The 72,089-nt window shown below is 37.5% G+C and overlaps 1 protein-coding gene and 5 non-coding genes across 6 annotated transcripts; all 6 read right to left on the bottom strand.

Annotated features, from left to right (window-relative positions):
• Positions 1 to 28,427: 28,427 nt before the first annotated feature.
• LOC127098644 (40S ribosomal protein S5) lies at positions 28,428 to 31,176 on the bottom strand. Its single transcript, XM_051037290.1, has 5 exons — positions 31,013 to 31,176; positions 30,827 to 30,924; positions 30,416 to 30,687; positions 28,779 to 28,982; positions 28,428 to 28,678 (listed from the first exon to the last, which is right to left on the bottom strand). The coding sequence occupies exons 2-5, from the start codon at positions 30,920 to 30,922 to the stop codon at positions 28,624 to 28,626; spliced, it is 627 nt and encodes a 208-aa protein (XP_050893247.1). The 5' UTR covers positions 30,923 to 30,924; positions 31,013 to 31,176; the 3' UTR covers positions 28,428 to 28,623.
• Positions 29,168 to 29,250, bottom strand: LOC127099486 (small nucleolar RNA Z102/R77). Its single transcript, XR_007793982.1, has one exon. It is a non-coding gene; the product is annotated as a small nucleolar RNA Z102/R77 (small nucleolar RNA).
• On the bottom strand, positions 29,412 to 29,494 carry LOC127099488 (small nucleolar RNA Z102/R77). The gene has a single exon (XR_007793984.1). It is a non-coding gene; the product is annotated as a small nucleolar RNA Z102/R77 (small nucleolar RNA).
• On the bottom strand, positions 29,667 to 29,749 carry LOC127099487 (small nucleolar RNA Z102/R77). The gene has a single exon (XR_007793983.1). It is a non-coding gene; the product is annotated as a small nucleolar RNA Z102/R77 (small nucleolar RNA).
• LOC127099489 (small nucleolar RNA Z102/R77) lies at positions 29,940 to 30,022 on the bottom strand. The gene has a single exon (XR_007793985.1). It is a non-coding gene; the product is annotated as a small nucleolar RNA Z102/R77 (small nucleolar RNA).
• Positions 30,239 to 30,315, bottom strand: LOC127099490 (small nucleolar RNA Z102/R77). Its single transcript, XR_007793986.1, has one exon. It is a non-coding gene; the product is annotated as a small nucleolar RNA Z102/R77 (small nucleolar RNA).
• Positions 31,177 to 72,089: the final 40,913 nt, after the last annotated feature.

Genomic DNA, 72,089 nt, shown 5'->3' with positions numbered 1-72,089 from the left:
CGACATAAGTCATAGGAATTGGGTCGAAAGAGACCTTCTTCCTCTCAAAGTTGTGTTGTTGTTGATGATTGTTGGTATTGTTGTTGTAAGTGTTTGTTCGTTGCGGTGGCGGTTGTTGACGTTGTTGTTATTGAATTGGTGTTGACTGATTGTTAGAAAATACTGGGATTATAGATGATACTTGATGATGGTGTTGACGGTGTGGTTGACTTCTTCTTACATGAGGCCTCTTCTTCCTCCCAACAGACACTGCATTAGCTTCTCTTTCCTTCTTCTTAGTAAAATTGTTACCATGCCTCTTGTTGGACGAAGCTTCCTCCTTAAATAACCGTCCCTCTCGGACACCTTCTTCTAGCCTCATACCCATGTTTACCATCTCAGTAAAATCACTGGGGGCACTGGCAATCATTCGTTCATAATAAAATGAGCTCAGGGTCTTGAGAAAAATCTTGGTCATCTCCTTCTCTTCCAAAGGAGGGGTAATCTGAGTGGCGAGCTCTCTCCATCTTTGAGCATACTCCTTGAACGTCTCTTTATCCTTCTGAGACAATGACCTCAATTGATCCCTATCTGGCGCCATGTCTACGTTATACTTGTACTGTTTCATAAATGCTTCACCCCAATCATTGAATGTGCGGATGCTTGCACTATCCAAGCCCATGTACCATCTCAACACGGCACCGGTTAGACTGTCTTGAAAATAATGGATCAATAACTGATCATTATCAGTTTGAGTAGACATCTTTCTGGCATACATTACAAGATGACTGAGTGGACAGGTATTCCCTTTGTACTTTTCAAAGGCAGACACTTTGAACTTCACCGGGATTTTGACATTTGGAACCAAACAAAGTTCCACAATGCTCTTACCAAATAGATCTTTATCCCTCAAAGTTTTCAATTCCTTTCGCAGCTCAAGGAATTGATCTTTCATTTCATCCATTTTCTCATAGACATCCAGACCCTCATACGGCTCGGAATGATAGATGGTGTCTTCAACACGGGGTAGAGTATGCAGAACTGGTGGCGGCAAAGACATGACCGGGCTAGATTCCATCATGGAAGCAAAGGTAGGCGTGAAACCTTCAGGCACGAAGTTGGGCGGCATTCCCCACATCCGGCAGGCATGTTAGGCGTAAAATGAGCGGTAGTAGCAGGAATGGTAGAGGTAGACACCTCTGAAGTAACAGTCCTCTGAGGAGGAGGAGTTGAAGGCGCTGGAGAAGATTGGATTTGAGCAGCTAGGACTGACTCCATCATGGCAGTCAGGCAGGCGATCTCGTCCTTCAATTCTCTATTCTCTTGCTCTAGATGCTTCATAATTTTTGAGTGATTGGCGCAGGTATTGTATCGATGAGTCATCTTGGATGAAGCACAGAAGAAATACCAATAAGACATCTTGGCGAAAGGGAAACCTGCTTATGCAAATGATGCATGAAATGCAATGCTTGATTGTTTTTATCTTTCAAGGAACTTACTATTTTATTTGCCTATATATATATATATATATATATATATATATATATATATATATATATATATATATATATATATATATATATATATATATATATATATATATATATATATATATATATATATATTTAACAACAATTGCAACAAATTGATATGACCATAAAAATCTCCTTTATTTATATAATTGGAAGGATTACACTGAGTACAATTTCAGAAACCGAAATACAAAACACAAGGGAAAAGGAGACCAGCCATCCTAAGGATCCCTAACAACAATGTCAGAAGATCTGGCCGCAGGCACGTACTTCCTTCGAATGCGTCGAATCTCGATCTCAAAAGAAGCCTTCATCTGAGTCTTCTCGAGGACAAGTTGATCAACTATATTCTTCCAAGCGACGGAAGGCTAAGGCATACTAGAGGAAGATGAAACCTCTGGTTCTCTCTGTCTTTTCGTTACTCGGTCTTCAAGTAGCTCAATAAGTGCATCTTTATCCTTAGACTCAAGCTGCAACTCTTCATGTTTTCTGCTCAAAGCATGGAAACGCTCTTCCCACATATCCTTCTCTTGCTTCATCTTGGTGAGTGTGTCTTCCAACTCCTCTACATCTTGGTTAGGGAGAGTTAATATCTCAACCACAACCATAGACATAGGTCTTTCACAAGCATAAGGCATCTTCAATTCCAAAGCTCTCTTCTTCACCCAAAGAGTGTAAGCCTCCAAAGTTACACAATTGTGCGGACCACGCTTGGATCTTCCTTTCCTATGCACGTTATGTCAAGCATACACAAACTTCTAATTCAAATGTTGGGGATCTTTACCCTCTTGATAGAAAAGACCTTCTAACAAAGTGTTATTAGGTTTATCTCTCAAGGGGAACCCAAGTTGATGACGAGCCAAAGCAGGGTTGTAGTTAATTCCTCCTTGTGTACCAATGAGAGGCACATTAGAGAATTCACCACAAAAATCAATAATCTCCAAGCTACTCAATGAAGAATCATACCAAACTATATCATCATTAGTGAGAGACATAAGTCTCTGAGACCACCGTAGACATTGTTGGTTCTCCATAAAAGTAGGCGTCTGAGGCAAGTGCGAAATAAACCACTTGTACAGAAAGGGAACATAGAACTTTAGAATTCCTTAGATGCAAAGAAAAGTACATATCACCCAATAAAGTAGGCACAGGATTCCCAATCAAAAAGATTCTAATGGCGTTAACATCAACAAAACTGTCAATGTTAGGGAACAAAGCCAAACCATAGATGAGCAACACAAAGATGGATTCAAAAGCATATATACTACCGGCTTTAGCAAAGGCATTAGCTTCCTTAATGAGGAATTCAGAAATCAACCCAAACAGTCCTCCTTTCTTCACCCAATGAGCCTCTATCTCAGACTTCTTCAAGTGAAGAGCTTCAGCAATAAGATAAGATCTAGGAATCTCCTTCAATCCATTGAATGGAACTTTTCTAGAAACAGGTATTCCCAAGAGATGGGCATACTCCTCCAACATAGGCACAAGCTGATAATCAGGAAAAGTGAAGCAATGGTAGAGAGGATCATAAAACTGAACCAACACACTCAGAAGTCCTTCAACCATATCAACAAACAAGATATACAGAAGCTTCCCATGACGTTTCTTGAAGTCCAAGGGATCTAATACAAAGGATGATAGCTTCCTTAACTCTTTCAAGTCTGGGCATCTGAAACTGTACTTCTTAGTGTTCCTTCGTCCATAATCCATGGTATGAAAATATTTGCAAATAAGACCTCAATTCCTTGAAATTATTTCTGGTGTGATGAATGTTCTGATGCGCATGAATGCGTGAATGCAAAAATCACAAGTAAGGGATCACACACAAGGCAAACAAATAAAGTTCAAGGGATGAATTAAGTTATTGTCAAGATCAATCATCCATTTTTGTGGATTATGGTTTTCACCTTATCAACACCCAAGTTCCATTGATATTGACAAGACTTGATTGGATCAACCAAGAATCAAAGGGTTTCTTGTGAGTCACGAGCATGAAGTCTGGGTAAGAATCATCCCAAGGGAGTGAACTAAGGATAAAAGCCTATAGATCTTGTTCTAAAAAGTTCCTAGAATCTTAATTCCATCTATCGGATATTACAGGTTAGGATGACTGACTCATCAACCCATAATATTCTCAAGAGAAACTCGTCTGAGTGTAGTATCGCTTAAAAACTGTTATCAAGTCTACACATGAACAATCTCCGCACTACATCCTAAATAGGCCAAAAGGGGTTCAATGTTCTACGGTCCTCAGCTTCTCGGACCCCAAATCAGAGATAGTAATGCCTAACCACAAATAACTTGTGTGACATTCATAAATCCAAAAGGGTCTCCACTGAGTAGATGGGTCTCAAGCCAACTTGTTAAGGACTACTCCACACAAGTCGAACATGACTATACCATCCTCCTATCTTAATTGCACTCAAGTTCGGGTTAGAACTTATCTCGCCACTCAGAGATCACCAAGCATAACAAGCAGATTATATCACACAAACAAATATACATACATCAAATATACAATTATATACATACAAAAAAGTAGGCTAAACCCACTGGAGACTACTCCCCAGCAGAGTCGCCACTTAATTTTTGTAGCGGTAAATTCATGATCATCAAGCTATGGATAAGCTAGACGTCAATTAAACCAGAGTCGCCACCGCGCTTTTATTGTTTCCAAGGGAAAAGTACGAACAAAACCCAAAAATAAGAAGTTTTTAAATCAAAACTAATAAAATGCCAGAGATTACAGGTAAGGGGTTGGTTACACAGAGGGAAGGTGTTAGCATCCAAAGTGTCCTAGGTACTCCTAGGGAGCCCTTTCTTGTGTGCATATGGGTTTTTGTGCAAATGATGTCTGCAATAAATAGAATGGAGGGATGAGAAAATAATTCATTAATTATATTTTTGTGTTTGACAAGACCTTCGAACTTGTGCCTACGTACCAACAAAAAAATGAGGGATCAAAACCTCGTAGTTCGTGGTAACAATTTCAAAGTGAGTAAGTTGCTTTTAACAAAAATTTAAATTTAACAAAGGCACAAAAGGCCTAAAATGTTTTGAATGAGAGTTAGTTATTTTTGGCTTTTGAAATTTTAAGTCAAGTATAGTTAAGTTTATTTACAAGTTCGATTAAGAAAAGAGTTTTAAAAAAAGCAATGGCATAAGGCCAGAGTTTCTAATTTGTAAAAATGGTCTAAGTTCAGAAAACAAACACAAGCAAAGAAGATTTTAAAAAGGAGAGAGAGATTTTAAAATTAAAGAAGTGGGGTGAGATGAAGATACTAATCCTAAACACAAATTTAAAAGTTAAGAGTTGAAAAGATCTTACCGATGGGCTGCAATCCAATAGACAAGAATGTCATATAGAAACCCAAATTTCCCTTGGACTTTAGAATCAAGCAATACCAATACAGAAATAGCAAGATGAAAAGCAAGGCATCAAATAAAGATAGCCACATCCAAGCTTAGCAGCTCCATGATCTTCTTCCAAATCCCTATGTACCATATGACTTCAAAGGTGGCATTAGGTATAGATTCAAAGTAACAGCTTCAAATATGATCATGTTGCAGATGAACTCAAATGGATCTCCCATATTGTATCAGATGAATGCTCACTTCACAAGTAATTGGTTTCATGAAAGTTGGCATTGGCCAAGTCCTTGGCATAGGGAGTGGTGCCTAAATTCTAAGTCCAATAGTCTAAGATCAAACCAACAGTCCACACAACATATTTTTTAGGGGTTTTGTTCTTATTATGTACATTAAGGTCAAAAAACCACACAAACAAACAAGTATATACAAACACAAAATAATCACAAAATATGGCCCAAGTGGGCAAAGTAAAAATGTCATTAAAATAAACAAATTAAATGGTATGAATAATGGAAAATGAATAAAGCTTAAAAATTAAAGTGCATAAAAGTAAATGACTTAAAATTAAATGTTAGTTGTTAGTTGATTAGAAGTTAGTATTGCTTTTGATTTATTTTGTTTAAGTCATTCTTTGGAGAACAATCAACCCACTTATCACAACTAACACAATTCATGATCTGAAAATATTTGCAAATAAGACCTCAGTTCCTTGAAATTATTTCTAGTGTGATGAATGTTATGATGCGCATGAATGCGTGAATGTAACAATCACAAGTAAGGGATCACACACAAGGCAAACAAATAAAGTTCAAGGGATGAATTAAGTTATTGTCAAGATCAATCATCCATTTTGGTGGATTATGGTTTTCACCTTATCAACACCCAAGTTCCATTGATATTGACAAGACTTGATTGGATCAACCAAGAATCAAAGGGTTTGTTGTGAGTCACGAGCATGAAGTCTGGGTAAGAACCATCCCAAAGGAGTGAACTAAGGATAAAAGCATGTAGATCTTATTCTAAAAATTTCCTAGAATCTTAATTCCATCTATCGGATATTACAGGTTAGGATGACTGACTCATCAACCCATAATATTCTCAAGAGAAACTCGTCTGAGTGTAGCGTCGCGTAAAAACTGTTATCAAGTCTACACCTGAACAGTCTCCGCACTACATCCTAAATAGGCCAAGAGGGGTTAAATGTTCTACGATCCTCAGCTTCTCGGACCCCAAATCAGAGATAGTAATGCCTAACCACAAATAACTTGTGTGACATTCATAACTCCAAAAGGGTCTCCACTGAGTAGATGGGTCTCAAGCCAACTTGTTAAGGACTACTCCACACAAGTCGAACATGACTATACCATCCTCATATCTTAATTGTACTCAAGTTCGGGTTAGAACTTATGTCGCCACTCAGAGATCACCAAGCATAACAAGCAGATTATATCACACAAACAAATATACATACATCAAATATACAATTATATACACACACACAAAAGTAGGCTAAACCCACTAGAGACTACTCCCCAGCAGAGTCGCCACTTAATTTTTGTAGCGGTAAATTCATGATCATCAAGTTATGGATAAGCTAGACATCAATTAAACCAGAGTCGCCGCCGCGCTTTTATTGTTTCCAAGGGAAAAGGGAAAAGTACGAACAAAACCCACAAAAAAGAAGTTTTCAAATCAAAACTAATAAAATGCCAGAGATTACAGGTAAGGGGGTTGGTTACACGGGGGGAAGGTGTTAGCACCCAAAGTGTCCTAGGTACTCCTAGGGAGCCCTTTTTTGTGTGCATGTGTGTTTTTGTGAAAATGATGTTTTCAATAGATAGAATGGAGGGATGAGAAAAGAATTTATTAATTATATTTTTGTGTTTGACAAGACCTTCGGACTTGTGCCTACGTACCAACAAAAAAATGAGGGATCAAAACCTCGTAGTTCGTGGTAGCAATTTCAAAGTGAGTGAGTTTCTTTTAACAAAAATTTAAGTTTAACAAAGGCACAAAAGGCCTAAAATGGTTTGAATGAGAATTAGTTCTTTTTGGCTTTTGAAATTTTAATTCAAGTATAGTTAAGTTTATTTACAAGTTTGATTAAGAAAAGAGTTTTAAAAAAAGCAATGGCATAAGGCCAGAGTTTCTAATTTGTAAAAATGGTCTAAGTTCAGAAAATAAACACAAGCAAAGAAGATTTTAAAAAGGAGAGAGAGATTTTGAAATTAAAGTAGTGGGAGGAGATAAATAGACTAATCCTAAACACAAATTTAAAAGTTTAGAGTTGAAAAGATCTGATCGATGGGCTGCAATCCAATAAACAAGAATGTCATATAGAAACCCGAATTTCCCTTGGACTTTAGAATCAAGCAATATCAATACACAAATAGCAAGATGAAGAGCAAGGCATCAAATAAAGATCGCCACATCCAAGCTTAGAAGCTCCATGATCTTCTTCCAAATCCCTATGTACCAGATGACTTCTGTTGGTTCTAAGTTTTGGCAGCAATTTTGGTAAAACAAAGAGTGTTCACAAGATATTGTGTGTGATGTCTTAACATAAGATATCCTGTGTACCTGGTGGAGTTCAAGAACATAATTATGCAGGATTGTTTCAGAATGTCATACACAATGTCATGGCATCTGATAATATGTACCTGCTGGAGTTTAAAAACATAATTATGCAGGATTGTTTCAGGATGTCATACACGATGTCATGACATCTGATATTATGTACCTGCTGGAAATTATAAAAGGAAATATGGAATTATGCAGGATTGTTCCAGGATGTCAGACCCGATGTCATGACATCATGTACGCAGAACATTCAGTATGAATGTCTGGTGTTATGTGATTGTGCATTTAATGACAATCTATGTATGATTGAAGATCTGATTTGCAGGCGCATTCAATCATTGATTACAACCTGATTTACTTATTTTCCAAGGAGATCTAACCAGCTGTTATGAGAAGATTTAATTGGAAAATATTTTTAGGGTTTTCAAGATGTCCAAGCCCAGCTGAATGCTTCTATAAATAGGACATGGAAAACCTGATTTGATACACAACCAATATTGAGCGAAATACTGAGAGAGAGCTAGGGTTTGTGTCTTGTTTAGTCGTGAGACTTGTAAGCCATTCAAGACATCCATAGATGATTGAATTGGTCTGATTTGTGGTTGTAATTTGTCACTCAAAGCTTGTAAGCAAGAGTGTGTGTCTACTTGATCAAAGATGTGAAGCAAGATCAAGTGTGTGTCTACTTGATCAAAGTTGTTAAGAAAGATCAAGTGTATGTCTACTTGATTGAAACTGTGAAGTAAAATCAAGTGTGTGTTATTGAAAAGTGTTTTCTTTTCTCAAGGAATTGTTGTTTAAAATCACAGGGGTGATTGAAGGGAAGTGAGTGGGTTCTCATATCTAAGAGTGCTTAGGTAGAAATTACACGGGTAGAGATTAGGTGAGAAAGACTGTAACTTGTTGAAGTGTACGGAGAGTCTTTGAACTGATCCTACTTAGTGGATTTCCTTCCTGGCTTGGTAGCCCACAGACGTAGGTGAGTTGCACCGAACTGGGTTAACAATTGCTTGTGTCCTTTGCATTACTATTCTATATCTTTCTTCTGTTTGTGTTATTCAGATATTAGTATCGTGACATTACCTTCGACATCTCATATCTGATACCAGAATTTCAACTTCAAAGATGGCATTAGGTATAGGTTCAAAGTAACAGCTTCAAATATGATCATGTTGCCGATGAACTCAAATGGATCTCCCGTATTGTATCAGATGAATGCTCACTTCACAAGTAATTGGTTTCATGAAAGTTGGCATTGGCCAAGTCCTTGGCATAGGGAGTGTTGCCTAAATTCTAAGTCCAATAGTCTAAGATCAAACCAACAGTCCACACAACATGTTTTTAGGGGTTTTGTTCTTATTATGTACATTAAGGTCAAAAGACCACACAAACAAACAAGTATATACAAACACAAAATAATCACAAAATATGGCCCAAGTGGGCAAAGTAAAAATAGCATTAAAATAAACAAATTAAATGGTATGAATAATGGAAAATGAATAAAGCTTAAAAATTAAAGTTCATAAAAGTAAATGACTTAAAATTAAATGTTAGTTGTTAGTTGATTAGAAGTTAGTATTGCTTTTGCTTTGTTTTGTTTAAGTCATTCTTTGGAGAACACTCAACCCACTTATCACGAACATGGGTCCTTGAACCAAGACATCTTCCAAAGGAAGTAAAAAAGGCCAAGTTTCCACACAATACCATGAAAGAGGGGAGACTTACAATCTCACTTACTAGAATATTATGCCTTTTATGTCACAAATTTAGCGCTATGTTAAACAATCGTAATTGGACTTACGTAGAAGTCACAACTATTTGAGGTCGGGCAATAGAATTTTGGTATTAATGCATGTTAGAGACATAGTATAATGGACTATACTCATGAAACATAATACACACAAAAAGAATATGCAAAGTGGTGGACCTAGTCTCATCCATACTCATGTTGATTTTGCAATCAACTAGCATTAAGATATTTGAGATATCATAGGTCCATGATATGAATGAATAAATAAGGGGAATGAGATGAAGATGGACGGGGAATGGATCAAACACAAATTGGTCAAAGGAGGACTTTTACCAAATTAAGATCATTCGTTCATTTTGGGAGATGGAATGTACATTCCATCAATCGCCTAAATCCAATGATCTTAACCTACTAAAGTCAAATCAACTTTGACCAAGGCCCATCAACACAAGTCAAACTCAACAAGTCAATTAAAATGGCTCTACATAATTTATTTGGGATTTAAACAATTAAAAATAATCAAAATATACATTAAATTAAATAATGGTTGGTCAATTTCCTAAAACCTCATCAAAACACCAAAGAAATGGCCATGAGATTTATCATAGGTCAAACAAGGTCAAAGGACCTTGGAGAAAAAAATCATAATTTTTGGAAACTTAGAAGTATTTTTAAACAATTAAAAATATTCACAAAATCAATTAGATCATGAAAAATATTAATAATGATCCAAAATATAATTTTAATTCAGAAAATGAAAGAGGAATTTATTTTTAAAAAATTGGTGAAACTCTCATATTTTTTGGATCAATATTAAAATTAATATGAATTAATAAAAATAACACAAATAAAATGAAAATTGGAAAATCAGAAAAAACATGGACCACTTGATCTCCCTCGTTAATTGAGGTGGCAGATCAAGTGGGTCCAAACGCGCGTTCCACCATGGACTTGAGTCAGCGTGCCACAAACAAGGTATTCAAAACCAACGCTCGTGATTAGATTAATTCAAAAAGATCATGTGGCTCTGGACCATGCCAACTCACCACCGGAGCAAAACTCCGGTCACCTTCTCGGACGAGCCTCGTCACACTGGTCCACTCATCACCATCACTAAAATAAAAAAAAGGACATGATTTTAAAGTAAAAATGGCACTAATCACGAATTTGGCCTCATTTCATCCTAACTTCAAGTATATTAAGAGATACATGGAGTTGAAATTTAAGGTACATAATCTGAGTTGCTTCGATTTGACCTCAAAGCAACTCAGTCTACTTGCCTACATTGATAGGACTTCAGACAACCAAGGAACCAAGAGAATTATGGATAATTTAGTGAGAATCAAAGAGATGAAAAATTCTAGAAAATACCTTTAATGCAGTGCAGAATTCGATTGCTCTTGCTTTTATTCTTGCTTGATCTCACCCAGGAAGCTTGCAGAAGTAGATTAGAATCAACCAAAGGCTTTGGATCCCTGGAGTTTTGAATCTCAAACAGTGAGATTCAAACTCAATTTTCAAAGAAAATTCTCAGGTTTCTCCTTTCAAATGGAAGGGTTTGGGGTACTGTAGCAAAGTTGGCGCGAGGGGATCCTCATTTCTGATGCATAGGGTCTCTATTTATAGTTGTAGCTCATGTTATTTGCACCTTCAAATTAAACTTCCAAATTTGGCAATGGATGATGCATGCTTGTATGAGCGCGTACAGGCCTATAAAGTCACTCTTAGGTCCATAATCAAGTGTGAATGAGTCTGAAAGCAACTCGGAATGCAAGCCAATTGTGTTGGATGTTTGAAGTTTTGATTTTTCCAAATGATGATGCCATGTTCAAGTCATCCGCAGACCATCCAAATCTTGTCCAAAATGAATGAAATTGGACTTTATGGAAAGGTTAGATCAAGAGGAACAACTCTTATGTTGAACATTTTTCCATTCGAAACTTGTATCATGGTGAATTTTGAGGTGGAAGTTTGGAAATTTTAACATATCAAACAAAATTTGAAGTGTCAAGCCATATGTTCACTTATTCCACCTTAGCTAACTTTTTGTGAGAGCTTCAAATTAGAAAAGCGTATTCATCAAAGTTGTAAATCTTTCAAATACCTACAAAATGGTCACAAATTTAACCTCATTTGGATTTGAAATGAATGAATTATGAACTTTTGAAGTTGAGGAAAATCACTTGTTCAATGGTATTGGTCCAAAATGACCTATAATGTATCCACATAATACATGCTCATAAAAGTTGAATCATCTCTCCCTCCAAACATAAAAGTTGAAGTAGACACCTTGAATTTGATTATGAAACTTGGAAATATTTAATCTCATAAAAATTGAGCAAGTTATGACCTTGGGAAGTTGACCTCCAAATTAGGGTTTAGACAAAATGACCTATAATCTTTCACCATAAAAAAATGACTTTACAGGCAAAACTAGCTCTAGACCTCAACATGAAAATTGTTTGGAATGTCTTTTATAGTAACCTTGATATTGGAATAATTTTCATATGATAAAAATTGTAGGAGATAGAGTCTAGGGGACCCCAGTTTTGATCAGATGAAATCCTCTGGTCAGCCACCATCAACCAACTTGCTAGGTTGCAATTCCCTTGGCTTTTGGGGACTCATGGGAGATCATATATGCATAAGATGATGAAATTTTAAGTATCCCTTGAATTATTTGACCATTTGTTGAAGAATCTTACTGAAGAAGTTACATAAGATACCCAGATGAACTAGGGTTTCCAAGGCAAACCAATTCCAAAATTTTGATGATTTGATGATCAAAATAACATATGAAACTCATGGGGATTCATATACGATGTCTAAAGCAATTATGGACCATTCCTTGATTGTGCTCTTGGCAAATAGGGTCTTAAACCCTAGATGTGAGCTTGATAGATCAAAGGTGATCATGTGCTTTACCTACAAAATAGTTAGACAAATGCAAAGACATATTTTTGGTATTTTGGTTAGTAAAGATGATAAAATACAAAGTATGATACAATCATATGGTGTTTGGTGATCTCTCCCAATGCAAACCCAATGAGTGAGGGGTAAGGAGGATGCCAAGGTATGATCCCAATGCTAATGCATATTATGAGGTAGCATGAGAGATCTTAGGGTCAAAATTGGGGTCTTACAAAATAGTAATAATGTCTCCATTTTATATTTTCATTTGATTGAATATTATGAGTAGATAAACCCCTCAATATTATGGGGTGTCCCTGATTTGAATTTGTAATGACTTGGAGTTTACCTTTGCAAATACAATATTATTTTTCAAAATTACCGTAATCTTTTGATGTGTTTAATGCTTTCTCTTTTGGAACAATTGAGATTGTTGTATGATTAACAATTAGATTGGACCTCCATTGATAATTCTTTCATAAGATTATTCTACAGTAGATTTTACCTAGGACTAGGGATACCCTGCAGAAAACAAATTATTCTTGATATAATAAGGCTTAATTTCACGATAATTTTCTATAGACATAGAGATTAAGGTTGAATGATTAAAGGTTTTCTCACCAAGGCCTTGGGATAAAACACCCTTGAGAACTGGTAGTAATTAATTGATATTTATTGATGCAATAGTGACTCAGAGTTGTTACAGCGACAAATCACACACCTTCCCTAGCATATTAATTTATCTTGAAAACCCTTTTCAGCATTATTTATTTTATTTGCAATTATTTTTATACAATTGAATCTAAAACCGCCAACACAAGTTTTTGTTTAATTGAGCAATAATTAAAACTCAATATTTACTAGCAGTCCTTGAGATCGACATTCGGGGAACTTTCCTCATCATTACTATAAAGGCAAAATAGTACACTTGCTGTTTTTTCGATCACATTCATATCATCATTCTGAATATTTTAGGTAAGAGACGAATGACCCAGTTTCTCAAAGTATTCATCTTTATTCATAGACTTTAGTGAAATTTCAGTCAATTCACTAACAAGTTCACAACTAGCCTTGTGGCTCCTCTTTTCAGCTCCTTTCAGTTTAAACATTATTGCAACTTTCTTTTGGGACACACTGCTATGGTTAACCCTCTTCCTTCTTTGGGACACGCATTTATGGTTAACCCCCTCCTTTCTTGGTTCTGACACCAAAATTTGGGTTGACACCTTCATGGTTATATACCTCTTTAGGGACACACCTATATGGTTAACCCCCTTTCTTTCCTTTTCTTGGTTTTGACACCATAATTCAGGTTGACAGCTTCATGGTTATATACCTCTTTTGGGACACACCTCTTTGGTTAACCCCCTTTCTCTCTTGGTTTAGACATCATTCTCTTACCATATCAATCTCAGTGCTTTGGTAAGATCCTTGTCATATCAGCCCCAGTGCCTTGACAAGTTCATGTTTTCTTTCCCTTACCATATCAGTCCCAGTGCTTTGGTAAGATCCTTTTCATGTAAGTCTCGGTCCTTTGACAAGTTCCTGCTTTCCTTCCTTACCATGTCAGTATCAGTACTTTGGTAAGCCTTCCTTTTGGTTTAAACATCGCCCTCAATCTTGCTTTATTTCAGTCTTTATCCTCCAAGCTACGAAGCTCTGACTTCCTTATTGCACTATAAGGATACGTAGGAACGATGATGTGAATCCTTGGCGGGCATATTTCTTTTCTTTTTCCCCTTTCTCTCTCTGGTTCCACGAACAATGAGGCTCTGAATTTCTCATTACACTATGAGAATACGTAGGCATGAGGGCCCTAGTCCTCCTAGAGCACTCTTTTTCTAATCCATTTTCTATTTTTTGGTACATGAAGATAGCAAGACCCATTCAAGCAAGAGCATCAAAATGGTTTCCATGGAGTACCATGGATGTGAAGGGTGCTAATATCTTCCCCTTGCATAACCGACTTCCTTACCCGTTTCTTTGTTCCCCTTGGGTTTTATCGATATTTTCCTTTCCCTCTTTTGGGATAAATAAAGTTCGGTGGCAACTCTGTTGTATGTTCTATCATGCGACGCATTCAGATATATTTCGTCCGACTTCACCAACATAGCTATACCATTTCCAAGCCTTCCAAAACAATTCCAATTCCTGCACCAATTCACATAACACCAATGAAGAGTATGTAGTGACACATAGCAGCAAATAACCACTTCATATCTTACACTAATGCATTTAAACATCACTAACATTCATCAATACTTGAACTACACTAACTTACTTTAATCATAACCTCATAAACCTGTCATAACAGTCCCTATTACACTCAAATAACAGCTCCGACTAAGAATTTAACATCTCACTAACACTGTTAACTCTTGTAACCAATTTCCTCATTGAATCCATTAACACTAATTGTAGCCCAAACTTTTAACGGTCATTGCCCAGAAAACTGACCAAAAAGGTTAGAACAATTCCCTTATATAAACTCATCACACTCTTCAATCTTCAACAACAATCACAATAACTATTCATTCACTAAGAATTTCACTGTAAATTCAGAATTCACTATCTCAATTTATCTCTTTCACCTCACACCAAAGCTCCAAAAAAAACCATTGTTGGAGCAAGCTTCACCTTGAAGCTTGTCACCGATTGAGCTAAGACCTTTACGCTCTGTTACTACACCTCACTACTGCTACATTCAGCACATAATCAACAACCACCACAGTCCAATTTTGATTTCTACACTACATTCAAGGAAGAAGAAAAGTGATTTGAGTATTTCAGCAAGGAATTGGATAGCTTACCAGATTAAAGACTCTCTGATTTTTCTCTATACATTCATCATCTTCATCTTCAACAATTTCCAAGACAAACCCCTGTCTTTCAGGTCGGTGAATTTTTTACTTCCTCTACTTTCTTTAATCTTGATACTAAAATGTAGCTCTTGTAATGGAGAATCAAAACCCCGAGGTTTGGTGGCTTGATTCTTCTCCTCCATTATTTAATTTTTGTTTTAGAGGTTAGGGTTCATCATTTTATTGATATAATTAAATTGGTTAATCTTTGGCATAAATTGGTGATAGATTAAGAAAGAGGAGGTTGAGAATAGTAGATTGGTCGTGATACTTGGTGTTTCCGGTCAACTCCGCCGCCTCCGGCGCGGTGGAGCAAAACTCCAATGAAGGTGTTCTTGAGAGAGAAGTGACATGAACATGAGGTGTACCCCCTTCTGAATCCAACAATAATACCTTGTGCTTGAGCCTTATCTGTTAGGCCCAAAGCCTCTGTTTCCAAGTTGCATACCCTCTGGTTTATGCACCCCTGGTTAATTAGAGTATATTCCTCTTTTAGAATTTAATTGTAGAGTTACTTGAATTCTTCATTAACATGCATCAAAAATTAGGTTCTAACATGATTAATTTCAATTTTCAATGTCTTGTTAATTTCTTACATTTCCATGTGTTTAATGTTTGTTTTGACATGTTAACCTCTTTCATTAGTTGATCAAGTTTATTCTTGATCAATTAATTACTTTGAATAATTAGCATGTTTCTCATATTCCTTCGAGTGACCATAAGTCTCTTGGTCACTTGATTGGGTTATACCTTGGTACGTGCACTACATCAAATCTCAAGCCCAAGACTATGAAGTGGAATGGACATCAAGGCCTTGATCACCATTGGATTTCATCCATCCTTTTTCTTTTCCTTGTTCATTTAAGACTAAATTCTTTTTGCAAATAAATTTAAAAACACTTACAAATACAATTTGAATTGTATGCCACGAGCCTTAAGAAAAGGAGAAAGATGAGAGGGATATATTATTACCCTCATTCTGAATATCTTTGGATACAGGATGCTTGACCCATTTGTTCAAAGTATTCACCTCTACTCATATACTTTAGTGCAATTCAAATCAATACAATCTTTTTTTCAAAATTAAAATCAATCACAACCCATCAAACTCAATTTTCCGTCTTAGGCCATTCAAAAAAAATTCACAAAGGACATGTTATTTAAGTTCTACCGTAAACAAACAACACTTAAGTCCCTCATGTGCGAGAATACAAGCAACATTTAACTGCTAGAACACAAACGTTAACATCGCTCACTAAAAACAACCAACGCATCTGTATTTTCTACCACGAATTATGGAGCTCTGATTTTCTCATTGCATTATGAGAATACGTAGGCACGAGGGTTCGAATCTTTGACGAGCACAATGATTATTAAACTTTTTTCCTCTTTTGCAAGTAACCTTTAGATAGTAACACTCATTCGCGCAAAGAACAATCAAAATGGTTCTCGTTGAGTACAACGGATGTGAGGGGTGCTAACACTTTCCCCTTGCATAACCGACTTCCTTATCCTTTTTCTCTTTCCCCTAGGTTTTATCGATATTTTCCCTTTACTTCGCGAGTAAATAAAATTTGGTGACGGCTCTGTTATATCTTCGAGTGTGTGATACGCTCAGGTATTTTTCGTGTAGTGACACATGCAGCAGGAAATATGAACGTCGTACAACACATATCATCACACGCTCACCTTCACTTAGAGTAACATTACGGCGGTATCGATTTATTTCAAATAACAAAACATTTCAACATAGACTTTTAGTCTTAATCTTCAAGTCATGATAAAGAATTTTCAAAGTAAAGAATTTTCATATTCAACTCTTGAACAACTCTAACATAAACTGAATAAACAATTAAATTCCAACAAACATAATAAGCAAACACATGTTCCCAACCCCAATGTTACAGGATCAGAGCAAGACTTCTAAAACAACAATGAAACTAAACGAAGTAACTTCAGGAGCTAACTTCCACTTTGAGCAGCAAACTCTAATCCTGAGTATCTGCAAGATATCCATGGTGGAAAATTGAAAACAAAGGGGTGAGAAACAACAAACCAATATAAATACTTTAAAGAATGTTAAGGTAGAGAATACACATCAAGCCTACATTCATTATACAACGACCAACAACATATTCTCACACCCAATTCATGATGGAAATTACATAATGACATCTAATCATCAACATCATGAAAAATAAATAATATATACAATCACATATGCAAATGTACTTCATAACTAACTCATTATACATACGGTACCATTGATGAACACTCAAGTTTATCTCACTTCTGATCCCCACCAGAGGACACCAAATCGTTACAGTCATCATAGGTAACTATTCACTGATTCCCATCTAAAATCGTCTACTCGCTCTCGATCCCCACCATACAAACAGAGCACACCAAAATTGGATCGAAGCCCGTACAACATGATTCATGACTCTCGACAACACCGATTATCAAAAAAATATTCACCAAAAGGATCCTTATACACGTCTCACCATTTATGCATCACATCATTCATCATACATAATAATAAATTCATGTTACAACATCAATAAACAACAAAAAACAACAGAACCTCAACAAATTTAACTTCATAGGCATTTATTCATGTTACTTCACCAAATCAACAACACATCACCATATAAACATACTAATTCGCTAACCGATCATACAAGTCAGCATAAATATCTATACATTAGGAACATTACTACCTCCCAACTATCTCACCAAGAGATACCATGATGCAGCTATGAGCTTTAGCTTTCTAACGCTTCAAATGGTGCGTCATTTGGACCTACGGATCAAAGGTTATGGCAAAAATCGTCGGGAGATAAAACAATTTTCAAGTTCAACATTTCTTTCAAATATTCAAAACATCAAACATTTATCGTAATCATCCTCCGAAAGAATTACAACTTGAAATCATTACTCGTTATTTTTCCAACACTTTGAACCGCATCTCAAACGGGGTCACGGATCTCAAGTTATGGCAGAAATAAGGGAAACAGGCCAATTGCACGAATCACCATGTGCTAACGTCTTGGAAGAAAACAGCGCCCCTCCACGGGCTGACGCCTGTCAGACCTCTCTGTGTCATCTCCTTCAGCGCGTTGACGGGTGGACGGTCAGTCGGGCTTACACACGTCATCGTTGCGCAGAATGCATAAAATTCAGTATTTTGCACCATATAAGCCCTTATGGACCTCTTATTTCAATTTTGTAAAAACTCATGATCTCATAATTCAACGTACTACAATTATCTAATGATTAAAACAACAATTTAACACATAATTTTCAATTTTCTCGAAACAATATTAACCCCAAAGCTTCAAATCTTCAACAATGGTGGAAAATATTAACAATTTCAAAATAATAATCACATATCAAATTACACACGAAAATACACATCAATTCAGCCAACCAACATCATAATATCATAGAAACTCAAAATTTCATGAATAACCCAATGTCCTATTGGAGGTTAAGGACTCATATATCCTACTTCATCATGCAATACACTTAATTGGTAGCCTTTTCTCCTCTCTTGCCTTATATTTCTAACAATTGATGTTGAATCAAGCAATCTCTATGGTTCCTTCTTCAAAATCCTAGATTTTGCTCTTTCTCTCCTTTTACCTCTTTTCTACATATGTCAGATGTTTCCTCTAAAACCTAGCTTTCTCCCTATTTTTAGGATATATAGTCCCTCACCACTTTATTTAATTATGAATTTTGTTCAACTCAGTACTAGCTTCTCTAATTCCACCGCATATTTCCTCTAATTCTCACTAATGGCTCAATTCTATCATTTTATTATTTACTTAATTAATTCGAATAAAACACTATATATTCTAATAATTAATTAAAATTCTAAAACTTCTAAACAACTAAACTCACCTCTTACTCTCTCCATACCCCTATTCCAAGGATACCTACCCCCCACAATTCCACAACAATAATTTTAAAAAACACCAATTAATTAAATAAAATTCTAATTAATTCAATTAAATTAATTAGTTGAACTCAAGGTGTTACACTTCACCCATCTCCGTAATACGCCTACAGACCGTCGCCAGGCTTTCTGCCTACTCATCATGAACCTCAAGTACCTCCTGGTTAGCTGACCTAGGTGGTCTTCCAGAAGTGTTTGTTATCATGATAGGGTGTGACATCCTATAGAACCAAATCAAGTAGCCCTTAGCAACAACCTAGTGTACAAGAGCTGACTCCCAACAATACTCCTCTGGTATAAAATGACTCTCAAAATCATTCAGTATCGCACCAAGCTCTCTATGGTAGATGCAATAAGGAGCAGACTCTGGTGGTGTCTCGTAATAATCTCCAAGTAACCAAACTGGCATATCGCTTGCTCGGGCAGATAAGGATACATAAGAGGTGACCCACATGCAACCATTTGGAATATAAGAAAATGACATCAAACGGGCGGGTCCCCTAGTGACCCTCGTATGGGCAGAAGCAAACGTCATTTGGTACCATAGCATCAAGAGATACTTTGAGTGGCTTGACCGCACTATTCCTCTTGTACAAAACAAAAGTGGTTGCATGCGACTAATCTTATGTGTAGATAGGTGCAACTTTAAACCCGATGATGCAAGGAAAGTGGGAGATGATTCATCTCTGAAAATGGTTTAGATACAATATTAATAGCGTATGTAATAAATGAATTGTGAGAATATTAGTAACAAGAAATTATCGTAAGTAGCATGCAGCTAGCTCCCTTTCATCTACTTTGTCTTTCAAAGACAACTCTCACCCAACTTCAAGTACAGGTAGACCAAATTGGCAGGCCCCTAGTTGTACTTGTGAAGCAAAGTCAGGTCGATGAAGTACTTAAGGTAGACCACATCGACATCGGTTACACTTTTGTCCATAAACTTGAACGTGCCAACCAGGAACAAGAGGTAACACCTCAATGCACACTGACAGTGGTACTCAACCATCATGTCATCACCTTCGGCGTTCATAACCTTCTATAGATGGTTTTTATAAAGCTTTTTCGAAAAACTAAACCTAGCATGAGAACCTCTATGAAGGTAGAGAAAAACAAGAAAGGGGGTTTGAATTGTTTTCCCAGACAATAAAAACTTTTGTAAACACCACTCACACGAAAAACCACAGCAAATAACACAAAAGTTTATCCTGATTCGCTTGAAATTCAAAGCTACTTCAGTCCACCCAACCAAGGTGATTTCGCATTCAAAAAGGATTTAATCCACTAATCTTGATAGATTACAAAAATGTCTAAGAGTCCAAAGATCTCTTAGCCCTCTCAAGTTTACAGACTTCACAAGTCACTTGAGGAAATATTACAACAAATAATAAAGAATTACAAGAGGTGGTTTATGCTTCTAAGTACGCAGAATGAACACAGTAGGAACAATTAAATCTCACACTGATGAGCAAAAACTCGTGTGAATGAATGAGCAAGAATTAGTGTGTATTTGAATTTTTGATGAGCAGAATTCTTGTTGAGTATTTTCGTCGTTCATTATGATGAAGGTTATACCTTTATATAGTGTGTGGAGATGATATTGTTGGATGATGTATTGATGGTGATATCTTTACCAATGATGAGACTTAATTGAAATTAAGTTTGTTGTCCTTTCCATAGCAGTTTAGGAGTGTACTTAATATTCTCCATATATAGGTTTATACCGTATTTGGAATACTTCGTTGTTAAGTCTTGATTTGTTCTTATAGGTGAGACTCAGAGTGCACGAAGACCAGATACTTTTACTTAAATCTCGTATTCTTAAGATGGTTGCCTGATGTGTTCATTAGAAGCTCTTGAGTTATCTTAGACTTTACATTCCTCAGATGTAGTGAGCCTTAGATACTTCAGAGGAGAGATCTTTCAGATACAGAAGGTCGGAGCCTTGAGTTATTAGAGCGATGTATTCAGTTATAAGTTCAGTTGTTCTGGATTTGCTTAACGCTTATACTGTGTTTCTTCAGATGCATTAATCATTAGAGTCCTGCACACTTAGAAAATTTTGTTAGGGTATCAAAATGTTTCATCCTTTGTTATCATCAAAACTTAAGGATTAATTGTAGAATCAAAATCTTGTTCTAACACTTTAGTGTCATGTGTCTCTTGTACGACCTTAGTAGGGTCAATCCCCAAATGGGTGACCATCAGATCAACGGCTTCCTCTCGCCCAATCCTCATGTGGTCCAATAATATCCCCCTAATGGAAATATGCATGAGGAATGAGACACCATCCAAGGTGATGGCCATGTCGCCTAAAGGAAGGTGGAAAGATGATGTCTCTGAATGGCACCTCTCAGCAAAAGTTGACTGCAAGTCGTGGTTTATGATCATGTAAGCATAATAACATAAACTAGAAAGACTAGAATAGCGGATAACATCAATGAACCAATCAGCAGTGGGATGTGCCAGCTCCAATAACTTATTGTCGTGGTTTACACATTTCAAACAGTAACGCTCTTATCAAAAGATAATATCACCATCAGCATCGATTTAATTAGTTAAAAATATATGAACTATAAATGAAAATAAATATACCTTTCTTCACATACATGCCTAGCAGCATGGTTGGCATATAGATGAAGCAAGGAGGTGTCAAAAGGACCTTCTGGATAACTCTCTAAAGGAGTATCGACATCGACAGTGGTTTCCTCCCAGGCTTCAGGAGCTTTAGGAAATTCAAATTATGTTGCATCATATTCATGAGATGCCTGAGAGAGTCGGCTACGAGAACCAGACAGGTGGGAACCTCGGGGCTGCGAAGTATATGCACCAACAAATGAGTTATCAGCAACATGTGGCCTCGTGGTCCTCGTTGCGGCCTTCTCACGTCGTACCGACGCAGTTTGAGACACACGTCTGAGCCTAATCTGACCAGTGTTCTTTTCATCCATTGCAAATGCTTTAGAAACATAGACATATATAAACAGTAAGTCGGGAAAATTCACAAATTTCACAAAATCAACCAATTTCTTGATTGAGTCCAATCCAGAGATGCATCTTCGAAAACAATACAGGCAAATTCAGAGATGTGTCTCCAAACAAACCTGCGTCTGTCTCCCATGATAGAACCTCTTTTATGCCCTACCAGTCTAAAAAACCTCAATGCATGTTCTTCTAACCTACCAAATTCGTTTATACTATTGTCTATCGTACCTAATACATCTAATGTAGCCTAAACAACTAACTACAAATCAAAAAATAAAAAGAGATTAAATTTTGAAATACTTACCTAATCAAAATAATGAGAAGTAGCTTGAATGTTTGAAATGCCGGAAAGAATGAGAAATTTCAATGTTGCAAAGGACCAATGAATTATGTTTGAATGGATGGATAAGAAGGTTCAATGTTGCAGAGTTCAAATATTTTATTTTGAAAGAAAAAAAATAGAAATTAAAGAAGGAGGAAGAGGAAAGGTCTATCGTGAGATATAAAACAATAGCGTGCGAAGATGCATCTTCGTACCATCCACCAACTTTTGAAATTTAAGCTAATATATATGTTGTTGAATTCTTCTTGATCCCGTGTACAAATTAAAATAATTATGAAATGTTAGTCCATTGGAGGAAAAATAATTATATGAGATTTGTGAAATACTAGTTTGGACGAACTATTCATGGAGTATAGCTAGGTGGGAAGAGTCCTAAAGTAGTTCACACTTCAGTCGATCTGAGTTAGGTGCTAGGAAATTCTTTACAGTTACAATCAATTTTTACACTGCTCTGAAAAGTCCTATATGTACAAGTTTGATTTGGAAAAGTATCTAATAGAATCTTTAGAGAGTAAGTTTACCACCAACTTCGGTATTTTAAAATGGTGTAGGAAAAATTGTTTGTCATACATATGTCAATCTTGTGATACTTGCAAAGATGACAAAAGACTTGTTTGTCATACTTATCTTTGCTCTTGAGGAGGAGTAATTCAATAAAAGGAGATGGTGAATGTTCAGCCTCTGTTTCGAATTAGCTATGAAGATCAATTATCTAGAGTTACATTGGTGTATGGTTTGCTCTCAATGCAATTTTATTGCTCATTGAGAATTAATATTAGAGTGAACCAATATGAATGACTATAAGTTAATGAAACCATTGCTGATTAACTCTACACTATTAATCCGAGATTGTACAAATGAGTCTAAAGGTAATTGAAGTAGAAAGATTGCTATTGTTTTCATTTTGCTAAACAAACTTTGCAGCAGGTAACCATTGAATGTAGCAGGAGTATGGAGTACTAGAATAAACTTTTTAAAGGTTACACGTTGAGAGCATTGAAGAATGAAACCCGAAAACCATAAAATAAAATAAAATGTTTACCTTTATTAGAATTTTTTACAAAAATAATTCACTTTTTTAAAAAAAATTCCAAAAATACATTTGGTTTCAAAAAAATTCTCAAACTACCCCACTTTTAGGAGGAGACGTCAATTGAATTGGCGCCTTCTCTTAAATACTTGAATGGAGGCGCCAATTCGATTGGCTCTGTCCTAGCCAATCGAATTGGCGTCCATGTGTTGTACTTAAGAGGATGCGTCAATTCAATTGGAGTCTCAGTGTAAAATGATATTTTTTTTGGTAAATGATATACGTGATAGATAAATTTGATATATGACCCATTGATATTAATAAAATTTGTTGTTTACACAAAGAAACCTAATGGTGATGACCGGGATCACCTAACCGACCTCCGGTCCCACATCCTCTAGCTACCCTAACCCGTGGCTCTAACCCACGTTGATGATTCGGTACCGGTGTTTGAGCATCTAAGGGATCAGGAGCGTCACTTCCAACTACAGGAGAAGGCTTGTTGAGGTAGTCAGACAAGTTGGCATAGTCTTCAGTATGCATCGATGGCGTACCGCCGTAGCTGAGCTCATGACCCATGCTAGAGAAGTTGGGTTGTGGTTGACTCATTGATGGGCGACCGGGACGGTTGAAGGGAGACATGGGTGTGAACGATGCGTCGAGGAAAGGTTGGAAAGGTTGTTGGGGTGTTTGATAGAGATAGGGTTGTTGGATGTTTTGGTTTTGTGAGATGGCTACAACAACCATGACAACGGATGGCATGATCCTCCTTCTATCCATGTCTATTGCATCAGACATATTGCACAAAACTTCATGCGTGCTATAAAAGATAAGAATCTTCGCAAGAAGGTGGTGAATGTTGGGTATGCTCTAACTCAGCCCTCATTTCAATATTATCGTGATGAAATTAGACTGTCTAATGAAGACGCGGGGAGATGGCTAAATAACATATCAGTAGAGCAGTGGACAAGGGCATTTGACGGAGGTTGTCGATGGAGTCACATGACAACAAACCTTGTGGAATGCATGAATGGGGTATTCAAAGGAATTCGAAATCTGTCGATAACCGCCTTGGTAAGATCGACCTATTATAGGTTGACTTCTACGTTCGCAACCAGAGGTGAAAGATGGAGTGCGGTGTTAATGTCCGGGCAAGTATTCAGTGAGTGTTGCATGAAGGTCATGAAAGAGGAGAGCATCAACGCTAGCACACACGCTATAACAGTCTTTGACCGTCATAGGCAAAATTTCAGCGTCCAGGAAACAATGGATCACAACGAGGGGAGACCAAATTTAGCCTATGATGTTGGACTAAACAGAAGTTGGTGCGATTGTGGAAAATTCCAAGTCTTCCGCATTCCTTGCTCCCATGTCATTGCAGCATGCGCTTATACTCGTCAAGACGCTTACAGCCATTTATCTGATGTGTACAAGACCGTCACCGTCATGAATGTATATAATCAAAGTTTCTCGGTACTACCAATGGAGGAATACCGGTCTCCATATGAAGGTGATATAGTTTAGCACAACGACGAGATACGTAGAAAGAAAAAAGGAAGGTCAAACAGCACACGTATCAGGACAGAGATGGATTCCACAGATAAAATGATAAGATTATGTAGTATTTGTCGTCAACCAGGACACAACAAGAACAATTGTCCCAATCGAGGAGCATCATCTGGGTCTTAAGCTTTTTGTAACATTGTATTTCTGTAACTTTCAATCATTATATATCATTAAGTTTTTGTTACAACGAGGTTCACAACAAACATCAGTACAAAATAAGCTATCTGGAAACATAAATATTTCTAACTGATTACAACAATCAAATTGATGTCATCTCGACTGAACATCATTTCCTTAGCATCCTTATCAGTCTTCATTCGCATCCAACCAAAGATACTGTCGAGTCTCTCAATACTTCTAATTTTTTTCCCTTCTGATATTTTCTCATCTAACCAACAAACCAGCTCCCTCTTCAGTTGATCGAACGTAGTGATGTTCCAGAACAGCATCAGCATCTGAGGTTTGCCTCTCGCATAAATCATCTTTCCGTATCGGCGACGAACACCAAACATGATTGTCGAATGATTAATTGAGATGTGGAACAACGACTCACACAACGCATCTATTTATAACACAAAAATTGCATTTTACACTGAGGCGTCAATCCAATTGGCGCCTCCTCTCAAGGTATACACAGGGGCGACAATCTAATTGGCTAGGGCACCTGCCCTAACCAATCCAATTGGCGCCTGCATTCAATTTTTAAGAGGAGTCGCCAATTCAATTGGCGACTCCACCTAAAAGTGGGTTAGTTTGGGAATTTTTTTGAAACCATAGGTATTTTGGGAATTTCCATGAAAAAGTGGGTTATTTTTGTAAAAAATTCTCTTTATTCCTATACTCCCATTTTTTATAAAAAATACTAACTTTATTTTTCAAAAAGTTGTGTATTTTTTAATATTTTTTCTTTCATTTTATTTACCGTAAAATTTTGCAAATGAGTGTCGGTAGTTAAACATTAACTTTTATTTTGCATATGAAGATTTTACAAAAATTCTGATAAGCAGTTTTTTCATATTTTTTAACTTTTATTTTATATATCGGAAGACTTTGCGAAAGAGTTTTGTTGATCGATTTTTAACATTAATTTTTAGATTTAAATTTACTTTGATTCCTCTAATTTGGAAGTTTTAAATAAATGACCCCTTTATTCCAAAACCAATAAATTTTAATCTATTAATTTTGATGATCTTTAAATTTTTTGATCTCCATAAATAGGATGAAAAAATTATTTTTGGTTTTAACTATATTTAATAATTTCATTTAAATTTTTTTAATTAATTAATTAAAATATTAAAAAATATATCTCAGGATCTAAGCGCATTTATTTAATATATTAATCAAACTCCAATTGATATATATATATATATATATATATATATATATATATATATATATATATATATATATATATATATATATATATATATATATATATATATATATATATATATATATATATTATCTTTGTCCACGAAGAACTACCATCATACTTTTTTAGTACTTCCTTTATAGAATAAAAAAAGAAAAAGTAATTCTTAAATTACATAAAATATGATCCAATATACGCGATAATTTATGGACTGACTAATATTTTCACACAGTATTGTGTCGATCTATGAGCATGATCTATATATCTCACTCGAACAAGACGGTTGTATATATATATTCAATTTTCCAAAAATACAAATGTTAGATGAATAACGAGTTGAGTTTAAAGATTTCTCTAGTTTTCAAGAAACAATGAAAGTGAGACAACTCATCTCAACAAACTAATAGTATATCTTTAAAAGGAAAGCAGCTACATCATCAACAGCAAATATTTCTGAAATGTTTGTTCCGAACTAACCATCAACCTGAAATTCATGATATTAACACGTTTAGATGAAATTCTTGAACTTTTATTTTGGCTACTCTCTTAATTTATCTGCTAACATGGGATTTTAATATATGGAATATGGTCTCCAAAAATGAATAATTAACATGTTAAAAAACAATGCTAAACGGAAAACAATGTCAGCATGTTGAATTATTGCAGATATTTTAAGAACCAAATGCAATGTCTAATTTTGAATACTATTCAAGATATTAGAATATTCATTGGCCTCACCTGTATACCATCAACATCAATATACAAGCCAAACCTCTCAAAGGGACCAACAGCAGACTTTGCTCCAATAGCTATAATTAACTGCAAATTAGAAAGAAAAGTAATTTTCCATCAATTGATCTTCTCAAATGTAAACACAGCACCTCTATGCTTTAGCTAATCATGTGAGTATTATAAAAGTAAATTTTCAGCAAACAATTGCACTTACATTAAAGAAAATGGAAAAAGAAAAATATTGTAGTTGCTTCAACAAAAATGGAAGAACATTCAATATTTTAACTCCATTCTTTTGAAATTTGATGAAGATGATTTATGTTTGAGGTATGAATATAGAGTCTCACATTATTTTCTCCTGGATTATAGGATAAAAGTGAATCTTTAAAAAAATATATAAGTGGATTATAGGATAAAAGTGAATCTTTAAGAAATAAAGATATATTGCAATAAAATGGACTTTATATAATGTTTTTTCAAAATTTTACCTATTTTTTTTATAATAATTTAAATTATTAATTCTTTAAAAATATTTAAAATATGAAATTAGTTAAAAATATATTAATTAATAAAATATCTTAGTTATAAGTAATTAAAAATACAATAGTTACTTTTGTAATATAGAGATCAATCGTTTAAAATTTTCAAATTAAAAGGATCATAAGTGCATTTAATATTTTTTTTTTAATTTATTTTATATATCAAAAATACTTTGCCAAAAAATTCAAATTTTGCAAAAGAATTCTCTTAATGACTTTTCAAAAACATTCTGTTAATTAAAACACATTATATTAGTCTCTTATATTTTATCTTTAATTTTAAGTTGATATGTGGCGTATCTTACCCAATAATATTTATTATAAGATAATTTTTTATATTAAATAATATACGAATAATAGATTTAACAATTAATTTCTCTATTATAATAAAATCTCTTAATATACAAATATTCTCTAATATACGAATAATAGATTTTACCCAGGTCATTAACCACCTAAAATAAAATCTCTTCAATTTAAACAAAATATTATTTTTTTAAATATGATTGTTAACTCACATTACCAAATTGTTATGCCACATAACCCAAGTTAACATATTTTTATTAATAGTTGACATTTTTTTTAATAATTAAACGCACTTTGTAACTATGCCAAAACTAATTATGAGTACTTTGGTAAAAATAATATAATGCAGGAGTAGGGAAATAAATGATAGAGTACGGAATAAAAATTTTCCCAAAAGTCCATCTGGTTTAATAAGATTATATTTCCCATTATCAATTTTAATACATGATTAGGCATAAATGAAATAAAGCGCACACCTTTAGAAATATGTCATTTGTGCAGGTCAGCACATCTGATTTAGTCTGTTTGTTCATTCTTCATTTTCCTTTTTGTTCGTTCTTCATTTTCTCACATGATAATGAGCCATTGTATGGCAGAAAAATACTACCATCATTCAAATTATCATATTATAATTTATGAAGGTAAACCAAACGCATCATGGTCTTGGAAAACAAACACATTACCCGTTTAAGGACCAAAATTACTCATTATATACGCAAGCAAAAAGCTAAGAAACTAAAGTCAAAATCATAATTAAGTTGCATCAAAATACTCTGAGGGTGCCAATTCTCCTGTCATAAGCTGCTTAACGATTTGCCTTGGCAACTCTCTCAATTTCATCTTTCTTCTTTATTGCATAACTGAAACAGTATAATATTTAGTTATTAGCAAGTCACCAAATAAATAAGACTTAAAACAAAATAGATAGAGAAAATTAAACCCATCACAAACTAAATGTACCTGTTAGATGAACCTTTTGCCGCATTAATAAGTTCATCAGCCAAACATTCAGCAATTGTCTTAATATTCCTAAAAGCAGCTTCACGTGCACCGGTACTGATAAGATAGATAGCTTGATTAACACGACGAAGGGGTGAGATATCCACTGCCTGTCTTCTCACAACTCCAGCAGAACCAATGCGAGTAGCATCTTCACGGGGACCACTGACCAAAAGAAAAATAATCATATTAAAGTTTCAAAAGTACAATTAATTCATAATTTTCCATATGTAGAATAGGTAATTGTATTCTATCTAGAAAAAAGTTAAGGGTGAGGATTGATGTTGATTAAATAAATAGCCGTGATGTAAATTATTATAAGAACAATTACAATTCTATTTATTAAAGGAGAATGATCAGATAAAGCTAATACAAACATGCCATCATTTAGGCAATCAAACCAATAGGGAAATAACCAATCATCATATCATTCTCCAACTCTGATTGTCGTTGCTACATGCTTTAAAACAAAAATAGATTTTTACATTAAAAGACATCTAATATAGTTTTGACTCATAACACTAGAGCATAAGATATCACAAAACTTGGGCATGCTCTAACAACATAGATTACTTGAAAGTTAAAATAAACTGGAGATGATCAGATAGAGCTAATACAAAAAAGCCATCATCCGGCCAGTCAAACCAATAGGGAAATAACCAATCATCACATCATTCCACAACTATGATCTTCATTGCCATTTGCTTTTAAAACCATCATATGTGCTAAGATATCACAAAAGTTGGCACACTCCTAACAAAATTTATCATAAATGGTTTGATTAAAAATATTAAAAAAATGAAGAAAAAAAACATTAGTTGAAAATTAAAATAATCTGGGAGACAGTGAGAATGATCAGATAGAGCTAATACAAAAATGCCATCATCCAGGCCATCAAACCAATAGGGAAAAAACCAATCATCACGTCATTCTCCAACTATGATTTTCATTTCCTTTAAAACCAAAGTAGTTTTAACACTAAAACACATGTAGTAAAGTCATAACCCGTAGTAATATAGCACAAAAGTTGGCACACTCGTGACAAAATATGTCTTCAAGCGCTAACTTTTATAAAAAATAACATGTAATGAACACATTATAATAAACTGTGATATATAGGGAGAAAGATCAGATAGAGCTAATACAAAAACGCCATCATTCGGGCAATCAAACCAATAGGGAAATAACCATTCATCATCTCATTCTCCAACTCTGATTGCCATTGTTTTATGCTTCATACAAAATTAGATTTTACAAAACACATCTAAAAGACTGTCATAACCCAGGAGTGGTAGGATATCACAAAAAAATGGCATGCCTTAACAACATTAACCATGAAGGGTATATTTTTATCATAAAAAACAAACATATCTAATTGTATCTAACTAGATATCAAAAAATAATGAATTAGAATGTTAGGAGAATGGTCAGACATGATACCAATTGCATCATTTAGATTATCAAACCAATAGGGAAACAAATATTCATCACTCCATCCTCCAAATCAAACCAACCAAAAAGACTTTCACTAAAGTAGTTATAAACCAACTGTATATACCACAACATAGAAATCTAATTTCACAGCAAACAAAGCTTACCTGTTGACGATGGCATCAACAATGACCTGAATTGGGTTCTGGTCAGTAAGCAAATGAATAATTTCCATGGCATGCCTGATGATCTTAACAGCCTTGAGCTTCTTTCCATTGTTCCTACCGTGCATCATAAGAGAGTTTGTGAGCCTCTCCACAATGGGGCACTGAGCTTTCCTAAACCTCTTCACAGAGTACCTACCAGCAGTGTGAGGAACGTATGTGGCATGTTTGGATGCCGCAACTCCAATATAATCACTCAAAGACACATCAGAGAGCTAAAACACCACAAAAACAAAAAACAGAAATTCGTAATAAAAACTAATATAAATCATAATTAGATCAAACCCTAAACAGAAATCTAAATCAAGTAATTAATCTGATAATAGCACAGAAATGAAAGGAAAACAACTAAACCTGGATATCATCGAAGCTCCAGCGGTTAAAGAGTTTAACTTCGATCTGTGATGGATCTGAAACGACAATATCGGGTTCTTGAACAACTTCAGCCATTGCTGCATAAAGAATCAGCCAAGTTAGTTAACGAAATGGAAAGATGAATTGATACAGATAGTTAACAAAGCTGGAGAAAAAAAAACTTGCTGTGTGAGAATGGTGTGGAAATGAGGCAACCAAATCACACGCTGTAGAGGAAGAGAAGTGTATCAAAAACCCTAGATTTTGTGATTGTCGATTTTAGGGATAAACTTATAAATGATCCAAACCCTAGACAAAATAATATATGGGCCGAACCAGTAGTTTTCTTTATTTCTTAACGGAAAACATTATTTGAACCCTCTCTTTTACTTATACCCTCCTTTCTAATTCTTTTTAAATTGTCTTATTTCTTTTCTTTCTTTTTTTTTAGATAAATGATGATGATGATGCACTGACACTGTAAATTATTTTTATACTATTAATCAATGACAATCATCTACCACCAAATCAGTCTATAAATTTTAAATTCCTTATATATTTTGGCACTTTAAAATATTTTGATTGAATATATGTGTAATATTTTTTATTCTGATAGTATACTACTATTAAACTCTTTTTTTTCTATTTAAAATATAGAATTATGCGTGGACATATAAGGGTGGAAATAGGATGGACCGAGTTAGACTTTGCTAAATCTGAGTTTGGTCTGCTAAAAAATTCAAAGCCTATGTCTGACCTATAGTCTATCGTAAAGTTATTTTTAGGTTCGATTCTAGTATTTTCGAATGTTTGATTGATCTCTTAACCTACTTAAAAGTCTACTTTTCAACATTTATAAAAATAAATTCAACTAATGTTAAATAGACTATCTAATTAAAATATCAATGAGACTAGATTTTTATTTTCATTGACTCATTTGAGATTAGTTATTAGCGTAAGTTTTGTGATATTATTTGTTTGAGAGAACTTATGAAAACAATTTATGACAATAGTTTATGACATTGTTCGTAAGGTTTTTTCAACTTATTTTCATAAGCTTTTCAAGATAACTAGATGTATTTTTGTAATTTAATTCAAAGTACAAATACAATATGATAATAATAACAAATTTATTCATTTTTACTTAAATAGGTCGGTCTGGTAGGCTTAAAAAACTTTTTTTTATGACTTGTAGCTTAACTTTTTTTAACTAAATAGGCTTATAAAAAGTCTAGGCTTTTTCCAATAAAAAAGAGTCTGGTCTAGCCTGCGTTTGTGTAGATTAGATCATAGACTCTTGTTAATTGGTATATCTTATTTCCGCCCCTATTCACAATGAAAAATAAGGGATGGCTATGTGGTTTACTATGCATATTTTATAATAAATAGTAAAATGGAATTTGTACTATATTGAAAACAATTATACTATAGTGGAGATGAATATATAATTCATGCATTGTAAATTCAACAATGTTGCCATAAATACAAATGGTTGGTAATTAGTCTCACTTGTTCAATAGAAAGTAAGTAGTAGTGCAATGACATGTTGGGTCAATCGTTAGGTTTTAATATGATAAGGCATTTATATATTTTTCTGGGCTTTTATCTATGAGTAATGCACATTGTGAGAGACAGATATATACTCATCTAAAATCTTAAGGTGATATGTGTGTGGATTCTCTCGCTTATAATTGTTTAAGTCTTTATTTTTCTAATCAATATTAGACTTCCTCGTGTTTTGCTTCTCAAAGTTTCCAACTCACGCTTAATATTCTCAACACTCCCTTCAAGTGTGAGTCTATCCATAATGTTCCCCCTCAAGCGGAAGCTTTTTCATTCACATACACTTGTATCATCGTTGACACTCTTCAACAAGACACCTCATATCTATCATCCTACAGGGAGGACTTTTGGGGAAAAACAAATAAAATATAAGAAAAAAATAGGACACAATCACAAGTACAACAACATAACGTGAAAACTCCAAAACCGGAGAAAAAAACACGGTCATTGTCAATTGACAACTAGAGAATAACATTATGTAAAAGTTGTTATAACACATAATACCCAACTAACCTAGACCCCCAGTACACCCACACCATCCAAAACATATATTTAACTATACTTCACAACACTTTAATAAAAGAGTATAAAAGAACAAAGAAATTAAATTACAAGCTTAAAGTCCTTTTGACTGGTACATCTTGGAATGAAGAATTTAAATCCTATGTATAGTCATGGACTCCTTCTTCCTTCACAAAATTAAGCGATGTGGGACTTCAAAAAACTTGTGTCTTATATATAGCTTTGGACCCTCTCTTCATTCACAAAACTAAGCAAAGTGGGACTTCTTCAACATGTATATTTTCAACCAACCCCAACAATCTCCATTTGAATGAAAATAATACATTAACTTTCATTGTCTTCACCGACAATCATACTCCACCATAAAGAGTATCAACATGTATACTTGCAACCAATCTTAACAATCTACATCTTGATTGAAAATAATACATCAATTTTCATTGTCTTCATCGCTAATCATACTCCACCATAAAAAGTATAGTCACTTGAAGCTACACCACCCCAAGAATTTTCACATTGTCTTCACCGACAATCCTAATTTTAAAAAACTATCATATTCCACCTAAAGAATAGTATACTTCATTTAAAGTTAAACCACTTAAAAACATTTCACATGTCGAAAACCATGTTGAAACTTTATGGTGCAAATTCCTTGTTAGCAAGAAGCTCTTCAACCATCAACTTAATCTTGCACCTTGTGTAATCTTGATTGTATCAACATATCTTTTACTAGAACTTTCCACAAGTAAAAGAAAATCTTCCATCAATTTTCTATAGCATAAACTGCACAACGGAATTTGTGATTGCAGCTCAACAACTCTTTCACAACACTACAATTCTTTTTTGATGTGGAAGATCAGACAAAATTGCAACCATACAGCATATTAAGAACACTTATCCCCCTTATCGAACTAGACTATGATACTAGTTGTTGGAAAAAATCAAATAAAGCATAGAGAAAAAACAAGAACATAATCATAACATAAGAACATAACGTGGAAACTCCAAAACTAGAAAAAAAATCATGGTCCGTGTCAATAGACGACCAAAGAATAACATTATGTAAAAATTATTACAACATGATAATTATATGTATTTGTGATTGAAAGTAATTTTGGTAAAATTAATTTAGCAGCAACATGTTGAATAAGATGTCTTAACATGTGGATCTGACATCTTGTCTGTTACAGGTTTACTCTTGGTAACGTTTGTTTGATTGACATATTACTGAATAATTTAGGAATATTAAGTAATCCTATGTGGCGTCCAAGATTGATGAATCGGAGATTCCATTTGAATTTAAAGTTATTATGTTTTTCTAAATGTTGAGACATTTTAGGAAACTTTTGATTGTAGACCTAATTTTATGCAGAAGTTTCTGCAGGCTTTTAGCATCTGTCTCGTTGCGTGTTTGAAGCCCAAATCTAGTCCAGACTTTGACTATATATATATATATGTATATATATATATATATATATATATATATATATATATATATATATATATATATATATATAATGCCATACACCTAATTGGAGTAGGGATCAAATATTGTTTTCATTGAGTTTTAGGGTTTGTGTGTTCATGTTAATTGTGAGCCTCTTTAATATCATCTTGATATAAGAGTAGGATTATCTCTATTGAGTTGTAAGTTTTGTCAATCACTCTTAAGTTTTTAAGCATTGAGTGATTTTATGTCTTTGAAGTGTAACATCTGAAACTTTCAAAATAATATTGTTTCATCACTGTTGTGATTAAAAGGGAAGTGAGGGGTCTTAGGTAGATGTTAATCACGGGTAGTGATTAGGGAGTAGATTGTAAACTAGAGATAGTTTATTGTAGCTCTACAAACTGATACTATTTAGTGGATATCCTTCCTGGCTTGGTAGCCCCCAGATGTAGGTGTTGTTGTATACTGAACTGAGTTAACAACTCTGTGTGTTCTGTTATTTTATGTACTTTTAACTGTATGTTATATTGTCATTATGTTTTGATCAGATATTAGTGTCTCGACATCTCTTAGGATATTTGATATCTGCATACCAGAATTTCAATTGGTATCAGAGCAGGCATCCTGCTCTATGTCTGTGTGAGATTCAGTGAAGATGTTTTCTGGTACAATGGACAAGGAAGGAGGATTTGTGAACAGACCGCCCATTCTTGATGGAACCAACTATGACTATTGGAAAGCTTGTATGATGGCCTTTATTCAATTCATGGACATCAAGGCTTGGATATCTATGGTTAAGGGATGGGATCCACCAATGGTTAGAGATAAATATGGTAAGATAATTGATATGTTAAAGGTTGAGGAAGACTGGGATGGTGAAAATGACGAATTAGCTCAGGGAAACTCCAAAGCATTGAATGCCTTGTTCAATGGAATGGACAAGAACATCTTCGGACTAATAAATAATTATATTGTTGTTAAAGATGCCTGGGAGATATTAAAGACTGCTTATGTGGAACCTCTAAGGTGAAGATGTCAAGACTTAAACTTCTTACCACCAAGTTTGAGAACTTAACAATGAAGGAGGATACGAGTATTCATGAATTTCACATGAATATTATTGAGATAGTCAATGCCTCAAGTGCCCTGGGGGAGTCAAAAGCTAAGTTGGTCAGAAAAAATCTCAGATCTCTTCTAAAGAGATCTGATGTTAATGTAACTGCCATTGAATAAGCCCAAGATATAAACAACATGAAAGTTGATGAACTTATGGGATCTCTTCAGACCTTTGAATTAGGGATCAGTGAAAAATCTGAAAAGAAGAAAAGCATAGCCTTTGTTTCTCATGTTGAAGACTTAGAAGATGAACGTGACTTGGATACAAATGAAGGGATATCTAATGCTATTGTGTTTCTTGGGAGACAATTTAACAAAGTGATGAAGAAGATGGACTAGAAGACAAGATCAAATGTCAAGAACAAGTCATTTGACATCAACGAAAATCAGGATTTTGGGAGAAGGACCAAAATTGAAGAAAAGACTAACCAAGGAAAAGGAATCAAATGTCATGGATGTGAAAGGTTTAGACGCATAAGAGCTAAGTGTCCCACTTATCTCAAGAAGCATAAGAAGGGTATGTCTGTGTCATGGTCAAAAGATGATTCTAAAAGTGATCCTGAAGTGGAATCTACCAAACAGGTTACTGCCTTGACTGGAATTTGTGATTCTGATGAAGAATCAAATTATGAATAACTCACTTTAGAGGAACTTGTTGAGTCATACAAGGAGTTATGCCTCATAAGTGAAGAAGTGTGTCAACTGGGAGAAGATCAAGAGAAAGTCATTGCCCAACTACAAGTTGAAAAAGTGGAGCATCTGTCTATCATCTTTGATCTAAAGGATGAAGTTGTATTCCTCAATTCAGAAATTGACAATATGACTAAGTCTATAAGAATGCTTAATAGTAGTTCTGATGTGCTGGATGAGATTCTTCAAACTGGTAAGAATGCTGGAAATGTTAAAGGTCTTGGTTATGATAGTCAAGTTTTAATGAACAAAGGAAAAGGGTTTGCAATGAATTTTGTCCATCCTAAAAGAAAACATGAACAAAAGATGCCAAATCAAATGTCCCAACATCAGCAAAGACACCAGAAGGATTACTCAGGAAGCAAGATCCAACGATGGAGATGTCATCATTGTGGAAGGTTTGGTCACATAAAACCCTATTGTTACAAACTATATGGCTATCCCAAACCTATTTCACAACCCATAAGTAAACAAACTATTGTTAAGTGGATTCCCATAAATGACACATCTTCTAATAGTTCACACCTCCCTCATAGCCTCTTCTAAAGAGGATTGGTATTTTGATAGTGGTTGTTCTAGACACATGATTGGTGTCAAGAAATTCTTGGTGGATATTAAATCATATTCCACTAGATATGTCACTTTTGGAGATTGATCAAAAGGTGAAATAAAAGGTGTTGGAAAGTTGGACTATATTGGACTGCCTAGTCTTGATGATGTACTGTTTGTTAAAGGGTTGATTGCTAATTTGATAAGTATTAGTCAACTATGTGACCAAGGTCTCAAAGTTAACTTTACTAAATCTGAATGCCTGGTAACAAATTAGAATGAAGTCTCATGAAGGGAGCCAGATCAAAATATAACTGTTGTTTGTGGACTCCTCGAGAAACAGATTGTTTATCCACATGCATGATGACAAAAGAAGATGAAGTTAAGTTATGGCATACAAAGTTAGGTCACTTACATCTGAAAGGTATGAAGAAAGTTTTGTCAAAAGAACCAGTTAAAGGTATTCCCAAACTAAAAATTGATGAAGGAAGAATGTACGGTGAATGTCAAATTGGGAAGCAAACAAAGATGTCACATAAGAAGCTCCAACATATGACCACTTCAAAAGCTCTGTGGCTACTTCATATGGACTTCATGGGACCTATGCAGGTTGAAATTCATGGAGGAAATAGATATGCTTATGTTGTTGTTGATGACTTCTCAAGGTTCACCTGGGTGAATTTCATCAAAAAGAAGTCAGGAGTGTTTGAAGTATTTAAAGAACTTTGTCAAAAGATTCAGAGAGAGAAGGATTGTGGTATTCTCAGAATTAGAAGTGACCATGCGGAGGAATTTGAAAATAGCATCACTACGCCAAAAACTGGAATAGACAGCGCACCTTAGAGGGCGCTTTATTACAAAAGCGCACTCTAAAGTGAAGCGAAAAAATAAGGAGCGAACAACTGGAATAGACAGCGCACTTTAGAGGGCGCTTTTGTAATAAAGTGCCCTCTAAGGTGAAGCGAAAAAATAAGGAGGAGATAGAGGGACAACAATACAGGGCGCTTTTTAGAAAGCGCCCTCTAAGGTTACCCTTAGAGGGCGCTTTTAAAAAAGCGCTCTATAAGTCCATGTGCATTTCCAGTTTATAAAGCGCTTTTGGAAAGCCTTAGAGAGCGCTTTCATAAGCGCCCTCTTAGGCCCCCTTTAGAGGGCGCTTTTTTTCCACAAGCGCCCTCTAAGGTCCCCTTTAGTAAACATTAAAATTATAACATACTGCGCGTTTTGTTATTTCACTCTCTGTTATTTTCGTTCTTTTTCACGTTAGGGTTCTCACTGCTACGATTTTCGCTACTTCTAAGGCGTTCTCCTTCCACCTCTGTTAGATCTACGACGTTTCCTCCTTCTATTAATTCGTTGTTAGCTGTTCGATTTTGACACCATAGGTATTTTTCTAATCTTCATATTTGATCAGTCACCATTTATGCTAGGTATTTCACTATTTAACCGTAAATAAGTCAGGTAAACTGCGTAAACTGAAGCATTTTTAGTTAGATATAAGCTCAATTCTATAATATGAAGTGTGTTGTTACTTATGAATTTCTTGAGGATATTTTACACTTTTGGGTATGTTAGCAGGTAAAAAACTAGTCTGGAAGCTCAGGGAATCAAACGTCAGATGCGAAATTAAGCCCGAGCAAGAAAACGGAAGAAAAAATCAATTCTTGAAGAACTTGTTGTCCATACGCGTATGGCCTTACATGATACGCGTAGCATGCGCAAATGACCAGAGGGGTTGAAAATCAAGCAAAAAGACAAGCTTCTGGTGATACGTGTACCAGACTGGGCAATACGCGTATCAGAGGCTGTCTTACGTGCGATACGCGTATCAGACTGGGCAATACGCGTATGAGACTGGGCAATACGCGTATCAAGCCCAGAATCAGGAAAAGCCCAACTGAACAGCTATTTAGAGGGGAGAAAACGATTTTTCAAGGGTTGGACGATTTTGGAGAAAAAAAGACGCGTTTTGAGAGCTGGAGACTCTACGATTATCAGAGGATTCATATGTTCAAGAGTTTTCTGACGATTGAAGATTGATTCCTCACGAAATTCTGTAACGACAACAATGTTAATCTTTGTTTTTATTTCGATTATGAGTAGCTAAACCCCCCTCATTACTAGGGGGTGACCCTGATTCTGAATGTGACCGATTTTATGTTTATGAGTGGATTGACTATTTCTTCTTTTCCATTGATTTGTTCTTATTACCGTTCTTTATGCTTTATTCGTCGGACCAACGAATGATGATTAATATGAATAGTTTAAGCTGGACAGCGATTATTCATTGATCTGGATAAGAACTTTGGATAGTAAAAATAACCTAGGACTAGGGATTTTCTATCTGACCGGTAATTCTTGATATTTGAATGCTTGAGTATGAACTTAATTATTTATGGACATAGTAATTAGGTTACATAATCAAAGGTCTTTTCACTAAGGAATTAGGAATAGATACCCTTGAGGACCGGAATTAATTGGACAGGAATATTGTCTAAGCCTTCATAAATTATATCTGTTACAGGAAGTTTCATTCACCGAACCCTAACAATCTTCTCTCATTTGTCTCTTGTTCAACCTTTTTACTTGTTTTATTTATTTGCAATTGGTAGTATAATTACTCACAACACAAAAACAAAAGGCTTTTGTCTAATTGAAACAATCGATAAACTCTGTATCGTCAAGCAGTCCTTGAGATCGACAAACGGGGAATTTCCCTTTTATTACTACAGTGAGAAAAATAGTACACTTGCTATTTTCCCATCAATATTACTTGGTTTCTCTTCTGACGTTCGCTATTGTTCATTTTTGGTTTCATTTTTCTTGGTTCATACATTTATTGAGTATTCTCAACAATAATTATTGTGTTGCAATGCTAGCAATGGAGACTAGGCATTATGGGTTAAATTTCACCAACTGTTCCATTTGTTTCTCGATGTAGAAAAAGGAGGCAGCAATATCTAAAACACCTTATACCAATCAAAGGTACACTATGCAGCTTATGAGTGTATTTATTCTAGCATACATAGCGTAGCTAGTAACTTAAGAAGTTTAGGTATGGATGTTATTTGATAGAGTAAATTAGAGTCGACTATTCTTCTGTTAGCTTTCAGTTAGACCATTATACAATTCTACATATATATTTTCTAGTCAATGTTTATCTTTTGTAAAAACTATATGATGATATATAACTATGCTACAAATTAGTGCATACCACTAATGCTTAATGCATGGTTCATACATTCTCATGCTATTGAAGTCAGAGATATCTGAAAATGTCGAGAAACTAACTCAATAAACCAAAATTGTTTTGGTTTTGGGTTGTTGTTGGAGACATGAATGCCCTGCACAGAGACTAACTCAATAAAGCGAAATTGTTTTGTCTCATCCCATTTTTTGTTTCTCTTCTGAAATTGTTTTTTGTTTATTCTAATTAGTAATGGATAATACATGGATGTCTTTCAATTGATTGTCGAGAGAGTACGAGAGTGGGGTATCAGAATTCGTTAAGTTTGCCGTTGCGCACGTCGAAGACCCCAGTAGAATGATATGTCCTTGCTTGGGTTGTTGTTATGGGAAACGGGTTGACGCAGTTCAGTTGACATCGCATCTAATGAGGCATGGAATTGATCGAAGTTATACATGTTGGAATTTGCATGGTGAGAAAAGTAACGAGAATGTTGAACCGGGGGATAGTATGACCTATGCCTCAAACTATAGTGGCGCAGATACATACGATTGTGATCGAGTTGAAGAGATTGCAGAAGCACTTGAAGGAGATCTTAAGGATTGTCCCGAAATGTTGATGATAAAAGTACTATGCAGAATAGTGGTGTCACCGTGGTAGCTAAAGCAATACACATATCAAGTGTGAAGGACTTAAACCCCAAATTTGCAAATCTGTCGTATTTTGGTGTTATCGAGCGCATTTGGGTGTTTGATTATGAGAAGTTTCAGATTCCTATATTTGGTTGCAAGTGGGTTGAAAATAATAATGGCATTCGAATGGATAAGTCAGGATTTTTGCAAGTGGATCTTAATAGGGTGGGATACAAAGATGAGTCTTTTATTCTAGCCTCTCAAGCTAGACAAGTGTTATATATCAATGATCCGAAAAGTACGAAATGGTCTATAGTTCTTTTTTCCAACAAAGTAATTGATGAAAACACTGGAGATCAAGGTGATATTGATGTTGAGATTGAATCGTTTACCAGAAATGATCAAGATGAGAATATTATATCAAATGATTCATATATTAGAAATGATCATAATGAGGGTATTTGGATCAATCCAGCCGTCCGTGTTGTTAAGAGACATGTAGAACATATTCCAACCAAGAAAAGAAAGAGAACTTAGTGAAAAAGGTACATGTCAAATGATTTTAATTGTTTTCTTTATTACAGGTAAAATGGCTTTTATTACAGCAAATCGAGTCAGTTGCATAAAAAAAAAAGGTATAAACACAATTATATGATATTTATGCATAGAAAATGTTAATTCTTGATCTTATACTTCACCTAACTAATTTTATGATATTTTAGGTTCATGCTATTGATATTGAACAAAAAGAGGTTGTTGCTAAGAAGACTGCGGCTAGCAAAAAAAACATACATCTCAGAGATGCTTTTGCTACTTAGTTTTATTTCTTTTTAAGTTATGAATTGGTTGTATATTTAGAATCTTTAGAAGTTAAACGATTATATATCAGTGGATTGTTGTATATGTATGGATTGTTGTATACAAGGCTTGTTGAATGCAATGTGTGAAAAAGGGCTTCAAATTATACAATTTTAGGTGTACTTCTTCAATATACAGGTTGTCTAAAATAAATAAAAAAATATAGCGCTTTTTAAAAAAAAATTTAAATAACCACCCACTTTAGAGGGCACTTTCCAAAATAAGCGCCCTCTAAACCCTTTAAATTTCCACTTTAGAGGGCGCTTTCCAGTAAAAGCGCCCTCTAAACCCTTAAAAGTTTCCACTTTAGAGGGCGCTTTCCAGTAAAAGCGCCCTCTAAACCCTTAAAAGTTTCCACTTTAGAGGGCGCTTTCTTTAAAAAACGCCCTCTAAAGTGGCCCTTAAAGGGCTTAAAGAGCCATTTTAGAGAGCGCTTTCACCAGGAAAAAAAGCGCTGTCTTTACCTATGCCAGCGCCAGATTAGAGGGCGCTTTAAAGCACTGTTATAGGCCAAAAAAAGCGTCCTCTTTTCCCTTATTTGGCGTAGTGCATGTTTGATGAATTATGCACTTCTTAAGGGATTAGTCATGAGTTCTCTTCACCCATCACCCCTCAACAAGATGGTGTGTTGAGTGCAAGAATAGGATTATTCAAGAATGTGTCAAGGTCATGCTTCATGCCAAGAAACTACCAGAACTGGTACATCTGCTACTCTTTATGAATTATGGAAAGAAAGAAGCCAATTGTGAAGTATTTTCATGTACTTGAAAGTAAATGTTATATTTTTTCAAATCGTGAGCAGAGGAGAAAAATGGATCCTAAAAGTGATTAGGGAAATTTTTTGGGATACTCTATAAATAGTAGAGCACATAGAGTATTCAACTCCAAAACTAAGGTGATGATGGAATCCATAAATATTGTTGTTGATGACTCAACTAAAGAAGCTGATGTCACAAATGATGTTGTAACATCTATGAATGATGTTCTTGAAGATGTTGCAGACTTAAGTGCCAATACTGAACCTGCCGAGACTGAGTTAACTGGCAAGTGACCTTCCATCAGAATCCAAAAAGGTCATCCTAAGGAGATTATTATAGGAAATATAAATGAATGGATAGTTACCAGATCAAGGGAAGTTATGTCAAATGCTTGTTTTATTTATAAATTTGAATCCAAGAATATTAAGGAGGCCTTGATTGATGAGTTCTGGATTAATGTTATGCAAGATGAACTTGTCCAATTCAAAAGAAATGAGGTTTGGGATTTGGTACCAAGACCTGAAGGGACAAATGTTATTGCTATTAAATGGCTATATAAGAACAAGTCAGATAATCAAGGTGTTGTTACCAGAAACAAAGTCATACTTGTTGCTCAAGGATACACCCAAATGGAAAGAGTGGACTTTGATGAAACATTTGCTCATGTGGCTCACATGGAATCTATCAGATTGTTACTTGGAATGTCATGTCTTTTAAAGTTCAAGTTGTTCCAAATGAATGTTAAAAGTGCCTTTTAAATGGCTACTTAAATGAAGAAGTGTATGTTGAACAAATAAAAGGATTTGTTGATCATACTCTCCCAAATCATGTGTTCAAACTAAAGAAGACACTGTGTGGTTTAAAACAAGCTATAAGAGCTTGGTATGAGAGGTTGACTGAGTTTCTCATCAACCATCGATATAGAAAGGATGGAATTGATAAGACTCTCTTTGTCAAAGAGAAGGATGGAAAACTTATGATAGCTCAAATCTATGTGGATGATATTGTATTTGGAGGGATGTCGGAGGAGATGGTCCAACATTTTGTCAAGAAAATGCAATCTGAGTTTGAAATGAGTTTGGTAGGTGAATTAACTTCCTTTCTTGGACTCCAAGTCAAATTGATTGAAGACTCCATCTTTCTTTGTCAAAGCAAATATGCAAAGAATATTGTTAAGAAATTTGGATTGGAGAATGCTAGTCATAAAAGAACTCTTGCTTCTATACACTTGAAATTATCTAAAGATGAAAAGGGAGTTATTATTGGTCAAAGTTTATATAGAAACATGATCGGTAGCCTTATATACCTTATAGCAAGCATACCAGATATAACTTTTGTTGTTGGATTTTGTGCTAGATATCAAGCATAACCCAAAGTGAGTCACATCCATCAAGTAAAAAGGATTACGAAGCATGTGAATGGTACATGTGATTATGGAATGTTGTATTCTCATGATTCAGATTCCATGTTAGTGGGATATTGTGATGCTGATTGGACTGGTAGTGTTGATGACAAGAAGAGTACATTTGTAGGATGTTTCTTTTTGGGTAACAATTTGATTTCATGCTTCAATAAGAAACATAATTATGTATCCCTATCCATAGCTGAAGCTGAGTACATAGCAGCAAGTAGCAATTGCTCTCAACTAATATGGATGAAACAAATGTTGACTAAACATAATGTCACAAAAGATGTAATGACATTATTCTGTGACAACTTGATTGCTATTAATATATCCAAAAATCCTATCCAATGCAGTAGGACTAAACACATTGACATCAGGCATCATTTTATTAGAGAACTTGTTGAAGACAAAGTCATAATACTTGAGCATGTAAGCACTGAAAATCAGCTTGCTGACAATTTTAGCAAAACCTTGGATGCAGTTTAGTTTGAAAAATTAAGAGGGAAACTTGGTATTTGTGTTTATGAGCACTTATAGCAATTACAACTATTTAAGTGTGTCAGACAAGTTTTTAACTCTCATCATTACACATGACACGCTTGTCTAAGCCCATTACTACATTGTGTATCCTTTTGGAATAAACATGCTACCCAATTCGTTCAAACGCTTCGTTCCTCTCCAAAAATTTGTGCTCACCTTCTCTCACATGTCTTTCCCCATTCCATATGTTCAATAAAATATATCTATATTGATTTTTCATATGAGAGATTTAGGGAAGGTACTTTATGGTACAATGGACAAGGAATGAAGATTTGTGAACAGACCACCCATTCTTGATGGAACCAACTATGACTACTGGAAAGCTCGTATGGTGGCCTTTATTAAATCCATGGACAACAAGGCTTGGAAATCTATGGTTAATGTATGGGATCCACCAATGGTTAGAGATAAAGATGGTAAGATTACTGATATGCTGAAGGCCGAGGAAGACTCGGATGATGAAGATGACGAATTAGCTCAGGGAAACTCCAAAGCATTGAATGCCTTATTCAATGGAGTGGACAAGAACATCTTTAGACTGATAAGTAATTGTATTGTTGTTAAAGATGCTTGGGAGATCTTGAAGACTGCTCATGAAGGAACCTCTAAGGTGAAGATGTCAAGACTTTAACTTCTTACCACCAAGTTTAAGAACTTAAGAATGAAGGAGGATGAGAGCATTCATGAATTTCACATGAATATTATTGAGATAGTCAATGCCTCAAGTGCCCTGGGGGAGAAGATGTCAAAAGCTAAGTTGGTCAAAAAAATCTCAGATCTCTTCCAAAGAGATCTGATATGAATGTAACTTCCATTGAAGAAGCCCAAGATATAAATAACATGAAAGTTGATGAACTTATAAGATTTCTGCAGACCTTTAAATTAGGGATCAGTGAAAAATCTGAAAAGAAGAAAAACATAGCCTTTGTTTCTCATGTTGAAGACTTAGAAGATGAGCGTGACCTGGATACAGATGAAGGGATATCTAATGCTATTGTGTCACTTGGACGATAATTTAACAATGTGATGAAGAATATGGACTAGAAGACAAGATCGAATGTCAAGAACAAGTCATTCGACATTAATAAAAATCAGGATTTTGGGAGAAGGCCCAAAACTGAAGAAAAGACTAACCAAGGAAAAGGAATCCAATGTCATGGATGTGAAGGGTTTAGACGCATAAGAGCTAAGTGTCCCACTTATCTCAAGAAGCATAAGAAGGGCATGTCTGTGTCATGGTCAGAAGATGATTCTAAAAGTGATCCTGAAGTGGAATCTACTAAACAGGTTACTGCCTTGACTGGAATTTGTGATTCTGATGAAGAATCAAATTATGAATAACTCACTTTAGAGGAACTTGTTGAGTCATACAAGGAGTTATGCCTCATAAGTGAAGAAGTGTGTCAACTGGGAGAAGATCAAGAGAAAGTCATTGCCCAACTACAGGTTGAAAAAGTGGAGCATCTGTCTATCATCTTTGATCTAAAGGATGAAGTTGTATTGCTCAATTCAGAAATTGACAATATGACTAAGTCTATAAGAATGCTTAATAGTAGTTCTGATGTGCTGGATGAGATTCTTCAAACTGGTAAGAATGCTGGAAATGTTAAAGGTCTTGGTTATGATAGTCAAGTTTTAATGAACAAAGGAAAAGGGACTGCAATAAATTTTGTTCATCCTAAAAGAAAATAGGAACAAAAGATGCCAAATCAAATGTCCCAACATCAGCAAAGACATCAAAAGGATTACTCAGGAAGCAAGATCTAACGATGGAGATGTCATCATTGTGGAAGGTGTGGTCACATAAAACCCTACTGTTACAAACTATATGGCTATCCCAAACATATTTTTCAACCCATAAGAAAACAAACTATTGTTAAATGGATTCCCAAAAATGAAACGTCTTCTAATAGCTCACACCTCCCTTAGAGCCTCTGCTAGAGAGGATTGGTATTTTGATAGTGGTTGTTCTAGACACATGACTGGTGTCAAGAAATTCTTGGTGGATATTAAATCATATCCCACTAGCTATATCACTTTTGGAGATGGATCAAAAGGTGATATAAAGGGTGTTGGAAAGCTGGACTATATTGGACTGCCTAGTCTTGATAATATGTTGTTTGTTAAAGGGCTTACTACTAATTTGATAAGTATTAGTCAACTATGTGATCAAGGTCTCAAAGTTAACTTTACTAAATCTGAATGCCTGGTATAAACTGAGAAGAATGAAGTATCATGAAGGGAAACAGATAAAAAGATAACTGCTATATATGGACTCCTCAAGAAACAAATTGTTTCTCCACGTGCTTGATGACAAAAGAAGATGAAGTTAAGTTATGGCATCAAAAGTTGGGTCACTTACATCTGAAAGGTATGAAGAAAGTTTTGTCAAAGGAAGTAGTTAGAGGTATTCCCAAACTGAAAATTGATGAAGGAAGAATCTGTGGTGAATGTCAAATTAGGAAGAAACACAAAGATGTCACATAAGAAGCTCTAACATCTAACCACTTCAAAAGCTCCAGATCTACTTCATATGGACTTTATGGGAGCTATGCAAGTTGAAATTCTTGGAGGAAAGAGATATGCATATGTTGTTATTAATGACTTCTCAAGGTTCATTTGGGTGAATTTCATCAAAGAGAAGTCAGAAGTGTTTGAAGTATTTAAAGAACTTTGTCAAAAGATTCAAAGAGAAAAGGATTATGGTATTGTCAGAATTAGAAGTGACCATGTGAAGGAATTTGAAAATAGCATGTTTGATGAATTATGCACTTCTGAAGGGATTACTCATGAGTTATCTTCACCCATCACCCCTCAACATAATGGTGTGGTTGAGTGTAAGAATAGGATTATTCAAGAATTTGTCAGGGTCATGCTTCATGCTAAGAAATTACCATATCATTTTTATGCTGAAACCATGAACATTGCCTACTATATCCTTAATGGAGTGACTATCAGAACTGGTACATCTGTTACTCTTTATGAACTGTGGAAAGAAAGAATCCAACTATAAATTATTTCCATGTATTTGAAAGTAAATGTTATATTTTGTCAAATCGTGAGCAGAGGAGAACAATGGATCCTAAAAGTGATGGGGGATTTTTTTGGGGATATTATACAAATAGTATAGCACATAGAGTATTCAACTCCAGAACTAAGGTGATGATGGAACCCATAAATATTGTTGTTGATGACTCAACTAAAGAAGTTGAAGTCATAGATAATGTTGAAACATCTATGAATGATGTTCTTGTAGATGTTGCAGACTCAAGTGCCAATACTAAACCTGCAGAGACTGAGTCAACTGATAAAGGACCTTCCATCATAATTCATAAAGGTCACCCTAAGGAGCTTATAATAGGAAATATAAATGAAGGGATAATTACCAAATCAAGGGAAGTTGTGCTAAATGCCTGTTTTGTTTCTAAATTTAAATTCAAGAATATCAAGGAGGCCTTGACTGATGAGTTCTGGATTAATGCTATACAAGATGAACTTGGCCAATTCAAAAGAAATGAGGTTTGGTATTTGGCACAAAGACCTGAAGGGACAAATGTTATTGGTACTAAATGGCTGTATAAGAACAAGTTAGATAATCAAGGTGTTGTTACCAGAAACAAAGCCAGACTTGTTGCTCAAGAATACACCTAAATGGAAAGAGTGGGCTTTGATGAAACATTTGCTCCTGTTGCTCACTTGGAATCTATCAGACTATTACTTGTAACACCTCAAAATTTGCCCTCCTCTTATTGGGACTAGCTTAGCATATTGCATTTCATGTTTTAGGACATTAGGCATTTGCATATTGCATATCATGTGATAATAGCAAGTCATCCTCCAAAGTCTTTCTCAAAAGATAGAGAGGTTAAGAGATCCATACCTGAGGGTCTCATAAATTGATCACTAGCCATCTGAGGGTTTGTGCTTCAATTAGGGTTTCTTGGTCCTTCAAGGAGTTTGAGCATTATCTTATTGGCAAGGATATGTCATCATCATCATGGTTGCGTCCTCCTCAGAGGTTTCAGAATTCATGCTCAGGTTCCTTGGGATTAGGGTTTTGACCTCTGGTCAACCCTAATCAATGCCATTCTACCAGTCAGGGATCTTTAAGGAGATGAGGTATTTGGTGATGGTGTGGATCACATGATCATTTTGAAGAGCTTATTAGAGCTAGGGGTTCATTTTGGAGCCATTTCATCAGGTGGTTGAGGCTCAAAATCATCTGTTCATGTTCAAGTCATCTGTCAACCTAGAAAGTCAACAGAAAGAACTGAGGGCTAGGAGGTGGATAAATGAGTTTCAACATCTCTTTCATGTTCAAAAGAGGCTTATTCATCATGTCAAATTCATATCTTGAAGAATTTGAGGTCAAGTCAAAAGTTTCCAAAAATGGAAAGTGACCTATAATTGAAAGTTTCCCAAAATGGAAAGTTTTTGGTTCAAATTCACCATGATCTTGCATCATCAAAGAAGCTTCAAATGAAAGTTTGTCCAACATAAAAGTTGAAGATCTCTTTCTCCCATTTCCAAAAAGTCCAAGATCATGAATTTATGATGAATGGTTGAGGAGATATGATCAAATCATTGCCAAGGATGCATGGAACTTCAAAAGGGCATAACTTTTGATTCATAACTCCAAATTTGGTGGTTCTTTTTGCACTTTGCTTCTCATGACATGTAGTTTCCAAAACATCCATCATATTGCATGAAATTTGAATATATGATCACTTGCTTATTCATGAAGATTTTGGAGGGAAAATCATAAATTTAAAAATGGTGCATCATGGGAACTTTTTGCCATTGCCAATGTGTTTAAAAAATGATTTTGAGTGACTTTGATCAAGCACATGGCACTGTTCACGTCCATTTACTACATGCACCATGCAAATTTCCAATTTTTGCCATGCACCCTTATTTTGCTAATTCCTAATTAACTTTGCTTAATTTTAATTAAAATAGGATTAGCACATGGTATATATACATAATTATAACAGAATTTGGAGAGGTTCATCACAATTCACATTTCTAGATCCAAAATTCTCTCTCCCTCCAAAACTTTCTTCAAACCAAAATTCAAATTTCTTGAACATAGCACTTGTTTTTTGTTGGAGATTCATGATTAGTGAGTTGATTATAGTGTGAATCAAGTGTTGGTTTGTGGAATTCGTGCAAGAATCAAGTGGTTGAAGCTCATGAAGTTGAAAATGGAAATTCAAGTTTAAGCTAGATCTACAAGTTTCCAAGCTTCCAATTCATCATCAAACATCATATCAAGTATTCTGGAGTGGATTAGAAGCATCTGGAGCTTTGAATCGTGCAAAACAAGCAACTGTTCTTCAAGAGGTCACATTTTTGATCCTCTTAATTTTCTGTTTTATGTACATAATCTTGTAGATCTTGTTGTGGTGAGAATTCTGATATAAATTTTGTGGAATTTGGATGAAAATTGAGTGAGATATGATGATTTCAAGTTTAGATCTAGAAACTTCTTTGCTTCGATTCAGAAAATCCATGGAGATTTAGGCTTAGATAATATGATATTTGAATTCTACATTGAAAGAGCTTTCCAACGATATATAATTTGTAAAATTCTGAGAAAATCTGGAAATTCTGGAAAAAGCTTGCATGAACATTCATGGTGTTCATCTTCATCTTCATGAAGAAGATGAAGATCTTCATCTCTGGTTCGCTAGGGTTCTAGCATGAAGAACACGCGCCCAAGCCTGTTTAATCCATGGTCCTCACTTCGATTCCTGCTTCAGGCGGTTTTTGGAATTTATTTTTCACTTTTGCCATGCTATGCCATTTTTATTTTCACATTTTTTCATCAACTTGTAAAAATCATAACAAATTGAAAAATGCATCAAATCACTCCCAATTTTTTGAATAATGATCCTTGGAATGTCTAGTTTTTTATGATCATAAGTTTGAAAGTTGTGCATGGCTGGATATTTGCTGGTGTTATAATCTTTGACCATAGGTGCATTTGTGACCTTGCCTTACTCTTTCCTTTGTGAAATGCTTGATTTTAATCCAATGGACTTGAAATTTTACATGCTGATTCTAGACACATAGATGGATGTTTTAGGCTTCGTTTGGTATTTTTCCCATTTACCATTTCTGTTTTATGCTAGTGTTAACATGGTGTGACAATTTGTGTCACACATTTGGTTGTTCAACTTGTACCATTTAATTTCCATGCCAAATGATCTTGGATGCTTCTGATTTTTTGTATGTTGATCATGTTGAATGTGTTGAATGTTCATGAATTTTTCCAGAATTATTTGAATCATTTCTGTTTTGATTTGAAATTTTCATTCATGATGTCCATATATGAGCCTTGAAATTGCCTTTGACTTCTTTTGATCATGAAATGCATTTGATGATTGATTTTGATGTGAGCCTTTTTAGGACATGTTAATATATGTTTGAAGTTACATTGTGTTGAATTTCAGCTCCTGTTTTGAATTTTTTCTTCACCTTTGACCCTAGGCTTTGACCTAGTGGTTTGTTGCTTACATGTGAGCTTTGAATTTCAGGTTTAAGCATCCAAGTTCCATGATTGATGATGCTTCATCATTTGGATGTTGATATTTGCTTTTGATTGCTAACACTTTCTGTTTTGTAGGTTGATGATAACTCATTTGAGTTTGCCTTATGGCTTATGTTTTGTACATTGGGATTGTCTGTTGGTTATTAACTGTTGTCTGTTTGTCTGAATTGTGTACTGACTGGTTTAGCTGTTTCCACAGGTACTTAAGTTGCTTTAAGTTCATTTGAACTTTGCTTTGCTTGCTTGTGGTTGACATACCACTGAGGTATAATTCCTTGATCTTCATGAAGTCTGGAAGACCTGTCATGTTACTTTGGCAAGCACCTGTCTGAAGCCCTCCTTAAGAGGCAATGCTTGTGTTTGTTTAATTTTGTGCCAAGCAGGTAAAGACCTCTTAAGAGGCAATTGGCAGATAAAAGGGATGTGCAATCCATCCCCTGCTATTCAGTTGTGTCAGTCACTTTGCTCACACACCCTGTGTTGATGCACTGTGAATAAGAACCCAAGATCTTGTTGTGTCAGTCATGTGGAGAAGAGTTCCTTCATTATGAACTCCCACACTTTCTATTTGGTTCGAGCTCTCCCAGGCCAGGGATAAGAGCTATGAGGCATAACCCTCATCTCCATTTCATCTGCTTCACCCTAACTCTCAATGTTAGGGTTACGAGCTAAAAACACCCCATTCTAGTTGGCTTGTTTCTACAGCCTAGCCTTGTATGAGCCAATTGTTTGCATATAGTGTGTGTGCTTGCTTTATTGTGCTTGTGTTTGCTTTTGTGCTGCTTAGGATAGCTTGCTTCCTGTGCAAGTTAGGATAGAGACCTCAACATAGGGATCGTATGCATGACAACTTCTAGGCTCGAGTCGTAGTCTCCCTAGTAGCTTGTTATCTCCCTTGTCTCTGGTTAGGTTAGAATTTCTTTCCCTGTTTAGGGGAACTACGTCGCCCTGATCCTCATACCAGATGAGGTACGTAGGCAGAAGATCGTGCGAGATCTCTCCGGGCACCCTTTTTCTTTTTGTGTGTGTTTGCTTGATAGCTAGCAGGCTCGAGTACCAGACTCCCTGTTAGTTTGTTTGTTTAACTTTTTTGTTGCTTTTGACGACTCAGCGTCCGGTTAACCGCTTGTTTGCTTGGAGTCTGACGTAAGTTCAGCGATTGGCAGTCGGTTTCCTGGTTGTGTTTGTGTGCTTGGAGTCTGACGTAAGTCCAGCGATTGGCAGTCGGTTTCCTTGTTTATGTTTGTGTGTGTGGAGTCTGATGTAAGTCCAGCGATTGGCATTCAGTTTCCTTGTTTGTGTTTGTTGCTTGGAGTCGGACGTAGGACCAGCCATTGGCAGTCTGTTTCCATTTGTGTGTTTGTTTTGACGTCTCAGTGTCAGTGCGTGTGTTTTGTTTCGGCGTGCGTTAGCCGAACTACGGTAGCTCTGATTCTCATTCCAGATGAGATACGTAGGCATGGGATGCGATATCCTAGCGAGCCCGTTGCCCATTTTCCCCGAACTACGTCGACTCTGATGTCTGTGTCTGACAGACTACGTAGGCCCAGGATGTGATATCCTGCCGAGTCTCCTTCTTCCGTCTTTTCTGTGTCCCCTTCCAGTGTGTGTGCAGTTTGTGACCAGTCTTTTAGCAACCTTTCTTCTATTCTTTTTGAGCGTGGATCCCGTCGAGTATGACGGATACGTTGGGGTGCTAATACCTTCCCTTCGCATAACCGACTCCCGATCCTTGCAATCTCCGGTCGTAAGACCATGTCTTTTCCAGGTTTACTTCGAGCATTTCCTTTCTCTCTTTTGGGATAAATAACGCACGGTGGCGGCTCTGTTTGTTTGCTTTTGCCCGCCGGTTGTTTTTCGCGGATGCGACAACTGGTGACTCTACTGGGGACATGAAGTTGATCTCCTGCTGGTCCATCTTCCCTAAGCGAGTCTCTCCTAACGCTCTCTAGGATAGTTTAGGTTGCTTGTATTGCTCTATTTATTGCATTTATGATTATTATGTTGTGATTGTATATATTTGCATAAATGTTTGCATGCATCATACTATCATTGTGTTGTCTTCTGTACAGGTGGTTCCTCTGATTTGGGGTGGGTGTTCTGAGTGGGGCTCAAAACCAGGCCCGAGTATACACCTAGTATTAGTGTGGTCTCACGTTTCCTCACATGTTGGATCAGCATGTTGTTGCGACGTGACATACCACAAGCCGGACGAGGTTCTTCTGAGTGAGCTCTTCCTTTGTGGGGTATTCCACTTTGGTTGGGTTATCTCTTTAGGGTTGTTGACTTCGGTGACCGTGCTTTCCCGGATCTTTGGTTTAGACGATCTTAAGAGAGCTGCAACGGCACACCCGAAAGGGCAAACCCGTTGAGTATCTTTGCCCGATTGTCGAGACCATTATCCGCCTTAGGATGACCTGATTAGAATTCACCTGTGAGGGGAGGGTTGATTCTTACAGATGCATGTTCTGATGGTGACTTTGATGGTGACTAATGATTCAACCGTTGGTCAGAGTCTTATTTATAAGTCGGATTTATGGATATTTATTTCTGAGACGCCGGAATGCTGTCCGCGGTATTTATCAGTGGGGATCCGTTTATTTCAGGATTCCCTGGGCAGGTTCAGAGGATCTGGTGGTTATCTGTTCAGAGGACTTTCTGGTGATGATGGTGATGTATTCTCCGGTTCCGTTTATTTCGGAACTCCCGAGTTGGATTTATGGTTGCTCAGTACCTCAGATGGTTGAGATCAATTCAGAAACCGGAATCCAGTATAAGGGTTGTTCAGATGACTTGGAGGATGGCACAGTGCATTGCATTCATGCATCAGCATCATTGACATTTTGCATTTATCTGCATCTAACTCATGTTTATCCATATTTAGGGGACATTCTTGATCGAGATCCTAGTTTAGAGACTTCTTTGTTCCAGACATGAGGCTTGGCTTGAAAGATGACGTCGTCTATAATTTCTTCAATCCAGAGATTGATGTGTTGAGGGATATGATAGCATTGATTACACCTGACCATGTGGGGTTGTTCCGTGAGTATTATGGTGGTATTCTGAAGGTGGTTTTCAGGCTTATTGATACAGATAAGAGTGTCGTCCACACTTTTCTCCAGTTTTATGACCCGGGTTTGAGATGCTTTGTTTTCCCGGATTACTTGTTGGGACCTTTGATGGAGGACTACGCCAGCATCCTGGGTCTCCCGATCATGGACCAGATTCCGTTCTACGTCACTAAGGAGGAACCTGATGTTGCCGAGATTTCTCGTGCTCTTTATTTGAGCCCAGAGGTGACCAAGGGGGGTTTGAAGGAGAAGGGGAAGTTTCCCGGTTTTCATCTGAGTTTCTTAGAGACTAAAGCCAAGGATCATGCTGTTGTGGGTAATTGGAGGGCCGTTTGTGCTTTGATTGCTGTGAGCATCTATGGGATCATCCTATTTCCTAATCAGAAGAACTTTGTGGACATTAATGCCATCCGGGTGTTTATGCAGAGGAATCCTATTCCTACCTTGGTTGGGGATGTTTATTACTCGGTCCATAATCGGAACGAGAAGAGGCGAGGGGGATTGATTAGATGTTGTGCTCAACTGTTGCACAAATGGTTTATGGGGTATCTGCCTTCCAGAGGTGCTTTTGTTTCTCTTGATCCTACGGTTAATTGGGCGACCAAGTTGATAGGTTTGCGAGCCAAGGATATAGCTTGGACTCATAATGGTGTGGCTGGACGAAACTTCATTTACAGTTGTGGGAGCTTTCCCAATGTGCCTCTCATAGGAATTCAAGGTTGCATTAATTACAACCCGACGCTTCTTAGGAGACAAATGGGATTTGCTGTGGAGGTTCCTCCTCTCGAGTGTGAGGTTCAGGAGTCTTTCTACTTCCCAGCTGAGGGTAATCTGTTACAGTTGAGGCAAGTGTCCGGGGCATCGTGTAACATTCAGAGGAAGGGCAAGGTTCCTTTTAGTAAGGTTAATAGCAGGTCTCTTCCTCCATTTGATGATTGGCTTAGGAAGAGGATTGAGCTCACACATCTACCATTTCCTGGAGGTGATCCTTGGTGTCCATTGATTGAGGGGCCACGTTCTTCTGTCAGCATGGAAGAGTTCCTTGAGATGAAGAAAGCCAGAGATCAGCTGCAAGTAGAGACGACTGAATTGGAGATGAGTGTTGCTAGGATTCAGATGGCTAATCAGGAAATCAAAGGGAAAATGGAAGACCAGGATAAGAGACATGCCATGGGGGTGAAGCGCTTTGAGATAGACACTGCCTATTACCGCAAGATCAGCCAAGCGTTAGAGTCGTCTACAAAGGAGCATGACCTTACCAAGGAGAAGTTTGCTAGAGCCTTGAGGGATATTGAAGATGAGAAGAGGAGACAAATCCTTGTGAAGAATCAGAGAGATGCCAGAGCTAAAGTCCTTGCCACAGAATGGGAAACTGAGAAAGCGAAGATTATTGCTGAGAGAGATCATTATCTTGCTGAGAGGGATCATTATTTCCGATAGATGAAGATTCACCAGAAGGAGATAGGAAGATTACAGTAGGAGAACACCGAGCTTAGGTTCGCCGTGAAGTTTACTAGGATGGTTGATGATGCAGAGCCCTCTGGGGGACCTCCTTCAGTGTAGACTTTTGTTATCATGTGTTAGATTACCGTCAGGCCTGTTGACGGAATTCATTTGTTTTCATTTTATTTCTGATTCTGGAGAATTGTATTAGATTTATATCAGCCTGATGTATGACTTTTGCACGTGTAGTGCACTTTTGATATACAGTGGTTATTTTCATTCAGTGATCGATCTTCGAGCTTTATTTGCTTTCCTGTGCACACTCACATCGCACACACATGGTTGGGGGGTATCTTTGCTAAATAATATATCTCTGATCTGTATGGTGAAACCAGATGATTGATATCAGGATATTGCTGTCAAATTATTATCTGTCTCGATGAAACCAGGATCGAAAGACAGAGTGTTCCTCATATGGATAGACATTGCATTCATGCATGAATCATAATAACTTGTCTTCTATTTTGCAGGTGTCAGTTTCTAACGTGCTTGATTGTTTCAGGAATCATTGCTCGCGCACGTAGAATCATTCCTTTGCACGCAGCACGTCCGCACAGATATCCTACTAGACGCAACACGTCCAGGCTGATGGATCTACCCAACGCAGATTTTCTCGAGCTGAAGGAGAAAATGAACGAACTGATCAATGTCATGCAAGGGTTTGCCGTGGGGCAAAAAGCACTTGCTGATAAAGTGGAGAAGCTCGAGCGGGCTTCAGCTGCTAACAGTGGTGTCAATTTAGAGGGTATCTCCAATCATGGCCTTGGTGGTTCTAGGGATGGAGAAGATCCCAGGAAGAAAACTACTGCTGGTGTGGTGACAAATAATGGGGGTGGTTTTGGTGTTGCCACAAGCGGTAGACCAGGCCCGATGGGCAATAACCTGAAGGACAGTCTGTTTCCTCCTTTCTTTGGGGCTGAGGAGGATAGAGAGGAAGACAGAGAAGCAGATCAGTTCTCCATGTTGAATGAACAGTTCGGGAAATACGGTGTCCAACAACCAAATAGAGAGATTCATGTGCTGGCGGAGAAAATCAGGGCTCTTGAAAGTCATGCTACTCCGGGGGTTGTTAACATGTCAAATATGGGGCTTGTTGAGGGGATTTTGATCCCGCAAAAGTTTAAAGCGCCTGCGTTTGACAAGTATAATGGGAGTTCTTGCCCGGAAACTCACCTCTAGGCTTTTGTCCGTAAGATTTCTGCTTATACCATGGACCAGAAGCTTTGGATGTACTTCTTCCAGGACAGTTTGTCTGGGGGGTCTTTGGAATGGTACACCAAGCTGAGGTCGTCTGATATCAAGAGCTGGCAGGATCTTGGAGATGCATTCTTTAAACAATACCAATTTAATGCTGACATGGCTCCTAGCCGTACCTAATTGTAGGGTATGTCTCAAAAGCCTAATGAGGGGTTTAAAGAATATGCACAGAGGTGGAGGGAGCTGGCTGCCCGAGTCCAACCTCCGTTGGTGGATAGAGAAATGTCAGATCTGTTTATGGGTACCCTTCAGGGGACATTTGCAGAGAGGATGGTTGGATGCCCGGTTACCAATTTTGCTGATATAGTGGTGGCCGGAGAAAGAATCGAAAGTTGGTTGAAGATGGGGAAAATCCAGGGTAGTGCTTCGTCGTCTGGATCGAAGAAGCCCTTTGGGAATGGTCAAAGAAAGAAGGAGGGTGATACCAGTGCTGTGTACGCCCAGAGGGGACAAAGTAGGGATCGTTACTACCAGCACACTGCTGCAGTAACAATTCCTGCTGACAATCAACCTGCACAACAACAACAACCACAACAGCAACGACATCCATTTCAACAGAGACCGCAGAGGGCCGGGTATCAGGTGAGAGGGCGAATGAATGATCTTCAATTTGATAGACCACTTGTAACCTACTCATTCTTATTGAAAAAGTTAAAGGACTTGGGGTTGGTTCAGTTGAGGACTTTGGCTCCTTTGAGACCTGATCAGAGGCCTCCTAACTACGATGAGAACGCCAAGTGCGAATTCCACTCTGGTGCCCCTGGACACAATGTAGAAAATTGTAAAGCTTTTAAGCATGTGGTCCAGGATTTGGTGGATTCTAAGGCAATCAATTTTGCTCCATCTCCAAATGTGAATGCTAATCCCATGCCCGCGCATGGTCAAATGGGGGTGAATGCAATTTCAGAGGGTGGAAGAACAGCTGGGCTGATGAGTATAGACCAGTTAAAGACTCCGTTGGCTGAGGTCAAAAGACAATTGTTGAAGAGTGGGGTCTTCCCGGGTTGTGATGACTGTTGTGCTGCATGCACTATTGCTATCAATGGGTGTGTTTTCTTGAGGGAGGCTGTCCAGAAGATGTTGGATGAGGGAAGCCTCAGATTTGAAAAGATTGATTCGGGGAAGGAAGATGTCTCCACCATAACCATTTACTTCGACCCGGTTGATTTGTCAACGCTGGCAGATGCGGCTCCAGTTACTATCACGGTATCTGGGCCATATCCTTATGACAAAGATGATGCCGTGCCGTGGCATTATGGTGGAGAGGTCTATTGTAATGGGGAAAAGTTGGATGATCAGACTGCGGATGAAACCACTGTTTCAAAGGTGGATAATGTCGGACCTAGTGGTTTCACTCGTAGTGGAAGGTTATTTGCCCCTGATGCTTTGAGAAGTGGGGAAGGAGAAAAAGAAAAGAAAGAAAAGGCCGAGGCTTTAGCCAGGGCGAGAGGGAAGCAGGTGGTGAATGAGGGTACTCCTGTGGTGACACCGGCGCCTGGTGGGTCGGAAAGAGAACTTGGTGATGAAGCTGAAGAATTTTTGAGAATCATCAAGAAGTCAGAGTACAAGCTTGTTGACCATCTGCAGCAGACCCCATCCAAGATCTCAATCTTGTCATTGTTGCTGAGCTCCGAGGGGCATAAGGAGGCTTTGCTGAAAATACTGAAAAGAGCCTATATTCCCCAGGAGATAACAATCAATCAGTTGGAGACGGTGGTGTCAAACGTCAATGCCAACCATGGGCTGGGTTTCACCGATCTTGATTTAACCGTGGAGGGGCGTAAACATAATCGGGCTTTACACATTGCTATGGAGTGTAAAGGAGCCGTGCTTTCGCACGTGTTGGTTGACACCGACTCCTCTTTAAATGTGTTGCCAAAGAAAGCCCTGGTGAAGCTGGACTGTGAAGGGTTAATCTTGACGCCCACTGACCTGATAGTGAGAGCTTTTGACGGTTCGAAGCGGGCTGTGTTTGGGGAAGTGGAGCTCCCTGTGAAGATTGGGCCCGAGGTGTTTAAGTCCGTATTCTATGTCATGGATATTTAGCCGGCATACAGTTGCCTATTGGGTCGACCATGGATTCATGCTGCTGGAGTAGTGACTTCGACTTTGCACCAGAAGCTGAAGTACATTTGGGACGGGCAGGTCGTCACCGTTTGTGGGGAAGAGGATATCTTCGTCAGCCACCTATCGTCGTTCAAGTATGTTGAAATGGACGGTGAGATATGGGAAACGCCAAGTCAAGCATTCGAAACCGTCAAGGTGGAGAATGCTCTTTTTGCCAAAGAAGAGGAGAAGCCGTCCATTTCTTTATACAAACAGGCTACTGAGATGGTGAGGAGTGGAGAAGCTCCAGGATGGGGAAAGATGATGGACATCGCCGCCAAGAAAGACAGATTTGGAGTAGGTTATCAGCCGGGCCGAGGCTCGTCTGGACAAGGCAGAGGGCGTCGTACGCCATTCACGTTCACCAGTGCTGGAATGCTGGATCCAGATCACATCTGTATGATGGGTGAAGAGATTGACAGTGACTGCGAGCTCGATGGTTGGATAAAACCGTGCGTACCAGGGATGGAGGTCCAGAACTGGAAGGCCGAAAAGATCATCACTGTCACTCTACGTGAAGAGTAATATTTCCTGTTTTTCAATTCTGTTTGCATGAAAGCCATACGTTTTGCCCGAAACGTAATGGTCCATTGTAAGGGCCACCTCATGTGTTTCATTTTGCAACATTTTGCATCATTAATAAATGGATGTTTTTGTATTAAAAGCGGTGTTCCCTGTTTTTCATTTATTTTTGCAGTTTAAAAACAAAAATAAAAATGGCAATGTTTGTTTTCATTTGTCTTCCTTTTGATTTGTCTCGTTCCGGCTTCAAAAAAATATTCTCCGGATCTCATTGATAACGATTCTGTTACACCCTGTATGACTTCGACAATCCGATCTATCATGCCAAAGAAGAAGGCGAAGAAGATTGTGATTTGCTGAAAGATTAGCCAGGTTGTTGAAACAAGAGGAGAAGGTGATTCAGCCGCACGTGGAGCGAGTTGAGATCGTTAATCTGGGTACCGACGAGGTCTGAAAGGAAGTAAAGGTTGGGGCCGCTTTGGAGGCGAGTGTCAAGAGCGGAGGTGATGCCATTCGGTCTCAAGAATACCGGTGCTACGTATCAGAGGGCTATGGTGACTTTGTTTCATGATATGATTCATCATGAAATTGAATGCTATGTTGATGACATGTTAGCAAAGTCCCAGACAGAAGAGGGGCATTTGGCAGACTTGGCCAAGTTGTTCGACTGGTTGAGACAATTCAGACTGAGGTTGAATCCGAATAAGTGCACTTTCGGAGTGCGGTCCGGTAAACTGCTGAGGCTTATTGTGAGCGGAAAAGAGGAATCGAGGTTGATCCTGCTAAAAAAAAAGGAAGAAAAAGAAAAAAAGTAATACAAGAAATACCTGAACCGAGAACAGAAAAGGAGGTTCGTGGTTTCTTAGGTAGATTGAACTACATTTCATGGTTCATATCTCATCTAACAGCCACGTGTGAACCCATATTCAAGCTGTTGAAAAAAAGGAGATCAAACGGTCAGGTGGATAATAATTGCTAAGCGGCATTTGAAAAGATAAAAGAATATTTGCAGAAGCCTCCGATTCTGATGCCTCATGTGGAGGGACGATCGTGAACCCTGTACTTGACAGTCCTCGAGGGGTCTATGAGGTGTGTACTGGGGCAGCATGACGAGTCTGGTCGAAAAGAGCATGCAACTTACCTAAGCAAAAAGTTTACCGACTATGAAACAATACATTCACTGCTCGAGAAAACTTGATGTACTTTGGCATAGGCTGCTCGCCGACTGAGACAGTATATGCTGGTTCATACCACTTTGTGGATTTCCAAGACGGATCTGATCAAGTACATGTTTGAAAAGCCAGCATTGACCGGATGGGTTGCGAGAGGGCAAGTGATTTTGATTGAATATGATATCCAATATACTTCTCAGAAAGCAATCAAGGGGAGTGTATTGTCTGATTACCTCGCCCAGCAACCCATTGAGGATTATCAACCGATGAAGTTTAAATTCCCTAATGAGGACATCATGTTTCTCAAATCGAAAGATTGCGAGGAACCAATCCCGGAGGAGGGGCCTGACCCTGAATCCGAATGGATTCTGATGTTTGATGGGGCCGTTAACGTGAATGGTAGCGGTGTTGGTGCTGTTTTGGTTACGCCGAAAGGATCCCACATTCCTTTTGCTGCCCGGCTAACATTTGAGTGCACCAACAACATGGCTGAATACGAAGCTTGCATATTGGGTATTGAAGAGGCGATTGATTTGAGGATCAAGAACCTTGTCATATATGGAGATTCAGCTTTGGTTATGAATCAGGTTAACGGAAAATGGTATACGCATCAATCTCATTTGATTCCATACCGGGACTATACGAGGAGACTGTTGACGTTCTTCACCAAGGTGAAATTGCATCATGTGCCGAGAGAAGAGAATCCGTTGGCAGATGCTTTGGCTACTCTGGCTGCCTTGATTAAGGTGCAGTGGTGGAATCAGTTCCCAAGTGTTGAGGTGGGCGTCTGGATAGACCGGCTTATGTGTTTGCTGTTGACACAACGCCTGATGATGAGAAGCTGTGGTATTACGATATCAAGCGCTATCTGGAAACCCAAGAGTATCCTGAGGGAGCATCCAAGAAGGACCGAAAGACTCTGAGGAGGTTGGCCATGGTGTTCTATCTGAATAAGGATGGGGTTTTATACAAACGGAATTTCGATTGGGTTTTTCTCAGATGTGTTGATGACAAAGAAGCAAGCCAATTGATGAAAGAGGTTCACGAGGGGTCGTTTGGTACCCATGCCAATGGGAATGCAATGGTGAAAAAGCTGTTACGAGCTGGTTATTATTGGATGACAATGGAGGCCCAGTGTTTTAATTTCGTGCGGAAGTGTCATAAATGCCAGATTTATGCTGATAAGGTGCACGTGCCTCCAAATCCGTTGAGTTTGATGTCATCTCCGTGACCGTTTGCTATGTGGGGCATTGATATGATCGGAAAAATTGAGCCTACGGCTTCGAATGGGCACCGGTTCATATTAGTGGCTATCGATTACTTCACCAAGTGGGTGGAAGCAGCCTCTTATGCAAATGTGACGAAGCAGGTTGTTGCCAGATTCCTCAAGAGAGACATCATTTGCAGATATGGGGTTCCCGAGAGAATCATTACTGATAATGGTTCTAATTTGAACAACAAGATGATGGCAGAACTGTGCCGGGAATTCAAGATCGAGCATCACAATTCTTCTCCTTATCGTCCGAAGATGAATGGGGCGGTTGAGGCAGCTAATAAGAATATTAAGAAGATTGTGCAGAAGATGGTCGTGACCTATAAGGATTGGCACGAGATGTTGCCGTTTGCATTGCATGGGTACCGAACCTCGGTGCGTACGTCTACTAGGGCAACGCCTTTCTCGTTGGTATATGGAATGGAAGCCGTGCTACCGATTGAGGTTCAAATTCCTTCTTTGAGAGTCCTGATGGAGGTAAAATTGCAAGAGGCTGAATGGGTAAGGACTCGGTACGAAGAATTGAGCCTGATTGAGGAAAAGAGGCTGACGGCCATCTGTCATGGGCAGTTGTACCAGCAGAGAATGAAGCGCACTTTTGACCGAAAGGTGCGATCTCGGGTATATCACGTGGGAGACATGGTGTTGAAAAGGATCCTTCCTCCTCAAAACGATCGAAGGGGCAAGTGGACACCCAACTATGAAGGTCCATTCGTGGTCAAGAAGGTTTTTTCTGGCGGAGCCTTGTTGTTAACGACCATGGATGGTGAGGATTTTCCTTCCCCTGTGAATGCTGACGCAGTTAAAAAATACTTCGTATAAGAGACCCGCTGGACGAAAAGAATAAAATAATCCAGGCAAAAATGGGCATCCTGGCGAACAGAAAAAAAAGAAATAAAAAGGTTCGGGCAAAAATTAGGGATAAAAAAGAAAATACTGTACACCCGGCAAGTCGAAAACCCCACAAGGACGGCTTGGGCAAAAAAGGGTATCCCGGTGGACTGAAAACCTGAAAGGGCGGTCCAGGCAAAAGAGGGATTGAAACGAACAACTGCGTCTAAGCATGATCGTTTGTGCTTTGGTTAAGACACCGTGGATAATCCCCGACAGGGATCAGTCAGAAGCGTCTTGTTCAGAAGGCAGAAAGCACGGAGAGTCTTGAGGACATATGGGGTGTAACCGAGTTGGAACTCGATGAGATCGCGGTTTCCCATTGCCATTAGGATAGATTTTTCCTTTTGTGCGCAATTACCTCTTTTCAGGAATTGCTTCCTTTGTATTGCTCAATTTTGAGCCACACTTTTTTCAATCAATAAAATGCATATTCAGTCAAATAATTTTGTTTTTGTTTTCATTACCGCTTTGATTTCAAAAACATCCGTTTATTTTGATAAAGAATCTTTGCATTTTGATACATGGAGGTCCCTTCCTATGCATGCTTATAAGATTGAAAACCTGAAATCTTATTCGGAAGGTTGAGTGATCTAGGTGTTGAAACTTTGGCACGCCTGGGGCACGTCTTTATCTAACAATCTCTTTTGCAGGTGCTGTTAGATATTTTCACTCACTTGCAGGTTGTGATGAGAAGCTTTTGACAAAAGGTCCCCGGGGAGTCCAATCAGGGACAAGGCGTTGAGGAATGGTGAAAAGAAGGCGAGAAACGTACGATGATCCTGGAGGATTAATCAAGAAGACTCTTCAAAGTCTGAGGAATGGAAAGGTTGTATGAATCTAGGAGATCGATCCCCGTAGAGTACGGAGAAGTCAAGGATACAAAGTGATGAATCAGAAAAGTCCAGACGAGTTTGGGAGCTCTCAAAAGTGGAAAGCTGACACTGGAGTTGGATGGTGAATACCATGGTTCGACGAGTCGACGGGTGTTCTGTGCCAGACCTTCCTTATTTCCCCAAGCAGGGTTGGGATTGTAACTCCCCAGCAGATTCAAGGTCTGTGACTTCCCTAGCAGGGTTAGGATGGTTATCTCCCCAGCAGGTTTGAGATCGGTGTTTCCTCAGCAGCCAGGCCTGAAGGTTGCTATTTCCCCAGCGGAGGTGTCTATTGGTAGCTATTTCCCCTAGCATGGTGGAGCTTGTAAGTTCCCCAGCAAGTCAAAGATTGTTGTTTTTTCCCCGCAGAATGCGTTGTTGGTTTCTTCCCCAGCGAAGTCCCCAAGTGGATCGGGTTCAGTGGAGGTCATCCCTGGTAAGGGTGGTCCTTTCCCCAGCAGCGGTGCTATCCCCCAGCAGGGTGGAGATTGGAGCGTTAGCGAGTTCCTCAGCAGAGTGCCTTGAGCTCCCCAGAAGAGTCCCTTGAGGGGGATACCTTTTATGCATTCATCATTTAGATAAGCATAGCATATTGCATACCTAATTGCGTAGCATTTCCATAGTTATGGAGCATTACGCTGAAAAAGAATCATGCATAAGCATTGCATCAGCATAAGCTAGTCTCAAGCCGTGGTTACCGTTTGAGAATCAGTTTATTTGGTTGGAAGATCAGCCTCAGCATTGCAAGCATCAGTTACTCAAGCCGTGGTTACCATCCGAGAATGGGTTTTGCCGGCCGGTGAAGATGATACTTCGAGGAGTTCAGCATCGTGACGTTGGGTCAACGGTATTTCCCCCCAGTAGTGCGATACTGGAGGAGATTTCTATCGTGCGAGATGGAAGTTGGAAGATGTTACTCTGAGGAGTTTAGCATCGTGACGTTGGGTCAACGGTATTTCCCCCCAGTAGTGCGATACTGGAGGAGATTTCTGTCGTGCGAGATGGAAGTTGGAAGATGTTACTCTGAGGAGTTTAGCATCATGACGTTGGAGCAATAATGTTCCCCAGTAGTGCGATACTGGAGGAGATTTCTGTCGTGCGAGATGGAAGTTGGAAGATGTTACTCTGAGGAGTTTAGTATCATGACGTTGGAGCAATAATGTTCCCCAGTAGTGCGATACTGGAGGAGATTTCTATCGTGCGAGATGGAAATTGGAAGGTGTTACTCCTAGGAGTTCAGCATCGTGATTTTGGATCAACAACATTCCCCAGTTAGTCCCCGACAAGCGTCTTCCTGGTTTTGACATATGTCGATGTCATCCCTGCGATACCGGTAAGTGTCGTGTCGATCCTCGTAATATCTTTTCTTTTGGTGTCAGTAAACATCATTGTTCGATGTCAGTAAACGTCGAGCTCCTTCCCAGTCATCAGTAAATGTCTGGTCGAGTATCTTTTCTTTGGTGTCAGTAAACATCATTGTTCGATGTCAGTAAACGTCGAGTTCCTTCCCAGTCATCAGTAAATGTCTGGTCGAGTATCTTTTCTTTGGTGTCAGTAAACATCATTGTTCGATGTCAGTAAACGTCAAGTTCCTTCCCAGTCATCAGTAAATGTCTGGTCGAGTATCTTTTCTTTGGTGTCAGTAAACATCATTGTTCGATGTCAGTAAACGTCGAGTTCCTTCCCAGTCATCAGTAAATGTCTGGTCGAGTATCTTTTCTTTGGTGTCAGTAAACATCATTGTTCGATGTCAGTAAACGTCGAGTTCCTTCCCAGTCATCAGTAAATGTCTGGTCGAGTATCTTTTCTTTGGTGTCAGTAAACATCATTGTTCGATGTCAGTAAACGTCGAGTTCCTTCCCAATCATCAGTAAATGTCTGGTCGAGTATCTTTTCTTTGGTGTCAGTAAACATCATTGATTCGATGTCAGTAGACGTCGAGTTCCTTCCCAGTCATTGGTAAATGTCTGGTCGAATACCCTCTGATATGTCGCCATCAGAGTGGTGGTTGGTGTCATTTCCGACATGGCCAACGGAATTATCACAAGAAAATGGAGAACGAGGTTCATGATTTGGCAAACAAGAGTAATATGAAGTTGTCGGGGTTCAAATGCGGTGATCCGGGATCATCCGCGCGAAAGAAAATATTTGTTCGGGGTTCAAGAAAAGCAAAAAAAAACCAATCAGAAAGTTTCGGGGTTCAAGAAAAAGTAAAAAAATAATAATAATCCCTAGCGGATGCGGCGTTCAGGCCATGGTTATTCCTGTGTTACCATTTATTTTGGTAGCCAAGTCAACATTCTGTTTCGGTGATCAGGCCGACTTTCTCCGTACCAGACGGATTTTTCTTCCAAGATCACTTCCTTGCCGATTCTGACAGGCATTGTTAATTATTTCCCAACAGAGCGCAAATTGTTCGTCTGTTCTTGGTATTCAATCACTCTTCACCCTGATCATCTGAAAGCCGAGGCTATTCATATCGACAGGTTCACAGTGGATTGAATAGGGGCAGCTGTAACACCTCAAAATTTGCCCTCCTCTTCTTGGGACTAGCTTAGCATATTGCATTTCATGTTTTAGGACATTAGGCATTTGCATATTGCATATCATGTGATAATAGCAAGTCATCCTCCAAAGTCTTTCTCAGAAGATAGAGAGGTTAAGAGATCCAAGCCTGAGGGTCTCATAAATTGATCACTAGCCATCTGAGGGTTTGTGCTTCAATTAGGGTTTCTTGGTCCTTCAAGGAGTTTGAGCATTATCTTATTGGAAAGGATATGTCATCATCATCATGGTTGCGTCCTCCTCAGAGGTTTCAGAATTCATGCTCAAGTTCCTTGGGATTAGGGTTTTGACCTCTGGTCAACCCTAATCAATGCCATTCTACCAGTCAGGGATCTTTAAGGAGATGAGGTATTTGGTGATGGTGTGGATCACATGATCATTTTGAAGAGCTTATTAGAGCTAGGGGTTCATTTTGGAGCCATTTCATCAGGTGGTTGAGGCTCAAAATCATCTGTGCATGTTCAAGTCATCTGTCAACCTAGAAAGTCAACAGAAAGAACTGAGGGCTAGGAGGTGGAGAAATGTGTTTCAACATCTCATTCATGTTCAAAAGAGGCTTATTCATCATGTCAAATGCATATCTTTAAGAATTTGAGGTCAAGTCAAAAGTTTCCAAAAATGGAAAGTGACATATAATTGAAAGTTTCCCAAAATGGAAAGTTTTGGTTCAAATTCACCATGATCTTGCATCATCAAAGAAGCTTCAAATGAAATTTTGTCCAACATGAAAGTTGAAGATCTCTTTCTCCCATTTCCAAAAAGTCCAAGATCATGAATTTATGATGAATGGTTGAGGAGATATGATCAAATCATTGCCAAGGATGCATGGAACTTCAAAAGGGCATAACTTTTGATTCATAACTCCAAATTTGGTGGTTCTTTTTGCACTTTGCTTCTCATGACATGTAGTTTCCAAAACATTGATCACATTGCATGAAATTTGAATATATGATCACTTGCTTATTCATGAAGATTTTGGAGGGAAAATCATAAATTTAAAAATGGTGCATCATGGGAACTTTTTGCCATTGCCAATGTGTTTAAAAATGATTTTGAGTGACTTTGATCAAGCACATGGCACTGTTCACGTCCATTTACTACATGCACCATGCAAATTTCCAATTTTTGCCATGCACCCTTATTTTGCTAATTCCTAATTAACTTTGCTTAATTTTAATTAAAATAGGATTAGCACATGGTATATATACATAATTATAACAGAATTTGGAGAGGTTAATCACAATTCACATTTCTAGATCCAAAACTCTCTCTCCCTCCAAAACTTTCTTCAAACCAAAATTCAAATTTCTTGAACATAGCACTTGTTTTTTGTTGGAGATTCATGATCAGTGAGTTGATTATAGTGTGAATCAAGTGTTGGTTCGTGGAATTCGTGCAAGAATCAAATGGTTGAAGCTCATGAAGTTGAAAATGGAAATTCAAGTTTAAGCTAGATCTACAAGTTTCCAAGCTTCCAATTCATCATCAAACATCATATCAAGTATTCTGGAGTGGATTAGAAGCATCTAGAGCTTTGAATCGCGCAAAACAAGCAACTGTTCTTCAAGAGGTCACATTTTTATCCTCTTAATTCTCTGTTTTATGTACATAATCTTGTAGATCTTGTTGTGGTGAGAATTCTGATATAAATTTTGTGGAATTTGGATGAAAATTGAGTGAGATATGATGATTTCAAGTTTAGATCTAGAAACTTCTTTGCTTCGATTCAGAAAATCCATGGAGATTTAGGCTTAGATAATATGATATTTGAATTCTACATTGAAAGAGCTTTCCAACGATATATAATTTGTAAAATTCTGAGAAAATCTGGAAATTCTGGAAAAAGCTTGCATTAACATTCATGGTGTTCATCTTCATCTTCATGAAGAAGATGAAGATCTTCATCTCTGGTTCGCTAGGGTTCTAGCATGAAGAACACGCGCCCAGGCCTGTTTAATCCATGGTCCTCACTTCGATTCCTGCTTCAGGCGTTTTTTGGAATTTATTTTTCACTTTTGCCATGCTATACCATTTTTATTTTCACATTTTTTCATCAACTTGTAGAAATCATAACAAATTGAAAAATGCATCAAATCACTCCCAATTTTTTGCATAATGATCCTTGGAATGTCTAGTTTTTTATGATCATAAGTTTGAAAGTTGTGCATGGCTGGATTTTTGCTGGTGTTATAATCTTTGACCATAGGTGCATTTGTGACCTTGCCTTACTCTTTCCTTTGTGAAATGCTTGATTTTAATCCAATGGACTTGAAATTTTACATGCTGATTCTAGACACATTGATGGATGTTTTAGGCTTCATTTGGTATTTTTCCCATTTATCATTTCTGTTTTATGCTTGTGTTAACATGGTGTGACAATTTGTGTCACACATTTGGTTGTTCAACTTGTACCATTTAATTTCCATGTCAAATGATCTTGGATGCTTCTGATTTTTTGTATGTTGATCATGTTGAATATGTTGAATGTTCATGAATTTTTCCAGAATTATTTGAATCATTTATGTTTTGATTTGAAATTTTCATTCATGATGTCCATATATGAGCCTTGAAATTGCCTTTGACTTCTTTTGATCATGAAATGCATTTGATGATTGATTTTGATGTGAGCCTTTTTAGGACATGTTAATATATGTTTGAAGTTACATTGTGTTGAATTTCAGCTCCTGTTTTGAATTTTTTCTTCACCTTTGACCCTAGGCTTTGACCTAGTGGTTTGTTGCTTACATGTGAGCTTTGAATTTCAGGTTTAAGCATCCAAGTTCCATGATTGATGATGCTTCATCATTTGGATGTTGATATTTTCTTTTGATTGCTAACACTTGCTGTTTTGTAGGTTGATGATAACTCATTTGAGTTTGCCTTATGGTTTATGTTTTGTATATTGGGATTGTCTGTTGGTTATTAACTGTTGTCTGTTTGTCTGAATTGTGTACTGACTGGTTTAGCTGTTTCCACAGGTACTTAAGTTGCTTTAAGTTCATTTGAACTTTGCTTTGCTTGCTTGTGGTTGACATACCACTGAGGTATAATTCCTTGATCTTCATGTAGTCTGGAAGACCTGTCATGTTACTTTGGCAAGCACCTGTCTGAAGCCCTCCTTAAGAGGCAATGCTTGTGTTTGTTTAATTTTGTGCCAAGCAGGTAAAGACCTCTTAAGAGGCAATTGGCAGATAAAAGGGATGTGCAATCCATCCCCTGCTATTCAGTTGTGTCAGTCACTTTGCTCACACACCCTGTGTTGATGCACTATGAATAAGAACCCAAGATCTTGTTGTGTCAGTCATGTGGAGAAGAGTTCCTTCATTATGAACTCCCACACTTTCTATTTGGTTCGAGCTCTCCCAGGCCAGGGATAAGAGCTATGAGGCATAACCCTCATCTCCATTTCATCTGCTTCACCCTAACTCTCAATGTTAGGGTTAAGAGCTAAAAACACCCCATTCCAGTTGGCTTGTTTCTACAGCCTAGCCTTGTATGAGCCAATTGTTTGCATATAGTGTGTGTGCTTGCTTTATTGTGCTTGTGTTTGCTTTTGTGCTGCTTAGGCTAGCTTGCTTCCTATGCAAGTTAGGATAGAGACCTCAACATAGGGATCGTATGCATGACAACTTCTAGGCTCGAGTCGTAGTCTCCCTAGTAGCTTGTTATCTCCCTTGTCTCTGGTTAGGTTAGAAGTTCTTTCCCTATTTAGGGGAACTACGTCGCCCTGATCCTCATACCAGATGAGGTACGTAGGTAGGAGATCGTGCGAGATCTCTCCGGGCACCCTTTTTCTTTTTGTGTGTGTTTGCTTGATAGCTAGCAGGCTCGAGTACCAGACTCCCTGTTAGTTTGTTTGTTCAACTTTTTTGTTGCTTTTGACGACTCAGCGTCCAGTTAACCGCTTGTTTGCTTGGAGTTTGACGTAAGTCCAGCGATTGACAGTCGGTTTCCTGGTTGTGTTTGTGTGCTTGGAGTCTGACGTAAGTCCAGCGATTGGCAGTCGGTTTCCTTGTTTATGTTTGTGTGTGTGGAGTCTGATGTAAGTTCAGCGATTGGCATTCAGTTTCCTTGTTTGTGTTTGTTGCTTGGAGTCGGCGTAGGACCAGCCATTGGCAATCTGTTTCCATTTGTGTGTTTGTTTTGACGTCTCAGCGTCTGTGCGTGTGTTTTGTTTCGGCGTGCGTTAGCCGAACTACGGTAGCTCTGATTCTCATTCCAGATGAGATACGTAGGCATGTGATGCGATATCCTAGCGAGCTCGTTGCCCATTTTCCCCGAACTATGTCGACTCTGATGTCTGTGTTTGATAGACTACGTAGGCCCAGGATGTGATATCCTGCCGAGTCTCCTTCTTCCGTCTTTTCTGTGTCCTCTTCCAGTGTGTGTGCAGTTTGTGAGCAGTCTTTTAGCAACCTTTCTTCTATTCTTTTTGAGCGTGGATCCCGTCGAGTACGACGGATACGTAGGGGTGCTAATACCTTCCCTTCGCATAACCGACTCCCGATCCTTGCAATCTCCGGTCGTAAGACCATGTATTTTCCAGGTTTACTTCGAGCGTTTCCTTTCTCTCTTTTGGGATAAATAACGCACGGTGGCGGCTCTATTTGTTTGCTTTTGCCCGCCGGTTGTTTTTCGCGGATGCGACATTACTTTGAATGACATGTCTTTTAAAGTTCAAGTTGTTCCAAATGGATGTTAAAAGTGCCTTTCTAGATGGCTACTTTAATGAAGGAGTGTATGTTAAACAACCAAAAGAATTTGTTGATCATACTTTCCCAAATCATGTGTTTAAACTAAAGAAGACATTGTATTGTTTAAAACAGGCTCCAAGAGCTTGGTATGAAAGGTTGATTGAGTTTCTCATCAACCATCGATATAGAAAGGGTGAAATTCATAAGACTCTCTTTGTCAAAGAGAAGGATGGAAACTTATGATAACTCAAATCTATGTGGATGATATTGTATTTGGAGGGATGTTAGAGGAGATGGTCCAACATTTCAAGCAAATGCAATATGAGTTTGAAATGAGTTTGGTAGGTGAATTAACTTGCTTTCCTGGACTCCAAGTCAAACTGATTGAAGACTCTATCTTTCGTTCTCAAAGCAAATATGCAAAGAATATTATGAAGAAATTTGGATTGGAGAATGCTAGTCACAAAATAACTCATGCTCCTACACACTTGAAATTATCTAAAGATGAAAAGGGAATTAGTGTTGATCAAAGTTTGTATAGAACCATGATTGATAGCCTTATATACCTTACAACAAGCAAACCAGATATAACTTGTATTGTTGGATTTTGTGCTAGATATCAAGCATAACACAAAGTGAGTCACATCAATCAAGTAAAAAAGGTTATAAAGCATGTGAATGGTACATGTGATTATGGAATGTTGTATTCTCATGATTTAAATTCCATGTTAGTGGGATATTGTCGTGTTGATTGGGCTAGTGGTGCTGATAACAAGAAGAGTACCTTTGTAGGATGTTTCTTTTTGGGAAACAATTTGATTTCATGGTTCTGCAAGAACCAAAATTGTGCATCCCTATTTACTGCTTAAGTTGAGTACATAACATTAGGTAGCAATTGCTCTAAACTAATATGGATGAAACAAATGTTGATTTAATATAATGTCACACAAGATGTAATGACATTATTCCGTGACAACTTGAGCGTTATTAATATCTCCAAAAATCCTATTCAGCTCAGTAGGACTAAACACATTGACATCAAACATCATTTTATTAGAGAACTTGTTGAAGACAAAGTCATAACACTTAAGCATGTTAGCACTGAAAATCAGCTTGCTGACATTTTTACCAAAGCCTTGGATGCAGTTCAGTTTGAAAAATTAAGAGGGAAACTTGGTATTTATGTTTATGAGTACTTATAGCAATTACAACTATTTAAGTGTGTCAGACAAGTTTTTAACTCTCATCATTAGACACGACACCCTTGTCTAAGCCCATTACCACACCGTGTATCCTTTTGGAAAAAACACACTACCCAATTTGTTCAAACACTTTGTTCCTCTCTAGAAATCGGTGCTCACCTTTTCTCACATGTCTTTCCCCATTCCGTATTGTAAAGACAAAGAGTCAGACAACATACGATCGCAAGTTTCGATGATGACAAATGACCATCATGCACGTCTACAAACAAATGCAACACATGACCCATCATATCCTTTTCTACGTTTGTC

Source organism: Lathyrus oleraceus, chromosome 6, assembly GCF_024323335.1.
Source record: "Lathyrus oleraceus cultivar Zhongwan6 chromosome 6, CAAS_Psat_ZW6_1.0, whole genome shotgun sequence".
Classification (NCBI taxonomy): Eukaryota; Viridiplantae; Streptophyta; class Magnoliopsida; order Fabales; family Fabaceae; genus Lathyrus; species Lathyrus oleraceus.
Note: the sequence above shows the minus strand (reverse complement) of the source record. Positions and strands in the feature narration are given on the sequence as shown.

What these genes read in the sequence shown, in the direction of transcription:
- LOC127098644 (XM_051037290.1), bottom strand. Translation starts at nt 30,922, where the DNA reads ATGGCTGAAGTTGTTCAAGAACCCGATATTGTCGTTTCAGATCCATCA. An exon ending in GGAGCTTCGATGATATCCAG is followed by an intron (nt 30,688 to 30,826) that starts GTTTAGTTGTTT and finishes GTGGTGTTTTAG; the next exon opens with CTCTCTGATGTGTCTTTGAG. An exon ending in GCAAAAGGTTCATCTAACAG is followed by an intron (nt 28,679 to 28,778) that starts GTACATTTAGTT and finishes ATACTGTTTCAG; the next exon opens with TTATGCAATAAAGAAGAAAG.